Genomic DNA, 72,089 nt, shown 5'->3' on the forward strand with positions numbered 1-72,089 from the left:
GAGTACTTGACCCGGCTCTCAGAAGCTAGAAATTGGAGAAACCACACATGGGCAGCCTAGCATCAACCTCTAGTAGCAGGCCATATAACAAATGAGACTTAGAGTTGAAACTAACTCTCAAATTCCAATCCAGCCTTGACAGGGTGTAGAGTGTGTAGTATAGACCGCAGACGATACAAGAGGACAACCAAGAAATGCGCTTAGAGCCATATTAGGCTACGAACAAAAGGGGGAAAAGCGAGAACTACATTGTTCATTTTGCATTCGCACCCCACGCTGATTTCATCATTTAAAGTGCATTAAAAGGGAGAAAGCCTGATTTGGCACTGTGCACTGAAAAGCACTAAGCACAAGTGTGAATAAAATTGACAGCTGCTTTCAATAACAAGGAACTCACATAGAATCATAATAATTCAAAGAACCCACCAGTAGGAGCAGACCCTGAGACGTAGCTGGGTGCCATAGAGCCCTGTTAATAGGACCCTGAAGACCCCAAAGAGTTCGAAGACAACATAATTGAGGGCAAGTCGCTACTCGAGCTGATTGGATTGATCGACCGGGTAGAGCAAGAGGCTGTAGAAATGTCAGGAGCAGACGCAGACCAAGAGGATGACCAGCTGGACTTGGGCGAGTTCCCAATCGAATTGCAGTATATGATCGACCAATACAACCGGCTAACAAGGACCGTGATCCACGGCAAACCGATCGAGCAAGTAGTTACGAGCCTTGAGGAAGAGAGGAAGGTAGTTAGGAAAGTGCTACAGAGCATCACGGTGTATAATCGCGAGCAAAGGGCGAGGAAATTGCGGCAAGACTTGGAGGTGCACGAGACACGACACGTTCTAGCCTTAGCTAGTAAGGCCACAACAAGGCGAAACACAGAGAGGAAGAGGGAGCTAGAGGTAGACCTGACGCTGAGCGAGCTTGTCACCAAGTGGCTCATAGACAACATAGCTGTAGGACAGAGTGCAACTGCACTAGCCACCTCTTTGCTCACATGCTTAGGAATCACGCAGGGGGCGAAGAGCCACAACAAGATCCATGCAGTGGCCAAGCAACTGGACAAGTACCAGCCCAGCAATGACCCCTATAGCTTCGTGGAGCAGTTCGAGTAGGTTTGCGAAGCCAACGGTCTCATGGACCTCGCCCGCCCAACGCTCTCAAGCTTTCAGGCTTTGCTTTGGTGATAAGGGAAGGACGTGGTACACCAGCCTAGACACAACAGAGAAAATGAACTTCAATCGCCTGAAGGATCTCTTCATCAAGAGATTTTCAGAGACAGGGTATTCGGACAACCTCATAGTTTGACTGATGAATGTCAGTCAAAAAAACAAAGAGGACATTAGAGACTACGTCACTCATGTACGTAGCCTGTTTAAGAGAATCCCTACCAACAAACGACCAAACAAGAGAGCGATCTCTACCGTTTTTATAAACTGAATCTGCAGTGAGGAACTTTACAAGGCATTGGCAAGCAACTCGAGCTTGCAGAGAGATGTGCTTGCTAGGGTTTTCGATGAGGCAATAAGGCTAGATGAATAGCTTAGGGAGAGAAGCGCTAGAAGCTCGAATCAAGATGGCTCTGGCCAAAGAACCATAGAGAAAGCCACAACCTATAGCGAGAGATCAGCCCCTGATATGCAGGATAAGGGCAAGAGCACGGCACAAGACCAAGAGCTAGCCGAAGTCAGGATAGAGCTAGCATGGTTGCAGGAGTTGGTAAAGAGACCCACTAGACCACATGTCGAGTGTGTGTACTGTGGAGGCAACCACATCCCTGCTGCTGAGTGCCAGGATCCAAGATCCAGGCCTTGTGCAAATTGCGAAAGGTTTGGCCATGATGCAATGAATTGTCGATTGCCAAGAAGGTTTCCTTATGCACAGCAGTACAACTTACCATACTACGGGAATAGGCCGCCTAACTTCTTTGGAAGAGGAGTCCCATTGGCCCTTCCAGCACCTAATGATGCAAAATCGGCCATTCCTAGATTAGAGATCAATCTCATGGGCATACCCAGACCGCCTGGACCCTTTGTGACACATCCACTAAGTGACGCTCGCATCCACTACATGGAAGAGCCCAATGATGAGGAGTCATATGTGAACCCTTACATCTCGTATGATGAAGAGGGTAATCTGGTCCTCATGGACTATTGACCAGTGTCAGTGATGGCGTTAGAAAGGGGAAGAGGCAAAGGTTTCTCAGGGCCAACCCAAGACCTAGTCACATGCTGGACTTGTGGTCACCCTGGTCACATATCGACACGATGCCCAAAAAAAGAGCAGGCTAATAGGGAGAGAGTTGATCTCATGTGTGCCGAGTGTGGCATCACCCATCTCTTCAGGGAATGCCCTAGACAAAAGCCGTCCTCGAGCTTAGGCAATGTACCATCAGTACCTTTGGGGATGTTTGGCGTTGAGACATTCGACAGCGAGGATACACCCATCTTGTTGCATGTCATGACACATGCACAAACGTGGCAAGTCGGCATCTCACTGCCTAGGCCTAGCAACCTAGACGCTACCTCAATAGGGAAGAAAGAGTCGTAGGTGGGGAAAGAAGAAAACCGACACTAAGATCACTCTCAAAACTAATGGAGAGATGACGCTAGTGAGTGGCAGGAAGGTAACTGATGCTGAGGCTAAAACCACCGCTCCAAAAACAACATAGAAAGGGAGTGCTAAGGAAGGGGAGTACCCCCACCCGAAGCACAAATTAGAAGCGATTGAAAAGGTCAAGGAGTGGGTAAAGGAAGCCCAAGAGAACCTGAAGGATGCTGAGGCCATCATAAAAGACGGAATTGAGGACTTCTCCAGTGTGAGCACCCTAGTCTCACTCTCTTGACCAAGGTCAAGAGATACACCTATGCCATGGGCAACACCACCCAAGAGAAGCTTAGGAGCCACAAGCCAACAAAACACCCAAGGCCAATGGCCTAGAGGTGTGGGAATGGAGTAGAGACAAATGACAAGTAACCTCCTCACGACATTAGTAACCACCCTAGTAACCCCGAGCCTAGGAGATCTGCTTAGGCAGCATCTGACGGTTTGGTTGGAACTGAAACACCCGGTGGAGGAACCAACTGAGGAGATTGCTGCTGACCTGCATGAGCATGATGTAGTCACACAGATATCGAGCTTGACACTGTACTTAGTGCCTAAATCTTTGCATGTAAATGCTTTTTGGGAGGGCATCGAGATGCACATTGTGCTACCTATCCTGGCCCTAGGAGACATGACGCGGAAAGGAATCGTAGACACGGGCGCAGGGGTTAGTGTCTTGAGCCACACAGTCTTGCAGGCTTGGGAAAACCCTCTAGTCGAGACTGCTAGGTTCAATGTCACACTAGCAAATGGAATGAAGGTAAGGCTGTTCAGAGTTTTAAAGAATTGGCGAGTGAAGATTGCAGGTGTCTAGTTCTCTGTACACTTCATTGTTATGAAGGGAGTGGACTACGACATCCTGCTAGGCCGACCCTAGATGAGGAATGTACGAGTCATCTAAGACTAGGGCAACGGTCTAATCTTCATCAGGGAATCGGAAGGAAGCAGTAACGGTGGAGATGGATACTTGGAAGATAACATATGTTGATCTAGATGTCATATTAGCCACATTGAGGGGTGACACGCAACCAACCACATTGAAGGGGATGCAATGGCACTGGAGAAGGAGAAAAGGAAGATGCAGGAGAGAAGAGCACACACAATGTAGGTACTGTCTAACTGAACTGACAGCCTTATTGTACTATCATATTATATATGAATAAAGAATGGGCGGTTACAGCATATACGAGTAGGCCCAGAGGCCTTTTACCCCAACAACCTCCCACTAAAAGGCCAATGTAGCTAGGGAGTGGAAACAAAGAAAAGAAGAAAAAAAAAGACAAGGTGAGGAATCATAACATCTCACCCAATGCCCAATCGGAAAGCGAGCTATGCAAGAAGTGTCATAAACCTCTGCAGAAGAAGAGTCAAGCATCCCCGAGTCCATGACATCCAGGAGATAAGCGATCCTGCAGCTCCATACAACGGAGCAATCCAAGAATGCTTCTCATGAAGCAAGCACAACTCATCAATGCACGGTTGTAAAGCATCAGAGTCATGCATAGCATTAGCGTGGCACATATAAGACAACGGAGAGCAGTCAAACTATCCAGAGTCAATCACTGAAAGAGGGCCAACATCCCAGACACTCGTCCAACGGGGTCTCAAGACTACATGTGGCCTCAACGAAGCGGAAGACTGACATATGGCTGGCTGTCTAGCCTGCAAAACTACAAGAAAACGGCTCTCATAAGCTTGCAAGGGGTCTAGCAACTTACCACCAACATCCTGACCCTGATGCTATGCATAGCTACGTCATCTAGGCCAATAAGTGCCTCATTTTTAGCATAAACACTTGCTGTAATGGCACTCTAGCTGCTGTAAAATCAGCCATAAAGCGTACTAAACGCTCATCAAGAGGGCTAAGAGGTGTCTGCATCTCATAGAAGACAGCATGATGACTGCTTATGACCTGCTGGGCATCCAAATCCCATAATCCGTAGGCCTTAAAGTCACCATCTCCATAACCAAGGAGGATATATCCACGTGACATAGGCTCATGTGGCATACGTACAGATGCTTGGCAGCCAAACATACTCAAGTAATCATAGGAGGGTTGCATGCCACTCCATGTCTCATGGGGTGTAATACCATCCAAGGTCAAGTACGGCATCCTGTTAACCAAATAGACTGCTGTCATAAGGGCCTCAGCCCAAAAGCTATAAGACAACCTAGCTGTGGTAAACATAGAAGCAACCTTTGCCTATAAGGTCAGACACATGCCATGAGCAATCCCATAATACAGTGGGCACAAGAAATCAATGCCATACCGTTGACAAGAGGTCCGAAAGCTAGGAGAGAGAGCATGACTCTTATAATCCATCTGCAAGCACCTAGGCCTGCTATTAGCAGAATCCATAAATCTGTCAAGCATAACTGCAACATCCTCAATCTGCACCAAGGGAAAAGCCCAAACATGATGGGTAGCATGATCAACAAAGGTCACAATGTACGACGCTCCACCAAGTGACTGGGAAGGCATAGGTCCATATACTACACAATCGATAAGATCTAAAGGAACATGCCTCATACGATCACCATAAGCCAAGGGGACTCTGCAAGGACCAAGAGTACAATCAGGGCAAGCATCAAGATCTGTAAGTGACATAGGAAGCAGCAATGAGTCTGAACGAGACAAGATCTCCATCTCTCTATGGTGCATATGGCCTAGGTGATAATGCCATAACAATGCATGTGGTATCCAGATAACTGCAACCATAGAATCTCCCACATGAGAGACATGCACTGGGTAATGAGAACCAACTCGAGAACCTCTGGCCAAAACCAAGCAACCATGACAAATCTTCCATGACCTATCCTGAAGAGAAACATAGTAACCTACATCATACAACTAACTGATAGAAATTAGGCTCTTACTGAGCATGGGAACATGTAGAATATCCCTGAGCATAAGAGAAGTCCCATTAGGCAAAGCTAGGTGTATGTTTCCTGTACCAACAATAGCATAAGTCTGCTCAAGGCCCAGATCAATACATCCATCAACCTCCCTATAAGAAGAGAACCATGCTCTATGAGGGGTAACATGACAAGATGCCATAGAGTCGAAAAGCCAATCAAAGGCATGGGCCTGATCATTGAGCAAGTAAGCTGTAGGGAAACTAGATGATAGGAGGACATTCTCAATTGCATCATCATGGGTAATTGCATGTACCTCACCACTAGAAAGAGTGGTAATACCAACTGCATCACTGACTCTCTGCTCATCTCGAGTCCGTCTCTATCTCTGCTGCTCTCTAATGCATCTAAAGCATTTTCTTTAAACATGCCCAAGCTTCCCACAATGGAAGCAAACAACATATGAAGTAGAAGAACCTGTAGAAGATGACAAGGAATCCAAGTCATCATGAATAGGGCTATCCATAGCATCCACGGAGCTCAAGCAGTTGAGGGCTGTCCCAACATAGGGAACCTGCTCATAAAGACAATCATTTGCTAGTACATCAGTGGTAGAAGCATGCTGCAAATGCTCATGAAACCTCAATGGATGGGAGGACATAAAGGCATCAATCAAGGATGCAAAAGCTCCCACATGAAGAAGAGTCTTAGCCAACTACATGACATAACCAACCACAGTACAATACATAACCAACCACAGTACAATAAAGCATAAGGCATCTGTCATAAGAGTATATGATACTCAGCCATGAAATCAGCCCATAACCATATGCATACGCATAGCTCTGCAGTACAACATGCCACCAAGGAACATCCAAGTCAAGTAAAGATTGACAAGTGACAAAGCATCTTGCAAGAGTCAAGCTCCAGGTGAAGCCCAAACATCTATACAACAACATCCAAATAAGTGTTCTGTAATGTATACAACAGTAGACCATGTGCATAGACGTGTAAGCATACATAGCATTTGCTCTCTAACACGGACAGGCAACAGGAGCCCAACTAGCATAGAAGCTAGACAACAGAGGAGCAAGAAAGCCATAACTATAAATCCCAAGCACTATCCAAGTCCACTGATCAGTAAGTATCCTGCATATCAAATGCAAACAAGCAATCACAGCTCAATAGGCAACTGCCAAAACAAGGGAGCAGCTCACTGCTCAATACCTGTAAGTGCATCCAAGTAATAGCCAAGATCCATAATCGAAGCCTCAAATCCCATATAGCATCCAAGTTATAACAGAAAAAGCCAAGTCAATGTCCAATTGCTCAAGGGAATATTCAAATGAATGTCGAGACGAGCTCAAACAACTGCCATCCACAGCCAAAGCATAAAGCATTCACCAAGACATCGTAACCCGTACTGGGTAGCCTAAGCATAAACCATGTCATAGATGAAATGCCAGCTGCAAACAAGTGAGTCAAACCCAAATCAAGCTCTAATCTCAGCTCAAAAGCATTCTGAAGCATAAACAAGACATGTGGCATAGTCCAAATACATCATGACATCATACCGAGTAGCCGGGAGCACCCCGTAACCAATAGGCATAACCCAACTATAGCATAAATAGCTTTAGCCTTGAAGTTTCCAGTAGCATATAACCTCTGTAAATTGAGCAAATCAGTGCTCAATCCAAGCTCAAATCCATAGGCAAACCATAGGCATACATTCCCATATGTATAGGCACCAACCGGGCATAATCAGGCATCAAATGCCAAGACCTGTAAGCATAAGATTGAAGTAACAAGTGGCTGCCCTATTTTGGACAGATCTAGGATTGTTCAAAATAGTCAATAGCTGAGCTAAATTAGCTCCAAATGTGTCTCACATAAGAGGCATAACATCCACAAGTGATTCGGTATCAATAGACATCAGTAGAAGCATCACATAAGCCATAGGCATACAAATACATGCTGTCTTAGACCTGAAATCTATTGCAAAATATTATTTCATCAGAATTTGGCAAATCCGACATCACCATTGCATTTGGAGCATGCCAAAACCCCAACTTAGACTCTTACCTTGCCTGAATCGGGTTCCGAATGCCCGAGATATGACAAAAAGAGCGATTTTTGGGCCAAATTTTGAAACATGCACAAAAAAAAACGTGAGCTGGCTGGGGGGCCTGCTGTCCCACGTGTCAACAACAATGGGGTCCAAAGGGGTAACAAATGGGGGCCAAAGAAGGTCTACACCAAGCCTCAGCAAGCCTTGATAGGCTGGAAGCAAGATCTAGGTGAAGGAAGCTCCAAGGGGTGTGAGCTATGGTTGCCCACAACCTGTGAAAACCCTGTTGAGCTAAAAATTGAGTGAGAATAAAGATCTCATACCTCGTGTGGAAGGCCGGGATGAACTCTTGAAGACCCGCTCTGATATCAATTGAAGGGGATGCAATGGCAGTGGAGAAGGAGAAGAGGAAGATACGGGAGAGAAGAGCACACACAATGTAGGTGCTGTCCAACTGAACTGACAGCCTTATTGCACTATCATATTATATATGAATAAAGAATGGGCGGTCACAGTATACACGGGTAGGCCCAGAGGCCTTTTACCCCAATACACATCGTATGGGCCGCTAACCAAGTATATCCCCTGCCCTGAGGATGAGCGAGATTGGATGCATGTCCTTACAACCATCGATCTCCCATTCTCATACGATGAGGAGGAGTATAAGCAAGTTGCACAAGCCATGTGCACACCAGATGAGGAACACTCAGTACCACTCTACATGATGGCAAGGAGTGCGTGTGGCTGGCCCAAACCTGTCACATTTCATGTCCCAAAGAATGAGCTAGAACTCTAGGAAACCCTAGAGTATTTGACAGGCAGATTGAAGGGCAATCCTTCTGCTAATCTCTTGCCCCTTAGAGACCTCCTGGGTGAGCACAAGTGTAAGTGGACCAAAGTTCATGACCTGAACTTGCTATACAATTGGGCTCTAGTCACTGACAAGAAACATGCTAGAAAGGAGGACCCAAGAGATGATGACCAGTCAGGGAGTGATGGTTCTGACAATGAATATGAGGATTGTTCCTCCATCAGTGAGGAGAGCGAGGAGGAAATGGATATCGTGGAGTACGATACTGATGGAAGGGTGATAGAGCAAATAAGAGTAGACTCCAGGCCACAAGAAAGAAATGCATATGAGATCAAGAGAGGAGTTATGAGATTGGATTGCGATTGCTCTTGGTTGGAATGCATAGGGGCAGTGGATTATGAGCAGGCTAGAATTGCCCAACCACCAGTGGTACATGTGTTTAGGACAGACACAACTATTGAACTACGACCATCCGGGGAGACTCCTTCCTCTAGTGCGGGCTGTGAGTTCAACTCAGAGTCTGAAGTCAGTACGGAGAGCGACCCTGAAGTACCCATGCCATCCAATACCAAACGCACCAAGGGGGACTCTTCAGTCCACCTAAGGCGCAATTGGTTAAAGGAGGAAATAAAGAAATGAACAAAAGAGTCAGATGCAGAATGACAAAAGAAACTGCAGGACCTACCCAAACGCTTCACTAAGTTCAATAAGGGTGACAGAGTGGTGGTCCTGCTAGGAGCAAAGAGGCAGGGCCAGACCAACGAGCCTATTGAAGGCCCCGCCAAGGTCAAAGAAGCCAACTTGACATGGGAAGGTGAGAAGCCTCGACCTGTATTCATAGCAGACGACCTAACGAAGGATGAGGAAGCTAGCCTTGTTACTCTCCTACGAGAGTACGTGGACGTGTTTGCCTGGTCTCTAGATGAACTTAAGGGAGTCGACCCCAGGGTTGTGACCCACAACATCCCTATGGTCCCTAACGACGTCCCTGTAAAACAATGCCATTATCCCATGAATCCAAAGCATGCCCATGCAGTAAAGGAGGAGATTGATAAACTCATGAGAGCAAGATTCATCTATGAAATAGAGCACACGGACTGGGTATCACCAATAGTGATTGTTATGGAGAAAAACGAAAAGATCTGTGTACGTCAACTACAAGAAAGTTAATGCCACTACGAAGAGAGACAACTACCCATTGCCATGTTGGGGTAAAGGCGCCTCCGCCGTGCCGCCCCGTGTATTACTACACTGACAGTACATACCCGCCACTGCCCACTGCAGGTGGCGGGCGCCCGTCACGTCACTTTATTCTTTACATTCATTTTAGTGACTAGTAAATAAAGGAAGGCCCGGTCACACATTGTGATGGTTGGAGTTCCCATTTCTTGTCTCTCTCTTTCTTGCTCTTGCTCTCCTGCCATAGCTCCGTGCAAGCTTCGATCCTTCTCACCTTTCATGCCATACACCGAGCACATGCTTGAGAGCATGGTAGGTAAAGAAGCCTACAGTTTTCTGGACGGCTTCTCGGGCTAGAATCAAGTGTGAGTACACCTTGACGACATGGCACAAGACTGCCTTCGCTACAGAGTGGGGGGTATTCGCCTACATCGTTATGCCCTTTTGGGCTAATGAACGCACTCGCAACCTTCCAAAACCTGATGTGCATGATCTTCAGATACATGCTCATACATGAGCTAGAGGTATTTGTGGACAATCTATGTGTACACTCTAGCTGGGCGGAACACTTAGAGAAACTACGGGCAGTCTTTGAGCGGTGTTGACTTTATAATCTCTCGTTGAACCCCCTGAAGTGTCAATTTTGGGTGAAACACGGATGCATCCTAGGGCACGTGGTGTCCAAGAATGGCATCGCCATTGATTTCTCAAAGATTAGGGTTATTGTCGACTTGCCACCACCCAACAATTATAAGGGTGTTCAATGCTTCTTAGGTCACATAGGGTACTATTAGCGCTTTGTACTGAATTATGCACTAATTGCAAGACCATTATACAAGTCGCTAATTGTATTCGAGTGGACCAAAGAATGCCAACGTGCTTACGAAGAATTAAAAAATGCTCTTACCACTGCACCCATCTTACGAGCCCCAGATTGGACCAGAACGTTCCATGTGCATATAGATGCATCTAAGTTTGCCATTGGAGCTCTTATGTGTCAACCTAGCGAACACAACCTTGATTACCCAATGAGCTTTGCTAGCAGGCAGCTCACTGACACGGAGATGACTATTCCATTACGGAAAGGGAGGGGCTATCCATGGTGTTTGCCATTAAGAAATTTAGACATTATCTTTTGGCCACACCCTTCACCTTTCTTGTTGACCATCAAGCATTGCTCTATCTAGTGAACAAGCCTTGCACTACAGGATGCATTGCATGATGGTTATTGCTTCCTCTAGAGTTTGACTTCTTTGTGGTTGTATGCAAAGGGAAACAGCATAACATGGCAGATCACATGTCCCGCATACCCAGAGGTGAAGCCATTGGACAAGGCATAACGGATGACCTTCCAAATGCGTATCTCTTTGGCCTATCCCCAATGATTGACAAGGAATTATTCAAGGTTGATTAAATGCCATACTGGGCTAACGATGTCGTCTACATGCTCAAACATGGTCTACTTGAGAGACCTATCAAGAAGGCCAAGCTTAGGAGGCTTATTGTGGAGATCCAACCCTATCAACTGATTGTCGGCCAACTCTATAGGTTAGGGCAAGACGGGTTGCTACGCAAGTGTGTGTGCGAACATGAGATGCACGACACATTGAGAGAGTCACATGCCGGAATCCCTGGGGGAATTTCAGTGGAGACACGACAGCCCACAAGGTGCTGCAGTCTCAATTGTGGTGGCCCACGCTATTCTGTGATGCAACTAGATTTGTCAAGCACTATGATGAGTGCCAAAGGACCAAGGTCCCCACGCAGAGGACAAAATGGAATTGACCCCTATAATAGCATGACAACCTTTCGAGAAATGGGGCATTGACTTCATCGGACCCATTAGTCATGTGGCCCGGTATTCACACGCTCGATATAACATCGTAGCAATAGACTATTTGATAAAATGGGATGAAGCAAGAGCCACAAGGAAGAACGACGCAAGGACCATAGCGAAGTTTTTATGGGAGCAGGTCATCTCAAGATTTGGTTGCCCTATTGAGATAGTGAGTGACCAGGGCACCCACTTCATCAATGAGATGATTGCCCACCTGCTCTTAACCTTCTTGATCATCCATAGGAAGTCTTCGCTGTACTATTCCCAAGCCAATGGCCAGGCAGAATCAACGAATAAGATCCTGGTCAACGTGCTTACAAAGGTAGTTTCCACTTCTCGGAGCAATTGGGATAACAAGCTCATGGCAGCTTTATGGGCCTATCAAATAGCCTATAAAACGGTCGTGGGACAAACGCCCTTTAGGCTAACATACGGAACCAAGGCTATCCTACCTTTAGAATTTTTTATCCCTAGCTTGAGGATAGCGGTGCAAGAGTGTTGGGAAGGGAAAGAAGCTTGGACTGATCGTCTTATCGAGTTGGAACGCCTCGCTAAAACTAGACTCATCACCACCCATGCTCTAATTTGTGAAAAGACGCAAAGAAATATGTGGTTTGACAAGCATGTCAAACAGCATGATTTTGACTAGGGCGACCTTGTGTTATTGTACTCTGTAAAGGGCCATAAGTAGAAAATGAAGGGGTTAGGACCTTTTAGAGTGTGTGCCATCAATAGGACAGGCAATGTCAAACTTGAAACACTGGAAGATGAGGGCATAGGCTTTTTCAATGGCAGTCGCATGAAGAAGTACTACCCTCCCACACATCCTTTACATAAGCCCCCTATGATAGAGGCCCTTGTCAATGTCTACGTCACAACCATCACCAAGATAGAGGATGATGAGGAAGCTATTGCTCCAACTTAATTACAAATCATGGCCACAACCCAAAAGACACATTCTTTTGATGCTTTGATCGATGAGGGAGCTGACTTCAATATCCTAACCCATGCTCATTGGACTCTCATTGGTCAACCCCAGTTGCAGCCAACTAACACTAAGATTAGCCCATTTGGGGGCGAATCCTATGCACTCCTTGGGAAGTGCAAAATCGTTGTCTCTATTGAGTCTGAAAGTTTGCCAATCATCTTCTATGTGTTGCCCAGCATGAAGGAGGCAGGCAAGGCGTCGCTGCTAGGGTGCACTTTCAAAAAACAAACCCATTGTTACATCGATTACGACTTGCAGTGCGTATCCACCTCACCATAGGAAATGTGCACATCGTGACAACTTTCAGCAAGGGCAGTGCGGGTCCCTCCAAGACCGCCACTCCACTAATAGAGAAGACCATGCCTAAGGCTAAGAAGGGGGGTCGTGATGTGTCACACCCCACTCAGCCCACAAAACACCACCCCACCAAACCCACTCCTAAGGTTAAGAAAGCTACATTTCAATGGGTACCTAAACATCAAGGCAAGCCTTCCCACAATAAGCACTGATGGCCATTATTCACGAGGCCACCAAGGAAGCAGGGGGAATTGAAGAGATAGTAGCACCCTCCCAGCCACTGCACCGTGAGGAAAACAGATCCAATGAACACACCATTAGTGACTGAGAAGAGCCTGAAGCACCATCCACTCAAGCCGAAGCTAGGGCACAAGGAAAGGTGAAGACTGCCAAGATCCAAAAACAGAAGAAGGAAAAGCTAAGCAAGGAAGAGAAAGCTGAGTTGAAAAGAGCACAAGAAGAGTCCAAGAGAATGGAGAAGGAACAAAGGAGAAAAGAAGAGGAGGAATTTGAAAGGATCAGAGAAGAGTCAAGAAGAGAGGAGGAGGAGGGGAAGAGAAGAGCTGAAGATGAAGCTAAAGAAATGAGGAGGAAGGAAACTGTGGATTTGGAGAGGCAACTCACAGGTCCATGGAAGAGATCCATGGATGGGGAGAGATGAGCCCATTAAGCCCGCATCATGAGGCTAGAGTTGGTGGCAGTGTAGAAACAGCTCCGGTGGTTTACAGGAAAGGGCAATGCCCCACTACGCCCCCTCCCCTCTTCCCTTATGCCACTCCCAGCTGAAACCACACGCACCACGACATAAGAGTCGGTGCCAGCTGTGGACACGGCTCAATTAATGGCAATGATATAGCTCCCTAACAAAGTGGCAGAGATTTCCCCCAAAGCAGGAACAAAGAGGCCAGCCGCAGCAGATGCAGAATCATGGCAAGACCCTAAGAGGCAAAAGCTGGAAGCATCAACCACTATGGCCTCTCTGTCACTAGTAGCCCGCAGACTACAACACATATGTGGTTGAACTCCTCACTCAGTTGAGCAAGGCCAAAGAGGAAAAGAAAGCGACCTTGGCATAGCTAGACGTTGAAAAGGAAACCTCGGCAGATTTGACGCTCAACGAGTCCAAGCAAGCCGCAGATTATCAAAAAGAGCTCAAGGCCCTAAAAGAGCAGTTGGATGCCAAGACCAAGGAAGCTTGAGAGAATGAGGATCATTTGAGGCAAAGAATGGAGAAGGGAAGGAAAAAGATGGAAGAGAAGGCACGGCAATGGGAGCGGCACAACTTCGAAAGAGTGCGTGGACTAACAGAACACCTGGCGATGAGTGAATGCGAAAAAGTGTTCGCGGAATCAAGAGTAGAGGCTGCTGAAGTGTGCTCAGACACTCAGAGACAAGCCTTCTTAAGCACGGTGCTGAATGTCACCCAAGTTGAAGGCGAGGACTTAATGGAAAGGATGAAGAGGAAGTTAGAATTGACATCTCGTGCCTTGAGATACGGCCTTCAAGAACACACCCTCCCAACCGGCACATGTATTACTACGACACAATAATACAATTACCTAGGACAAGCCGGCCTTTCCGTTGACAAGCTCAGGAAACTAGGGTTTAAAGGACAAGTGCAACAGCCACCACCTGAAAACGAGCCGATGGTAGAGCAAGCCACGAGGGGCCAGACTTTGAGCAAGAATTCAAGGAAGAACAGCACAGAGAGCCCAATCCACCCCTGCCTGAATTGCCACCGGAAGAGCCAAAAGGGGCACAAATTCCTAAACACATGGTAGTAGCCCGAAGAAGAAGGCAAGAGCTTGCGGACAAGCCCAGAGGAGAGTGATAGTACCACCACAGCAACTCCTTGAAGAGCCCATGCCGATACGCGAGAATCCCCATTCCGTCAACTGGTCTCATGAGTTGACTATATGGCGACAGCAGGAGTTCTAGACACGACCATTTGAGCTGTCCTTTTCTTATCCATGAGCTTTGGATTGTGTTCTACCCTTGGAGATGGTGGCAAGAATCAACAGAATGGCTAATGACCTCGCCAACAGATTAATAGAGGAGAGAAACATTGTAGTTACTAGATGGAGGCAGGAACCAATAGATTATTGGCAGGACAAGGTGAAACGAGGTCCCAAGACCGTCCAAGGCTACGAGGCGCAGCTGAAGTGGAGGAGGAGGATTTGGGATACCAACTTTGATGCCTGGATTGCTTTCTCTAGCTCATTGCCTGAAGAGTGGAACGATTCCATCTACATGCCTTACCCCCGCAGACATGGAGTCGACCATGACAGGAACCTGCATGGGCCCTTGACTTTCCAACAATCTATAATGTTAATGCACGAACTCCCGAGGGATGCTTGGTTTTTAGATTGGAGGATATCCTTCCATCCATCAACTGCTTCCTCTAGGATTTCTCCTCATGTCTAGACCCGGCATTTACAGTAATATGTAATTACCTTAGGTTCATTAAGTTCTTGCTTAAGCAAAAGCCTGCAGCTAAGGAAGGCCACCTTCCCCTGCTCTTTTTTTATATCAACTTAGGCATCAATAGTCCCGCCATGACTAGGCTCATGATGAGGGCGAACTTACTTTCCTCCTTTTACATGGAAATCCTAGAGGACATGAGAGATACCTGCTTCATGAGGTGTAACCATCCCTTTTTGCCATCAGGACCTCTGAAGGTAAGAGCTAGCATCAAAGAATATCTGCAAAGCCGTGCATTTTTTACTAAGTGCCTAAGGCCACCTCGTGGACCATCCGAGGATGATAGGAATATAGCATAAGAACTCTTTTTGTATTCCAGTCATCGCAGCCATGATCAATAAGTCATTTTTAAAAAAAGAGAGAAAATGAAAGAGAGAGAGAGAGAGAGAGAGAGAGAGAGAGAGAGAGAGAGAGAGAGAGAGAGAGAGAGAGAGAGAGAGAGAGAGAGAGAGAGAAAAGAAAAAGAAAAGAGGCCAGTTCCATGAATGAAAAGAAAGAGGGCACTAGAGGACGAAAAGATGCAAGAAAGAGAAAAGCAAAGGTTTGAGCTCCCCATGAAACATCTTGAGTGCCACATTCAGTACACCTAGGGTTTCCACCTAGCACCTTCCCCACCTCATGCTTAGGGCACATCAAGGGTAGGAATACCAGACCTGTCACCCTTAGCTCTGCATTGCACCCATGACGATGCACAAACTAGGTCCTCAAGTGTGGGACAACATCATGTGCTTGCCCAAGGTTGACCCAACTCCCAGTTCCACCGCCATGTGCACTGCACGCACCATGGAGAGGCAGACACACCCCTTAGGAAGTGTACAACTTCGCCTTGCAGGTTAAGATCGGGCCATATTAAGGAGAAAGCACATCAACCGATGGATCCGCCCCAACACCATTTTCAATTTCAAGGGCAGATCTTTGTTAAGACAAAGTAGATCTTTGTCAAGTCACCTTTCCGGAGGGACCCAATTCAACACCATTTTCAATTTCAAGGATGAATCCCTCCAACACCATCCTCGACAAGGGCATGTATACAAACTCAAAAGGCCACCTGGTCACCAACACTACCACCTTCCAAGCTACCACCCATAAGTGCCATGGGACTGGCACTCGGCTAGGAGGGAGGTAACGTTTACTGCAACACCAGCAACAAGAAAAAAGCATGAAAATAGAAAAATCTAAGAAGCAGGAAAAGCCATAGGGCAGGCATGGAGAAGGCACCTAGAAGAATAATAATCCCGGAAAAAATCCAAAAGCATGGGAACAACCACCAAAAGTCCAAGGCGCAACTGTCGAAGTCTGGAGGAGTTAAAAGCAAGAAAGCGTACCTTTATATACAAAGGCGCTCTCAAATCCTTGTAAAAGAGCACCGGGCTCCCTCCTGTGCAAATTGTAAACTTAGAAGGGCGGTAGAACTAGCTAGGAAGTGAAAGAATGGAGAAAAAGGGCCTAGGCCATGGTCGGCCATGTAAAAATTGAGGATGACCACCCGTGGGAAGTAGGGCATGTATATAAACTTGAAAAGTGAATGAGAAGCTCATTCTTGTGTATGGCAAAAAGCTTATTCTTCTTCTTCTCTTCTTCTTGCCTTCTTGCTTGTGCTTGAGAGAGGGAGTGAGTGAGTGTGAGGGAGTGAGTGTGTGAGAGTAAGGGACCAAGGAGAAGAAGCTCCCCATCTCCTCTCTTCATCTTCTTCTCTTCTCTACTCTTCTCTTGTCTCGTGCGGCTATGGAGGATGGAGCTTGTTGGAGAGGGATTGAGGTTGCTTGAGCTTGCCTCAAGGATCGTGGAGCTAGCGATGTGCACAGGAGAGGAGGGTACTCGATCGGGCATCAAGGTAAGCTCACTACACCCCATAGGTAGGGAGGGCGCGTTGGCTATGTGAGAGGTAGCCATGGCCGCTCGGCTTGAAACGCTTGACCAATAAGCGGTTTGTAGGTCTCGGGGGTTGAGAGCTTGTAGCTCCCTTCAATCCTTATTAGAGCTCCAAGATAAACTTGCTATGTGTCCTTATACTTGTTGTGTTGGATTTTTAGAGATAATAGGAGAATAGGATAGGGAAAATAGGAAAATTGAATGGACGAAGAGCCTAAGTTGTAATACCACTTGTAATGAAGGAGGTTGGGGATACGAGAGAAAGTGCAGAAGAGAGAGAAAAGAGGAGAGAGAATGAGTGACAAGGAAAGACAAATTAGAAAGGTAGGTGAGAGGTGAGAGAAGCCATGAAAGCTATGAGAGAGAATGTAAGATGAAGAGACTATAATTGTATTAATGAAAATGGTGCAAATTTACGAGTCTCAACACCTCATATGCCTATACTAATCTGACATGGTATCATTAACGAACCATCTAAAAACAATATCTCTTCCCCACTTCCTACAAATAGATGCATCCATAATCAATGTATCTAGGCGTCCTCAAATTAGACATCCTTGATGCCTCGACCAAGTAGCTTCATCACTAAAGTTTCACTACATGAGTATCTCGCATCATCAAGATAGGTAGTCACACCTCATGGAGAGCATCATGATAGGTACATGGAATGCATGAAAAACCATTGACATTGGTGGCCCAAACTTCCTTCTTCCTACGATTTTCTCCACCTCTGGTAACCACCATTTTTCTATTCACCACACATTGCATCCTTTCCTTACACTATCACCAAAACTAAGCCTCTAGGATCTCTTCATCAACTACCCTAGCACTTCTCACCTACCACATCATGTTCCTTTGGCATAAGTGTCATTGAGTAAAACTCTATAGAAAGAAGAAGTGTTCTACATATTGATTACATAAGGTACTTACAATGAGTTTAACACTTGCCTTTTGGTCCTTTAGTTGGCCTTCACACAAGTGAAACTTTAAGACTTCATACAATTCCAATAGTAAAATACCTTCAATTGGAGTCAGTTGATCCAATGTCCCATCATCCATGATTTCATGGTTAGAAAATAAAAATCTTGTTAAATCATACTTCACCCATGTCATCATAGTTTGTGAAAAGCCTTTAAACATATATTCACCATGGCCTAAGTTCCCATGAACAAGCCTTGTTTGTGCAAAATACCACCACTTCATAAAGTCTGATATTGCTTGCAACATGTTTGTAGACAAGTCCAAAACATCCTTCACCTCATACAACAAAATCAAGACCTATATGGCTTCTAGGCGAGGATAAAAAATGATTTGAAAGATATAGATATCAGCAACAATCTCTTATTGGTATAGTGGTACTCCATGTAGAAAATCATTTTGTGAAAACCTACAAACAACCATAAGAGTCAAAAAATCATAGATTGTAGTATCAAGTAGAAAATCAGAGCCTATTGTATCAAGTAACACTATTGAAGGATGAACCAAATTGATTGCAACTATCTGCTTTCCTTGTGCCTCTTCAATTAAGGCATCATAGTCTTGCTGTACTAATCTCCACAATCTAAATCCATTAATTGCTAGCTTAATTATCTCACCTTGTAGTTTGGCCAAAACAAAAGTTCCTTGGCCCACATCTTTGACTATATACGGACATGCATATTGCAACTTCAACGTTCCTGGGTGCTTACCATCTTGACCCATGCTTAATTGTTGGCTTAATTATCTCCCTCCTTAAAAAATCTTCTTTTTGATGTGTCAGTTGACCCATGCTTTCCATCTTGATTGCACTACCATTGACAAGTAGCGAGCTATGATCCAATCCTCTTCAAGTTGCATCAGCTTTTGTAACTTGTCATGTACTAAACCCTCATGAGATAATTTATGAGTTACTGCCACTCTCAGGCTAGGAACTAAGAACTCCATTGGGACCACTACTTCAAGTCCATAGACTAACTTGAACGGTGTTAATTATGTTGACTTCTTATATGCTGTGCGGAACGACTATAATGCTAAATCTAATTTGGTGTCCCAATCCTTATGGTTATCAGTGACTATCTTCTTAAGAATCCACAACAAGATCTTGTTAGAACTCTCAGCCTGCCCATTTGCTTGAGGGTGGTAAGGTGTTGCCATGCAAAATCATATGTTTAGAAGTCACCTCCTTAATCACTTCATTCAAAAAATGCTTACTACGGTCACCTACCAACTCGATAGGGCAGCCAAACGTGGTCATTATATTGGAATAAAGAAATTATACTGCACTTGCTACTTTATTATCTCGTAAAGATTTGGCTTCAATCCACTTAGTGCAGTAATCCATACATACCAAAATATACTTAATTTTACTCTAAGGGGCAACTAGTTTAATATAGCCTACAAAATCAATGCTTCACTTTTGGAAGGGCTCTAGAGATAGTAGTGGATAATCCCACATCCTGCCTCTAGGCTGAGGTCGACCTTCCTGCATACAAGTAATGCACTCCTTCACATATTGATGAGCATCTTTGAGCATGGTTGGCCATCATAAACCAGCTTAAAGAATCTTCTTACCTATAATCTCACTTGAAAAATGATCTCTTGTCAGCCTTGCATGTGCTTCATGCAGTACAATGGGTTGTTTTGCAATAGTCACACATCTTCTCAATAAATTATCAATGCCTCTCCTATAGAGCACTCCCACAATAACTTGAAAGTGTTTGCTTTGTGTTGCCAACCTTCTATGGTGATCTCTAGACAATTCTGTAGGCATTACTCCATCAAGCAAAAAATTCAGTATTTGGTCATAGAAAGAATTGAATTGATGTACCTAAACATTGAATAGCTCTCCACTAGGCAATTGGTCATTTACCGTACAGCATCTACTGGCTCAATCCTACTCAAGAAATCGACTGCATCATGGTCTTTGCTTTGTGTATACACTATTTTATAATCAAACTCTTGCAAAAGAAGCATCCACCTTGAGAATCTTCTTTAAGGGTAGCTTATTAATGAGGTACAGTGAAGCTCGATGATCCACATGAAAAATTAAATGGTTCTCTAGTAGGTAATGCCTAAACTTCTGTAATGAGAATATCATTCTAAGAGCTTCTCTCTCAGTCACTGTATAATTCTTCTCAGCTTCTGTAAGCCTTCTACTTGCATAGTAGACAAGTTTAAACCAACCTAAAACCTTTTCCTGTATCAAGACTACACCCACCGCAATGTCGGATGCATCAACAAATACACGAAATAGAATGTTCCATTGTGAAGCTTGCAATCAGTGCTACTATAAGCATCTTCTTTAGTATGCCAAAAGCTTTATCCTGATCTTGCCTCCATACAAATTGAACTTCCTTCTTAGGAAGCAAAGTGAGCGGGGCACCACTGATATGAGCTAAATACCAAAGATACCTACTATGCCATTTCACCTGCCCCACAAAGTGCATCACTTCTTGAACTATTTTAGGTATAGTAGCCTGCTGAACCACCTAAATTTTCCTTGGATCTATAGCCATACCTTTCTATGAGATAATATGGCCTAAAAGAACCCCTCTTTTAGCAGTAAAAACAGATTTAAATGGGTTAAGAGACATCCCAAATTGACGATATCTTTCAAAGCACAGCCTAAGATATTGCATGTGATCTGCTTTCTTGCCAAACACATATAAATCATCTATGAAAACTCTCATAAAAGTAGTGAGATATGGATCAAAGGTTTTATACATTGCACCTTGAAACTTTGGTGGTCCATTCTTTAACCCAAAATTCATAACAATACCTACAAATGCTCCCCATTCCAATATAAATGCAATCTTATCCATATCATTTGGATGTATTCGAATCTTATTATATCCTGAGAAACCATCTAGAAAACTATAGATCTCATGACCTGCTACATCATCTAATGAAAAGTCTATAAAGGGAAGAGGGAATGGGTCAATTATTTTTGCTGCATTCAATTTTCTATAATCCACACAAATCTGTATCTTGCCATTCTCTTTGGGTACTACTACAATAGGTGACGACTAAGTGACTTCATCCACGGCCTTAATGAAGCCAACTCTAAGAAGTCTGCCAATCTCTTCCCTCACCTGTTTAGCATAGTTTGGATTCATGTGGCACCATCTCTGCATAATAGATTTGGCATATGCCTTCGAATTAATCCTATATTAACATACCCTTGGATCAAACCCCTTCATATCAATGCACTCTTAAGCAAAAATATCATGGAATTCTTTCCATAATTGAATCAACTGCTGCTTGAAGTCTTCCTCAACAAAAATACTCCACCTTTATCAGTTTAGACTTGATTCAACATCCAAATATATTTCTTGAACATCATCTTCAAGTGCTCTTGTTGACTTGCTCATAGTGTGTTCATATTTCAACTTAGCATGAATGATGGCTTGCTGATTGCCTCTATCAAGAGACTCCCATGTCTCTGATGAAGCATTTTCATGCTCTTTGAGAATGTCCACATCAGTTCCTTTACTTTCCTTAAGACAATAATTGATTTCTCCATCCAATTTAGTGTTCTATTGTATCATGTCATTGTTTTCCTCTATCAAGACTATATTTGTTTGCAACAGTGAACTTGTTGCTTGTAGCAATGACCCTTATGCCTACAACAGTAAACTCTCTATCTGCAATGGTAAAGTTGCTTCCTACAGTGGTATTGCTAGAAACACATTATATTTAGACATAATTTTTTTAACACCCACTTCAAAGACCAATATAATGGTAGAATTAGCATGTAAAAAGAGTTCTTCTTCATCATCTTCAATCTCAAGTGCAACGTTTATTGTCTAATGGATAGTATTTGGGTTTCAATATTACTTGATTAACTGTAGATAACTTTACCTCATTACCGCCATATGTCAACTTGCATATGTGACACATTGGGCCCCATATATGATGTAACAACCCAGTTATGCACAAAACACTATTAACTTGATCCTAATGATAAAGCCCAAGTTATCTATTGCAGTTTTTGCATGTATCAGCTTTCCTTTACCACAAGCAAAACACCACCCTTGCATCTTGTGTAGAAGCTCAAAAAGGAGAGATGCCTAGGTATGTTGATCTCATAGATCTCATTTCTTCTTGACAAAATTGATTTCCTTTATTTGACTGAGAGTTATGATATTAGTCTAAACTTGTATGATGTCCATTTGATTGGTTTTTAAGGTAGATATTAAGAGTCTTCCATGCTTTGGGTTGTCATATTGTAGTTTTTGAACCCTTTTTTTAAATGCTTCAAAAATTTAAACAATAATGATTGGCTCTCATTCAAACCATTGGACCCCTAATAAGGGGAAGTAACTACTTAGTTACTCAATTGCACAATTTGAACTTGTCACCACACATTTCTCACACAATCTTCCTAATCGATTGAGCTATTGTTAATCGTTATAGGTTATTGTCTTGCCAAGACAAGACTATTGCTGTCAAGTAGCTCTTACTTAGCCAAAGTTATTAAAGCTAATGCAAATAAATGTTGAGATATGTATTGAAAATTGGTTAGTGACTTCAATGCTTCTACTTGATTTTGCAACCATTCAATACGGTGGCTACAATTTATTTCTCCTTCATTTAAGGGTCACTCACATTAATAATTTTACACATAAAATGTATTATGTAGAGTAGCTTGTGGCCTTTTCCATTATTATTTCTCTTTTCATATTGCTTATTTCTTTGTATGATATCAATAGATCTTAAGCCCCACCGAGTAGCTCACTCTCAACCAAGAATATAGTGCTCTTCTTTCTCAAGATTTTTTATATTTGGTTATGTAGCCATCTAGATAGGACATCTACAATACATTCCTCTTATTTAGGTAGATTCATTGCTGTTAATAAACATTAGACTTTAATTACTTACATGGAAGTGTTTAGTTGGCACTAAGATTTTTACAATATATTAGTTCTCATTATTTAGGGTTTTCTTGGGATTTCTATTACTTTACTAACAATTTATGTGATCAATGCAATCATTGCTTTCACAATTTATGTCATTGTGTATGGTTTTCTTGGGATTTCTATAAGTTTACTAACAATTTATGTGATCGTTGCTTTCACATGGTCTTAACCATGTCATGCTCTTAGATCTAGAGGTATTTCCTTGTCACCTTCTTCATCTTCATTTTCATCCAATACTTTTGCCACAGCGTGTTTTGTTTGTATATAACAACCATAGTTGAGAACAATAATACCTCTTGTTCATATGATATTTTTAGCTATATTTTAGTTTGTTCATATGGGCAGACAATATTCAATCATTGACTCTTATTAGTCTCGCCAAAAAGGAAAGGCATAGGCACAACATATCCATAAGGGAGTCAAGTCATTATTGATATCAATACATATTAAATTGTAAACAATTAAGAGAAAATACTCGATTAGATTTGATTAAACATTAGGATTTATTTAGATTTTTGGGTCCTCCTTTTGTAGTTTTGAGTAGAGTTTTTGGCTATTTATATAAATATAAAAGAATGGTTAAAATCAGATACCTTGCATGTGGTTTCTATCATTGAATGCTCTCACATAGAGATCTTCTTTTTCTTTTTGTTCACCACCTTTTCCATGCAATGCTTTTAAAATTTTTTTAACATGCTACTTACATTTACATATTACTCATTGCTTTCACATTTTGGAAGGAGCAGAGAGGTTGTTCACTTTATATTCTCTACTCTTTATTTTTCTCTCCTTATAAATGGCATGCTTATAATCAATATTTGGCTCTTTTTTTTTTTGGTTATTTGTCAACCATTTAGTGTGGTATAGTTCCTATTCATTTGACAATTTTGTTCAAAAGATGCATCTTTTTTGGTCATTCAAAGCTATATCACAAATTCTTTTACATTATATATAAGTTCAATGCGAGTAAAGTAATTGAGTCGTGTAAATTCCTTTTATATTGTGGATTTTCTGAAACCTTAAAAAAGTTCCATCTTTCTATGTCGCTCTATTGGCTTGTTATTGTGACTCTTTTATGAACCCTTCATTTATAATTGGTTTATTTGATAACAATATCAAAATAGTGTAAATTTTATAATTTGAGTATCATATGATATATATAGTTAAACTATTAAGAAAATATAACTCAATCGAAAAACCATATAATTGGAAACAACTAAATGATACTTGATTGGTCCCTTTACCTTAGTTATATAATTGGTAACTTCTACAAAGAGAAGATGGACACATAGAGAACACCTAAACAATTTTACTATCATGTGGTCATACAAGGTGCAGCAAATGAAGGAGCTATGGATGAACGGGGGCAACAAGGGAATTCAATTTGGTTTGAAAGAACGTTAAGCCATTTCACGGGCGAGATAGGCAGATATTATCAACTTTTAAAGCAGTAAGGCTGGGAAGTGCACACTCGCGATGTAGATTCGCAGGTAGACTGAAGGAGGAGGAGGACGAGGAGTAGCTGTGCTGTTCGTAGGTTGCTTCCTTCAAGCGCCAGGCTTTGGCATCGGACGCCCGCCTCTTCTTCGGCACAAGGCTGGCGCGCGTTTTCCTCTCGCACTCTCCTTTCCGGCAGTTTGCTGCTAGGTATGTTGCTGCACGCGCGCGTGTAGTTTAAGTCAAAAAGGTTTACATCCCTGAATGCGTTTTTGTTAAATATCAAGGAGCGAGAGTAGTTTATCCTTCTGAATGCATATACTGTGAATATCTAGGAGTCAAGAGTAGTCTAATCCAACATGATTTATCCTTCTGAATGCATCTCACCAAGGAGCGAGAGAAGTTTAGTTCAAAAGATTTATACTTCTGAATGCATTTTTGATATTTCTGATCATTGTGACTAAATGCAGGAAAGCAAGCACAAATAGAACCCTTGCCTCGACAGTTGTACTTAGGATCAAACAATTGGAGAACAACAGAGGTGAGGGAATTTTGTTGGAAATTTATGATCAAGTGTGTTTTGTTATTTATCTTCAAAGGGAAGTGTCTTGGCTGAGCATAATAGAGCAACGAAGAAGGGGGCATGAGCAGAGGTTGCCGAGAGAATGGGGTCTAGAAATTGAAGCCATATCGGCTTTTGTTACGTTTTGAAATGTGGATTGCTATTCTCTAAAGATAAGGAGGAACGATTGCATTGAGAATTGTTTGAGGTTGAGCAATGATGGTGTACACACATGGTAAGAGGTAGTGGACGTGTGTGCGCATGACAAAATATTGTGGACTACGAATTGCTTGTGATGGTGGAGAATGAGAGATCAAAATTGCCACAAGTACAAGATCTGCAACATCCCCAATGGCCCCCTTGGTAAGGCAAAGGAGATCAATGCAGGGAGGGATGGTTGAGCCCTACTGTTGTTCTACCTTGAACGTGTTTCAAGCAATCTTGGATATGATGTGGTGGGTTATCAGAGTATGGCCAAGGCTCATGAGGTATAGAGGGATGATAAAGATGAAGGCGAGGTATAGGAAGAGCTTGGCATGGGATTGATGCACCTTAAAGGAATATTAGACAAACTACCATGTAAATGAAGATTGCACCAGTTGTTCAAAAGAATGTAATGAGCAAGCGCTTCTAGAGCCGTGGCACCACCCTCAAAGCCTTCTTGATCGTGGTCACTTTCTCAGAGAATATGCAATACATTTTAGAGACCCTACTAGCTTTTACACACAAGTTCAGCAAAGCTTGGCTTAGGACCACCTTTGATGAACATCAATAACATCAATAAGTTCAGCAAAGCTTGGCTTAGGACCACCTTTGATGAACATCAATAAGCCATGAAGATGTCTAGGGCTAGGCTACATGGCTCATTGATAATAGACAACGCTCATGCAACTACATGAGGATACTCAAGATTGCCTCTAATAAAAAGTCAAGCTAGCTTTTGGCTTGAAAGTTGTGGAAGTGTTGACAGCAAGGAGTTATCCTTGGTAAGCTAGAGAAGATATTCAAACCTTGCACTTGAATCTACAAGAAGCATAATGAACAAGGCATACAAGTGGGACTTGTGTTTACCCATGCATTCTCAAATTATATGGAGTTTTTTTTTTCAAATCCATTTAGAATTGTGAATGTTTTTTGAAGGAGCAAGGTAATTTGCTAAAGATAGTGTCAATGAGAGAATTACAATAATGCTTATTTTAGTTTGCTCTTGTTTGCATCATATCAATTGATTGGGACCAAAGACATAACTTCTAGGTTAAGATGATGGTAGAGAGTAGTAGCTCAATGATAAGTTACTTCATAGTCACACTCGCATCGCTCCACCCATACTTTGCCTGCACACTTAGGAGCACATGCAGCGTCTTCAGGTAAGATACTTGGCACCCATCATATAATGGGTATAGATGCTTCCTCTCTTAGTGAATCAGATGACTCCACATGTTAGTTTGAACAATACTATCTATTAACAAGAACGTAGATATGTATTTTGATAATAACATTATTTTATTTATTATGTTATAATCTATTAGATAATATAATGCACATAAGTTTTTATATGGACAGATCATAAAATCAATATGTTGATGGAAGGAGGGTAGACGTCCACCACGAACCACAATGTCCTCTTGAATTAGAGTGAAGCAATGCGGAAGCGAATGACCATGACAAAGAGTAAATGGAGAGAGAAAGAGAATGAAACGCAGGGTGTCACAGACCCAACGAGGAGGAGGCCAGATCTCTCCTCGACACTCTCCATCCATTGAAGACTTGGGTACATCCATTGGCAGAATCTCCATTGGGGTAGTCGGTGGAAGGGAAGACTCGGAATTTGAAGAAGAATCTCCGTCAAGAGGTTTTGGTTCCAAAGGAACTATCTGGAGAGCCCAACTTTTCCTTGGATCTCCAAGTACGGGGTGCTTCTTACCCCCCTTTGTGGCCGGAACTTCCATGAACCACACATCTCGGCTCGTGTAGGCATCCCGCTTGACTGGATTAAACGAGCGATAACCTTGGGGTTGTGAGTTGTAACCATCAAAAACCTGTTAGCGGGAAGCCGCCTCAAACTTATCATGCTGCGTCTTCGGAATGTGCATATAGACGTCACACCCAAAGATCTTGAAATAAGAGACATTAGGCTTAGTCCCAAAGTAAGCCTCAAAAGGTGTCATGCTGTCAACGGCCGAAGTGGGAGATTGATTTAGGATGTGAATTGCCATAGCCACTGCCTCCGCCCACAGAAACCGAGGTGTCTGTCGATGCTCCATCATGGTGCGTGCCATCTCGATCATACTTCGGTTCTTCTGCTCCAAAATGTCATTCTCTTGAGGAGTGTTGGTATTAGCAAACTCATGGTGAATGCCCTTATATGCACAAAAATGAGCAAACTCATTAAAAACAAATTCACCACCCTTGTCTGATCACAAGGTCTTCAATCGGCGGCCAGATCGGTTCTTGTCGAAGAGAAGCCAATCCTTGAAGTGGGATAAAGCCTTCGACTTCAATGTCAAGAAGTAGGCCGAGTTCATCCTGTTGTAGTCATCTACAATCAACATGAAGTATAGGCTTTCCTTTGGGGACTCGGTCCTCATCGGGCCACAAAGATCTGTAGATATAAGCTTCATAGGTGAAGTAGACCGCCTCGAAGCTTTGTTGGGAATCGCATCCCGATGCTGTTTTCCACGAATGCAGGGGGCACATGGTTGCTGGCTCACCACTATGTTCGGCAAACCTCGAACGAGCAATCCTCATGATGCCTTCCAAAGGTACTCATAGTTCAGGTGGCCAAATCGAGCATGCCATAGCTTGGACTGTGTATGAGAGGTAAAAAGAAGAAAAGTAAGAGTTGTAGAAGACTTCAATTTGTAAATGCCGTTCTCCTCATACCCTAAAGGGAGAACCTTCCTCGATCCATGATCGAGAACTTGAACAGTATCACTGTCAAACTCCAACAAAAGGCCAAGAGAATAAATCTTATGGACTGAAAGCAAATGATACCCTAAACTTAGCACATGCAACACCTCGGAAGTGTGGGTACCACCACGTCCATTTGGAATAAGCTTCATCTCATCCCGTGCAATAATAGACATAGAAGAACTATCTCCAATGAGAATTTGCCCATGCGAGGATCCCAAATGGGCAACATTAATTGTTGAAGGAATCGTGTGCCATGAGGCACCCCTGTCCACGATTCACTCTCGAGCTTTGGGAGCTGTCATTGCAGCATCAGAAGTCTTCGGTGCAGAGTCCTCAATGAGTGCTAAGTGTAGAAAAGCAGCTGATGAGGGTGCAGCCACCGCTCCAAAATCCTGCATGTCCTTCTTCTTGGTGTTCTTCTTGTCCTTATTGGGGCAATCCTTCTTCCAATGACCGGTCTTGCCACAAATATGACATGTCGATTTTTTCTTTTTGTCCTTCTTGGATTTGTTGTCTTCTTTCTTTTTCTTTTGGTCCTTCCCCTTCTTCTGAGAGGCTTTACCAACCAATGCCTCCGATTTGGAAGCATTTTGTCCCTTCAGTTGTTCCTCTTGGTTCAAGACCATAGGAACTAACTCTTCCTATCAAAGAGTCGATTCCCGCCCTGAAGCAATAAGAGCGGAATAAAAAGTACCGAATCGTGGCGGCAACTGGGACAATAGAGTGATCGCCATGTCTTCGGAGGAAATGGGCTTTCTTGCATTTTGAACTTGCATCTAAAGTTGCCGAAGCTTGTTGATGTGTTCCCGAAGCGAAGACTTATTCATGAACAAGGTTTGCATCTGCGCATCTGCACCTCCAAAGAAACCCTCTTCATAAGGGTCATCCGGTTGTACATTTGGTCAAGCTCCAGCCATATCTCTTGAGCCACCGACAAGTGCTTGATATGGGCTATCATAGATGTTGTACAAGACAGAAAGAGAAAAGAATGAATCCTGGCATTTAGTTTGTCCCAATGAGACCGAGCTTTGGTAAACTCCGCACAAGCATTGGAAGAGAGTATGGACTCATCTCTCATCAAGGGCTAGTTAATCTCTTCCACCACAAGCTCTGCTAAATCATAAGACACAATATGGCCAACATCATCACTCGCCAAATATGGTAATTGTCGCCATCAAGCTTCTGATTTGATGGAAGAGCCGGTAGGACAGGCACCTTCCTGTCCATGATCGCCTGCAACTCCACATCAGTCTTTGTAGATATCTTCACCTACAATGCCTGCACAAACGCAAAAGAAAACCCCCTTTGACTGTGAAAATGCAGCTTGCTAGGGCTCTTGTCTTCGTTTTCCAAACCTTTTTCAACCGCCGGAGGCGATGAAAAAGTAAAATCTGCACTTGAAGGCAAAAACACAGCTTTCTTCCTTCTCTAACAACAGAAAAACAGCAGCAGCTTCAGCAAATCTTCTCTTTTCTTGCATGCCCACGCTCGCCTCAGCCTTGTTCTGACGCGCAGCTCACTTGCTCGCACTTGAACGTTGAAAACTCAGCCTTGTGTCGCGCTGAAAACTCCTCTTTAGATAGGTCCACCCTAGGTTAGTCCTTCAATGCTCTAATACCATGTCAGAGTGAAGCAATGAGGAAGCGAATGACCATGACAAAGAGTGAATAGAGAGAGAAGAGAGAGAAAGAGATGGTGAAACGCAAAAAATCTGCAATGAAGAATGTTTTATAAGAATGCAGAATTATACACGAGTGCAGAGAGAATATTTGCGTATGTCTCCGCCTTGAGGACCTCAATCTCCGCGAGCTCGAGTGTTGTCTTTGTCACCAGCATACTGTAATCTGTTAGATATAAGTAATGACAATGTGTTGGAGGATTGCTATAAATAGCAGAAAAGAAAAGGCAAAAAATGACCAGGTCATTTGCATTAAATATAGTCGACTTGTGTAGAACTGTTAGACTGCACTTGCCATGTGGCATCTGCCCTAGTTGGTGATGTGGCTGTTACGCTGTACTGCCTGTATTGCGTGCTGCTCTGCAACACACTTGGCTGTCTAGGGAATGACAATCTCTAACAGTGAGGGTAGTGGAGAGTTTGGAGAGAAGGAAAGGATGTTTGAGTGACGAAAGAAGAGGAGCGGAGAATGATTGAAGAGGGTTAGGAATGAATGAAGTGACGGCCTATTTATAGGCCTAAGCTGTCTAGGGTGGCCTACCACTGTGGGCACTCATTGATGAAATGTCCAAAATGAGGACACCAATCCTTTTTGGGGCTATCAGTGTGAAACCGTAACTGAAGTGTATAAACTGAAGAAGTGTTTTCTCAACAAGGTGACCGTGGTGAGGAGTGAAACTTGCAAGATTCTATCGTGTATAGGACCAAGCCTCGAGTGTATTGCCTAGGGAGCCTTCTTCCAGTAGTTGAATAGCCAAGATCAACATTTACTCTATGCGGTTGAAAATCTTGTAGTATCCTAAAACAATATTTCAAGCACAAAAAACAAAAACATAGTCTCCAAAACATTTCAAAAAATCCAACAATTTTGGGATTACCCTTTTTTTGTGGCTTGTTTGAGTTTTCTGTTTTCAGTATTAAGCTTGTGATTTAAACCCATGTTTCTCCTTCTAGTTGACACGTGTGTGTTTTATTAGTTTGTCAAGTTTCATACTATCCTTCAACTTCTAGCTTTATTGTCTATGTGCCATGAACCATGTTTCAGGTAAAACCATTGGCCCAAGTGTGGAGCAATTGTGTGTGAAAAATAAAAAATAAAAATAAAAATAAATAAATAAATAAATAAATAAATAAATAAATAAATAAATAAATATATATATAGAGAGAGAGAGAGAGAGAGAGAGAGAGAGAGAGAGAGAGAGAGAGAGAGAGAGAGAGAGAGAGAGAGAGAGAGAGAGAGATGAAATGATATATTAACATCTACAAAAAGGCCAAACTCACCTATGAGACCATGTGTTACAACCATATGTACGATGATACAATTGTCTGACCAATAAATGAAAATGTAACGAACCGTACAAGAAAATTAAAAGTTTAAGTGGATGGAACTCTAGCTGACAAATAAAAGAGCTCTAGCTGATACAAGCTCATGGGGATGTGGAGAGCTTGGCTCTAGCTCGGGCAATAATCTCTTGTATTTGCGTGTGGAAGTGTCGTCAACGCCTATGTCGGGGTTTGGGACATTTGGATCGGCCACATTGGATGGCTCGATCAATCAATACCCCCCATGTATGAGAGTAGGGTCAACACCACACTTGGGATCCATAATGTAAAATCTTAGCTTTGGCCTCATAAATGGTGCTAAGCCCAAAATTAGTCCTACCAACATGGGGGGAGGGGGGGTTTCACGATCTAATGAACTTTATCTAGTGTTAGAAAGTTACCTGACTTATTAAGTCTATCTAGCCATAGGTGTCCAAATCATTAGGATCAAAGCCTCCCAGCTTCCTCAATTGGATTTGCTTTAGTTTTTTAATTAGCAGAGCATACTACCATGATGTTTGGACACATAAGAGCAACTTCCTTTTATTATTATGTTAAACAATGTTAGTTAAACTTAATCTTTAGCACATAACAAACAATGCAAAAGTCTGTTACTTTATTTCATAATAGTGATCAAAACATTCAATTTGTAGAGTGGTACAAAATCATCTTTTTGTAGAAAAACACTCTCCAACCTAGGATAGGACCTTTCAATCCTGCATGAATGGTTGTGTGTGATTACACTTTGTCTGTGATCAAAAGGGAGATCACAAAGAATTTATTGGCCTAAAGCCCCTCTAAGCTTTCTTGAGCCGCAAGATCCATTCTATATAATAGGGGTCTTAACACTTAGCCCTTTGCTCTCTCAGGTGCTCAAGTGATCAAAATAAAATAAACACCTACTTCCCTTGGGAACATAGGACCCCCACCTTTAGGTGAGTTTTTCCAAATTCTACAAAGTGCTAAGGAGTGTTGGGCTAGGGATCTCGATGACTTGAACCACCACATTCTATAATACATGTATAGGTGTCTTCAGCTTTGTACATACTTAGACTTAGCTGATTCTTCCTTCTACCTTGCGGCACGTTGCCTTTAGGTGGGAGGTTGTTGGGAATAAAGGGCCACTGTGCTTGCACCCCACATGGATGTGAATATACCCTTTGCGGGTATTGTACTATGTTTGATATATCTATCTGAAAAACCTAAAGAGATACATGTCATTGTACCCACACATGCTATGTCTACTCTCTTCTCTCTCAATCTACTACATCTCGATTGAAACATAGAGAAAGCTCCGTCTAGAATCCTTCACTTCACAAAGTAGCAATATTGTGTTCTCTTATAGAGACTAGCCTCTTTTTTTGTTGGGATGCAAGGTAGAAAGTCTAGCTACACCACAATTGCTAAGACTAATGTCTCCATTACTCAATTCACCTTAATAAACAATGTGTGTGTACATTCTGTTAAAATAAAGCAAGATGCAAAAACATCTCCTTTAAAAACAAGTTATTTTATGTTTGAGAAATATATGCTTTAAAAACAAGTTATTTTATGTTTGAAAAACAAATGTTATACGAAAGTTATGACATTTGCACACCTAGACTTCATTAAACACGTGTACTTAGAAAAATTAAATTGTTAATGTTTAAATATAATAAAGTACACATTTTAAACTAGTATTAACTATGTTTTAATAATGAGAATAATTGTTATTATTGATAAGGTATTACATGCTAATTCATAAGTGGAAACACTCCCAAGACAAGCTTATTAGAATTATGTTTGTAGTATAAAACAATAACAAGAACTAGCCTAGTTGATAGTCTCTTAGGAGCTAAGCACACTTGAGTGATGAGACTACCAGGATGGGTGACGTCCCAAGAAGTTTTTCCTATGAGCAAGTGGTGGCTTCTCCCATGCAACCAACATGGCCAATGAAACCTTCATATCGTATTGCTAAGTATAACAAGGCTAAGATACCAAGGTCTATGCCTTGGTCTCCACATTCGTTCATGAGCCTTGGAGGGATGGCATGATAAGTTGCCTATGACTGTGCTTCTTTTTTTCCAAAAAATTTGTAAAAGCTTTTCCTTTTTAGTAATAAAAAAGAAACCATGTTCCAAAAATGGAGCCCCCACCCTAAGATCATCGATGTCATCATTTAAAACACTAAAGACGAACCTTTCTTCCCCCCCCCCCCCCCCCCCGGAGTTGTAGACTCCATCGTGTTGAGTCCAACAAAGCTACTTCTCTCTCTCTCTCTCTCTCTCTCTCCTTGAATCATATAGAAAGCCGTGCCAAAATTCTCCAAACTCTTCTCTCTCTTCCCTACATGGTGCGGAAGCTCTACTTGATTTTATGAGTCTATTCAATAATTTCCAAGAGAAGAGATGTTGTGCAAGCTCTCAAACATGAGGAAGGGCTCACTAGTGGTGAAGCTTAACCTGAAGTTGAAGAACATTCCAAAATTTTCTCTGAACCTATCTAGCCCATAGAACCAGTGGTCAACTGACAACCCATAGTTATAGTCATCCCCCATAACAACAATGGTTGGCCCATAGAGAATAAAAGTGGTGAAGGAAAGAAAAGATATTTCTAAATCTTTAAATTCTATCTCAAGGAATTTCATAAATCCTTCAATCAAGTTATGTAGTTACTCATAGGTCCTTTATTGTAATTAAATAAAAAAGCTCAAGATGTTAGAAAAGCATGGAGGATGAGTCTTTTGTTTCATAAATTATTATGGCTAGCCTTACTCAAATTTACTATTAGAAAACCCAAAAATATACTAGAATTATGGCTTTCTCGAAGGGATAGACTCTGTCTCGAGGATGTGAAAATTTGATGCTTTGCTTATGTTTAATTGACATTTGATTAAAGGATTAATCAAATGTGTAATTAAAAGATGCACATGTGTTGCATATGTGAGGTGCAAGCTACTTTTTCACAGTTAAAGGCCGAAGGACCCTGTGAAAAAGATGGGTGTCAATGGCAAAAGCTGTAACAAGTTACACTTGTTAGATTCTAGGTGAATTTTGGTGTCAGTTTGCCCCTAGGACCATTAATTGGCCATTAGGTGTCAGTGGTGACACGCGGGACTAGGCATTAATTAATGGATTAATGCTTGTTCAAGGATCAATTAATGCGTGGGACCACTTTGGTTTGCAAATGGCCTAGCCAATTAATTTTTGGATGGGCAAGGTCAATTTTCTGGGCATGGATTAAGGGTTGAATTAATTTTCAGAATTAATTAATTCTGAAAATTAATTAAATGGCTGGAAATAGCTGAAAATGGATTAAGAAAGCTGTCACTTGGCAAAACTTTCCCATGCAAGTGGGGGAAAGGTTAAATAGGGTTGAAGGGAGAGGGAAATCTCGTTTTTTTCATTTTGGAGCTGTTGGAAAGAGGTGTTGGATTGTTGCTGCCAGCTTTTGGGGCCAATTCCCAGCCATTGGAGACCATTTTGGTGATGGAGATTGCATATTCTTGACCTTGGGAAGCTGGCAATTGCTGTTGATGCACTTTCTCCTGAAGATCATAGTCTCTAATGCTCCTATTGTTGTTGGTGCATCCGTTTGGGGCTGGTACAGTAGGGCAGCTGCTGATTTTGATCAGTTCTTCGCGACAAATCTCAAAATTTTCTCTCTTTACAGCATTCTCTCATCTCCTTCAGCCTAGGCTCAGCCATTCTCAGCAATTCTCAGTCATTTGGAGGAGATTTCAGCCATTTTTGTTGGGCTGATCTGTAATTTCTGCAGTAAACCCTAATTTCCAGCAGAAATTAGGGTTTAGCAGCCATCTTGGGATCCGTGCCAAAGATTGAAGGCTCAAGGGATTGAAATCAACAGCTGATAATTGAAGATTATCAAGGGATTTCAGGAGCCAGCCCATCCCGAAGTGATTTGGGGCAGCATTTGGCCAGCCAAAGGGTCAAATTGGAGAAGAAGTCATGGGTGAATCAAGGGGCAAATGACCCAAAAGGCTTGCTGGTCATTTATGACAGCAAGAGCAATTGGTTAGCAGGAGGAGATTGAAGAATCTCAAGTTGTACTCCTTCCAATTGAATGAAAGCTAAAGAAATACCGCAAGGGGCGCCAATTTTGGGGCCAACAGGGTGTCTATTGTCCAAGAATGTTATGGTAAAGTGTGTATTTCATTTTATGTGCATTTATTTATTGTTGTAATTAACTCTTAAATCAGGTTATCACCACCCATTCCAAGGAGGAAGGTTGGTTACAGACTATGCATTATATATGTTCAGAAGTGTATTAAGAACAATATTTATATGGTTATATTTGATTTTGTGTTTGAGAATGATAAGATATATAACTTATGGTTGATCCGCTTGACTCATGTTGAACCCTTGAGACTACATGAATGTATTAAACTTATGATACCACTCTCATGGTGCCTGTTTAAGTCCATAGAAACTTCTGTTGAGTTTACATACCATCTTTTCTTTCCCCTTGCAACAAAACCCTCAAGCTGTTGCATATAGATGTTCTCATATAAATCACTATGTAAGAAAGCAGTCTTTACATCCACCTCAAATGGAGCTTTGCTCGTAGAACTATGCATTGTATTGATGTAAGCAAACTCAACCAAGGGCAAATACTACTCATTGTGTCTTGTGGTCTGAAACATAGCACCTTAAAAGATCTAACACTGTGGAATTTGCTTTCTTAGACTGACCATCTATTTGCAGATGGAAGGATGATGAGAATTTCAGCGTGGCATCCATATTCTCAAATAAGCCCTTTCAAAATAAATTGGTTATCAGGGGGTCTCGATCACTAATGATCGACTCTGGCATACCATGATACTTAAAGATGTGCTAAGCTACAAAAGCAATCGTGCCATATTATCAGCCTTTATTTTCTTCCTCACCGGAATGAAATGGGCTTGTTTGCTAAACCTGCAAATGATAGTCCATATCTCATGATTCCTTGTAGGTGTCTTAGGGAGCTTAAAAAATAAAGTCCATTGTAATGCTCTGCCAAGGCCTATTTGGAATAGGTAAGGGCTGCAACAAATCCAATTTCTTTTGCCTATAACGCTTTATCTTCTAGCATATGATGCATGTCTTAACAAACTGTTCTACATCATGCCTCAAATCTGGACAATAAAAGAAATGCTTCACTGCCTTGACTGTAGTATCAATACCTCTTTATCTTGCATACGGAGGAGCATGACTTTGAGTGATAACTCTAGGCCTTAATTGCTTTGTGACACATAGTCGTCCATGCATCATCAGAAATCCATCTCTTAGCACAAAGTGTCCATGCCTTTGGTCATTGCAAAGCTGATTATAAACATTAGCAAAGTCCGAATCAACAACATATTGCTCTTTTATGGCATCCAACTCAATGTGATAAACCATACTAACAGCTGAAATTTATGGTTTCCACCTTATTCCAAGCTGTCATGATGTCTATCTCAAAGGTACTTGTCAACCAATTCAATGCAAACATTTGCTTGAATTGTACCCTCGTTGACTGTGCTCTACCTTGCATCAAAAGAGTGGACCACCATTGTAATGCATTCCCTTTCAAGAAAGTGGCTGCCATTCGAATCTTTGAGGACTCGGTGAAGTTCCCTCTTAAATAGCCTGCATCAAATTGCTGAATGAAAGTCAAAACTTTCAGCCTATCTTGTACACCATTGAAGGACTCAAACTTCACTGCTTTTCTACTCTCACCCCTTTGGGTCTTAAGTTGTCATAAATGGGCTGCTGCAAAAAGGGTGCATTGGCTGTACTTGCATAAAAACGAGCACTATTTGAAGCACCTACATGATCAGCATCAAATCCTTGTGATCCAATTGTCCTTGGGGGTGCCGATACATATCCATATGGCCCGCTTTGTGCCCCAGGCACCATACATATTTTGCTATACATGGGATGAGGCATTACACTTGTATTACCCGGATACATTGGGTGTTGTGAGCCATGCATTGGCTACTGCATGCCATAGGGATTTGTGCCATACATTCCCATATGCGGTACTTGTCCAACCATAGCATGAAAAATGGTATCACCACCAAAGTATCCTTGCTGTCCCATGCTTACATATGCATAATTGCCTTACTGCCCATGTTCCCATGGATTGGCACTACCAAGTTGGCCATGCATTTGCATTTGCCACCCCACAGATACCAACTATTTGTGCTCATCACACATTTTGGGCTCTTTCAAAGAAGACTTAGGCATTTCCTTCGGTTCTTGTGGCTGTTTCGAAGCTATAGAAGGTGTCTTCTTCTCTTTGCCTTTGCTGTCCTTCTTTGGGGCATTCAAGAATCGAGTAAACTAGGGATCCTTTGCCAATTCAGCAAAGAGATTTGCTGCTGTACGCATTCGATCCTTGAAGCTATTATCAAATTCTTTAGCCCCTTGGTGGCCATCGGCCTCTTTATGCATTGAAGTGCCAACATTCGGGACATTTTCCACATTTTCAGCATGCTGTTCATGCTAAGAACCATACGCAACATCGTCATTGTATTTCCCCCTTCACCACGTGATTGACCAAGGAGTGATGCAGTCTCTCCACTTAATCCTATATCACCATGTGAAGACATGCTTGCTGTAATTCAGTGCTGAGAACTATTTCAAATGCAATAGTCCCAAGTTGCAGTCATGTACCACGGGCCCACCGATTCAAAGTATTTGATAGTATCCCGGCAATGGAAACATGTAACCAGCCTTCCTTTCGTGGATGGGTGGTAAATCCCCGATTACAACTTAATAACAACAGCAAACAATAAATGCAAATCTGAAAATACAAATTTACCTATTGATCTTGGACAATGTGCACTCGATTGGCCTCAAAATTTGTGCCCCTTTCCATATTTCATTAGCTTTATTGAAGAAGTTGTTTTACAATGGGATTCTCCCAATCTTCTTTGCGATCCAAACTTCCCTTGCTGTCTAAAGTGACCGGCAAGTCTTCAATCTCTTTTGCTCCTTGATTTGGGCACTTAATTGGTCTTCACTCAGCTCATAGACGATGGAAATGCCCCAAATTCAATGGCTGATTAGTCCTCCACTTGAATTTAGCTGAAATTCAGCTTCAGCTTTGAAAAATCCAAGTCTTGGAGCTTCCTATTTTTGGCATGCTTCCCGAGGCAGCTGCTTAACCTTAATTTCTAATGTAAATTAGGGTTTACAGTATGGAAATTTGCAATTTCTCAGTCTCCAAGGGTCCAAATGCTAAGATCTTCGGAGCAAGGCTGTGAAATGGGTGGGAGATATGAGAGAATGCTGACGAGAGAAAAAATTCAGACTTTCTTCACGATGAACTGAAGAAAATCTATCATTTACTGGTGCTGCCCTATCTTAACAGCTTGTAGATGCATAGAATGGAAGAAAATCAGTCATTTACTGCTGCTGCCTTATCTCAATAGCGTGTAGATGGTGTCACCTGATGTTGATTGGTCTTCTCTTGCTGTTGGCTTTCTCACAAGGTCCTCTAATGGCTGCAAATCAAACCAGGATCATCTCCTCTCTCTCTCTTGCAGACTGAATACACTAAAAATGCCTCTCTCGAGCTTCTAAAGACGTTTTTCAATCTTGCATGGGCATTTTTGACAAGTGGTAGCCTTTCCAAATGGTTTTTTTAGTATTATTCATAATTAAATATTAATTTTCAGTCTTTAAACACTAAAAATTAATCTAATAATTATTTCGGTGCCTTGAAAAATAATCAGACTAGCCAATAATTAAATTGGCTAGGCAACTTCCATCCCTGAGTGTTTGTGTGCCATCTTTGACCATCAGAGTGGTGTTAGGTACCATTAAACGCCACTTCTCTAGTGTCACCAACTAACACTTATGACGAAATGAATGACCTAGGCCAACAATTAGCACCAGATGTCACCAAGTACATGTGCGGTATAACTTATAGCAACTTTCGCCTTTGACATCCCATGATTTCCTTGAGTCCTAGGCTCGTAAATTTACTCTAACCCCAATTATAGCTCACATGTGCAACATTTACTTAACCATATGATTAAAAATTAATCCAAATGTTTAGTGAGGTTTCAAAAATACATATCCTCATGACATGGTCCACAATATACAGCATGAAAAACTTTGCAAAAGCTAATATATTTCATCCCAAAATTGGGGCATAAAGCATGTGCAATCACTGTCCAAGCATATGCCAATGATTTAGTACCAAATCAGTATACCCGAAGACATCAATAGGAAGCATAAATTTGTACCAAATGCCCTCCTAGATATTGTACCTGTAACTTGCAATTTTATTGCAGCCAATGACAATGTTGACAAGTCCAAATCCAAGCTCAAAACATCCCCATAATCACCTTCGAGTGCATAACATCCATGATAGACATCAATGCATCATAGAAAGAACCTGAAATGGTAGCCATAAGCATCAAGCATATCATAATCCATGTGAAATGCATTCAGCCTTGTGTATTTCAGCATGCATATCTCTGTCCAAACTAAGCAAATGGAGGCTCAAATCAGTGCCAAAATGATGGCCAATCAATAGGCAAACATCCCCAAGGTGTCCAACATCAAAGGAGCATGAATAGACATCACATAAGCATCACAATTGAGCATGAAGCATGAAATCAGGGTGCTACCCTATAATTCCAACTTGTAAACTTGTAATTTCAAGCCCTTGACTGAGAGTGTGTAGCTCAAAGCACAATGCCAAGTCAAAGATCAAGGCCAAGAGCCAATGGCAATCATCTAGGAGTTGCAAATGAAGTGTGTAAGTGACCAATGGTTGCCAAGGAGGACGTGCCGATCACAACTTGTGTAGGGCTGCCTGTAAAAATGACACAATTTGCGTGTTGTTGTCCTAGAGAGCCAAGGGCAATGATGAGCACCAATGAGGATTAAGAGAGCTCAAAGGGGTCCCAAAGAACACTCTCACAAGGCTTCGATAGGCATACATCAACATAGATGAGAGTAGGCTCTGATTTGAACCTTCATAGTTTGACCATGGATGCCAATCCTACAAGTATTGAACTATGTGCTGAAACAATGTCGGGGAGCTCCTCGAGATGTCCCCAGCTTTGATCCGAGTTTGAAGTGAAGGATTCAATATGGAGCTTCCTCTATGCTTCAATGGAGATGCAGTAGGTTGAGAGAGAAGAGAGCATGTGTGGGTACAATGACATATACCTCTTTAGGTTTTTCAGATAGATATATCAAATAGAGTACAATACCCAGAAAGGGTATGTTCACACTTGTGTAGGGTGCAAGGACGGTGGCCCTTTATTCCCAACACTTTGCTTATGTAACTTGTGCTCTTGAACATAACCACTTTGAAGTTCCCTTGGAGGATTCATCTCCAAAGTAGACTCCTCTTGATATCACCACTAATTCCTTTAAAATCAAAAGAGGCTACCGTGCATTTTCATGAAGAGAGTTTTGGTCATTTGCTTATCTTTCAAAGCCTTAGTCACGTTCTCCAACGTCGCCTACTTATTGAACCAAGAGCTAGCAAGCACTCTAAAGCCCATTCTTTCAACATTGGTTTGTCTGTTTGTGTAGTAAACCACCTTACTTCCTACAATCGAAATCAGCCTTGAATGGAGCCATTAGTATCTTAGCATCAAGACTTGCATACTATTGGTTCGATTGATCTAGGGGTATTCATTAATATTGGCAAAGGTGTTTTCTTTTTCTTGGCTTCCCTTAGGGATAAATGCTTTCTTCTAGAAGTTTTCAATTGGAGGTGTCCTAAAGCAAGTGCTCTTAGAAACTTCTACCTTCCATTTTATTATTGAAGATTTTCTAATTTGAATTATGGACCGACTACCATCAGCCACATCATCCTCAAAATTGCCTTTGAACTTACTTCAACCAGGCTTGAATCAGAGTTCTCCAATGTATAGGACATCAATGTCTAAATGTTCTGGTTACTTCTCACATCAGCCACATCATCCTCAAAATTGAATTATGGACCGACTACCATCAGCCACATCATCCTCAAAATTGCCTTTGAACTTACTTCAACCAGGCTTGAATCAGAGTTCTCCAATGTATAGGACATCAATGTCTAAATGTTTTGGTTACTTCTCACATGTTCCAAAGAAGGTACGATGTATTTATGAAAGGATTGGTTACTGGGAAAATATACAGAGGCCAACTTAGCCCCTTTGTGATGTTAGGAAGTAGAAGATTCAAGAGATAAGCAAGCAACTCTGTGATCTCCATCCACACTACACACTTCCTCTTTAGCCCCTTTGTGATGTTAGGAAGTAGAAGATTCGAGAGATAAGCAAGCAACTCTACGATCTCCATCCACACTACGCACTTCGTCTTTATGCAATCGTGTCCCATCTCGACTTGTTGCCATGGCATAACATACATTAGATCCAATCTTGAGAAGCATAGTCCCTATGATGGCACCCTCTATGATGCCACCTTCTAAGTTCTTGCCAAGTACCAATTAAAAGAATCTCTTTGGGGCCCTCGTGCCAACACCGTTTTTGTAGCCTCCTTGCGAACACCGCTTCAAAGAATCCCCTTCCTGCATAATATATTTGATTGGCTGCATCATCACCCTTGAGGATGTTGTTGAACCATATTGTAGAAGACCAAGGTTGATTTAGAGCCGAACCTAAGTAAATTGGCACATACCTTATCTAAATCCAGTGTGATTTTCTTTGACGAAATCATCCTTCTCCTTCTCCATGTTCCCTTGCAAAAACACAGCCACTAGTTCCGAGACCACTTACGTGTTAGCCTTAAGACGAAAATGAATATCCTCCTTTAAGTTGAGGTGCTGGTTGTCAAGTGCATGCTTTTTTTGATGGGATTGTTGCTGTAGTAATCTAGACTATCCTCCTCTTGCTTTCTCTTGTGTGAGATTCTCGATTCCCCTTTGGCTTGATTAGAGTCGCGTTCTCATCCACGCTCTCCTCAAACATTGCTGAGTTATCTTTCTTCTCTTGTTCAGCATTGCCAATGTCATTGCATGCAAAGCCCCATGCCGAGCTTAGTGTGGGAAACTTTGTCCTGTATGATCTTTAATACACACGCACAAAATAAAAGCCACTTCTCCACTATACTCATCCTTCCTCTCTTCACTCTCATAGTATTTTTAATTTTTCAATTCACAAAGATAGAAATGTTTAGAACTTGTCATACTTGATACACATCAGCTAACATGTATCGTTAGATATAATAGTAACTCCTTAAAAAACAAAACATGACATAACTAAACATAAAAGTTTTCAATGCATTCTCCTAAATACACACAAGACATTTTATCTTGACTAATTAAAAATTTATACTTTGAGACAAGTTTTACAATTAATAAAATTTTATCCTTAGCTAAAATTCTTCGACCCCATCAACATTCAGTTGCTATATCCTCCCCTTTGAAGACATGTTCTCATAAAAAAATAGGATTTCTTTACCAAGAAAAAGAATATCCTTCTAAAATTCCTCTCAAAATTTTAAATGATTTCCTTAACTTCAACCCCAATAACATTCAAATGCCATAGCCTCTCCCTTTTGAAGTGGGGTAGGCTAACAAAAGGCCAATACGCCAGCACCTCGAGTTCAGAGAGAGAGAGAGAGAGAGAGAGAGAGAGAGAGAGAGAGAGAGAGAGAGATCAGTAGAGGGTAGGCGCCCTCGATTGAGTATAGCGACTTCAAAACATCAGCAATGGAAGTCGGCATCAGCGAGCCATTTAGACTTCATTGGTAGCGCCATCTCGCCTCTCTCTCTCTCTCTCTCTCTCTGTCTCTCTGTGTGTCCCTGTCTTCTTTGTTTCTGGGGATTATCTTCATCCCTTATTCGTACTGGAATGAAATAATTGAATTGTGTCCAGTACTGACTTGCTATTGAGAAAATTAAGGTAACAACAAGAGTGCATTGTCTAGTATACTTTCTTAGGAGCACTTTGTGTTCAGCTATAGATTGTATGATGTCTTAAATTTGACGCATATCTCAAATCTTGTTCCCAGTGAATTTTTGTTCTCTTTTCGTTATATACTTTGACAATGTGTTGAAAGTCAGTTTGTGCTTGTTTTGATGTTGAACAGGAACTTGATATATTTTCTACTGTTGGGCTACCTCGTTTACTGGTAGTGTTTGGAAATTATGTCTGTGAGTCTCCCCCGCACCCCCTCTCTCTTTCTATTTTTGTCCTTTCTCAGTTTAACATTGTTCCTTACTCATAGTTGCCTGAGTTTGAAACATATCCATCTTTCGTCTGCTAGGTCAATCTAGGTGTTAATGTAACTTTGTTTCATCCTTTATTTTTCACACTCCCTTTCACCTTTTAATCAAATACTCATAACACACTGCTTTATAATCTAGTTTCTCTGTTGATAAAGCTCTCAAGATTGGTTGGGTTTACTCCTATAATCATCTCTTAAGAAATGACAGGGTAGGGGGAGGTGTGTTTCATTTGTATGAGTTCTTTGATATATTTTGATATCCTTAAAGATTTAATCATTCTTTAATTCATCCATCTCAATGCCAGATACCAGTAGCAACCTCCGCCTTATTACCTTCTAAAAGTATGTTGGTAGGTTCTAAAATTGGTAATGGCAACAGCAACATGAGACTCCACCCAACACTTCTTAGTAGATCCATCTTTCTTTTTCAACATTGTGTGGGCCAGACTTGGCCAGTACATCGAATAGTGTATGGTGCTCTACCTCCTAGACTTTTTGTGCAACTTGTGCACTTTGGAGGGATCAAATGTGCAGATATATCTTACTGACACTGCCAAGATTAGAATGAATTGACTATTGAATCAGCGTCCTTCATAAAAAATGACTGGATTGTCGAACCTTGACTTTGAGCAGTTCTCCTAGAATCATTTTTGTAAAATGGAAGTTTCATAATTCTCTTGGTGATAATTACGTTGATGTAGCATCCTTGGCCAAGGTTTATATCTGGTTGTTCTCATAAACCTGCATCTGACACACAAAGAAAATGTTTATGCAATGTCCATATTTGAAAAACATGACACAAAGAGAACTAGTTCAAGAAGCTTGTATGGATTTATATTTTGAGCAATCTATCCCTTTTATTGTCTTATGTCATCAAAATCCAGACTGTTCAACGAAACCTAGCTGTGATTCAATCCATCGCTGTAAAACCAATTTATCAAACAAGTGTGGTTCAATTCAAGTGACCTTGAGCCCGAGGTGTCAACCTGTCCATTGTAGGTCTAGCAAGCTTCATTGGCCATAGCTGAATTAAACTAGGGTAGTGAGCATTTTTTTGGCTCAATCATGGTTACCCTTCAAGTTTCTATTATAGCTCAATACTGTTGAGCTTGGATGTTTATTCGATTGTAGTTCAATCACATCTAAGCTTGGTCTATACATTCAAGATATTTTCCTTAGTACATGGATTAACACTTTTTTATACAATAGGGTTAGTGGCACTTGTCAGAGTGCAGCGATGCGAAAGCGTAGGACAAAGACTGAGAGAGAGAGAACACAAAGAGAAGAGAGAGAGAGAAAAGGAGACATCTCCGTCGGCTCGAGCACAGTTTGTCTCAGACAACAAATCTCAAGATCAGAATCTGAATAATGAATACTGGAGTGAGCCACGAAACTGGCTATAAATAGCTGAAACAATAGGAAATAATTGGAGTAGGTCGACTGTACCAGCAAATCTGGCCGATTGTACCAGAGCCCTGCCGTACTATTGACGTGGAGCCTGCTGTCCACCAACCTACTGACGTGGAACCTGCTGTCTGCCAACTGTCTAGGAAATGATTGTCTAACACCCCCTCTCAAATCCTGGATGGATCAAAAGACAGAGGGATCTGGAATGCTGCCGAAGAAGAGTTTAGGGAAGTGCCTTCATAAACAAATCTGCAAGATTATCCTCCGTCTTGCAGTACTCCACATTAATGGTCCCATCTAGAAGCTTCTCTCGAATGAAGTGATATTGGATCTCAATGTGCTTCGTCCGGGCATGGAATATTGGATTCCGGACCAAGGCAATGCAACTCTCATTGTTGCACCGCTGAAGAGTAGGACGAGTCTGGGGGCAGCCAAGCTCCTCCAACAATCTCCGAAGCCACACAATCTCACATGTGGTGGAAGACATAGCCCGATACTCCGCCTCAGTAGAAGAAAGGGCTACCGTGGGCTGTTTCTTGCTACTCCAAGAGATAACACCTGTACCCAAGATAAAACAGTAGCCTGTAGTAGACCGCCGGTGGTCTACATCTCCAGCCCAATTCGAGTCACTCCAATCTGCAATAACCAAATCTGTAGCATCTGTACCTGCGGGATAAGAAATCCCTAAGTTAGAGGTTCCTCTCAAATACCGAAGAATTCGCAGGGCAGTCTGCTAATGCACCTGTTTGGGTTCTGTCATGAACCCTGCCGAAAGACCCACAACAAAACAAAGATCAACACGAGTGTTGAGAAGCCAATTCAAGGATCCAATCAATTGACGGTTCCATGCACGCGGAGCGTGCTTGAGGCCATATAAGGCCTTCTTCAACCTGTAAACTTTGCCATTCGAGGATCCAAAGCCAGAAGGCTGCTCAACATAGATCTCTTGCAAGTCACCATTCAGAAAGGCCGACTTCACATACAACTGATAAACAGGCAATCTCCTATGGCCAGCCAAGGCAAGAACAGCTCGAATAGTCGCCATATGAGCAGTGGGGCAAAAGTATCATGGAAATCAATGCCTGGGCGCTGAGCAAAACCTTTAACAACAAGGCGAGCCTTGTGCTTGTCCAAAGAACCATCGCTAAGGTACTTGGTCTGGAAGACCCACTTGACACCAATCACCTTCTTGTGAGAGGGACGAGGCACAAGAGACCAAGTGCCATTCCTCTCAATAGCCTCCAACTCGGCTTCCATGGCCTTCCGCCAATGATCAAACAGCAAAGCCTCCTTCACTGAAGTGGGCTCTCGATCTTGCATAATACGTGTCAACAAACAATAGTTGGAGCAAACAAGCTCCGAAGAATGTGCGTGGTTCCTCCGTGACCTGCGCGGTTCATCCTGCGGTTCCCACTCCTCAGGGACCCCCTTGATCCCTAAATCTCGGAGGGTGTCACGAGCCCAACGAGGAGGAGGACGAACATCTCCTTGCCGCTCTCCATATGCTGAAGACTCGGGAATATCCACCGGTGGAAGATCTCGGGGGTGGCCGGTGGTAGAGAAGACTCTGAATCCGAAGAAGAATCTCCATCAAGAGGCTCTGGCTCCAAAGAAATTGTCTCGGGAGTCCAACTCTCCCCTGGATCTCCAAGGACGGGGTGCTTCTCACTCCCCTCTGTGGCCGGTACTTCCACAAACCGCACATCTCGGCTCGTGTAGACATCCCGCTTAACGGGATCAAACAAACGATAACCTTGGGATTGGAAGCTATAGCCAACAAAAACCTGTCGTCGGGAAGCCGCCTTGAACTTATCACGCTGCGTCTTCGAAATGTGCAATAGGCATCATACCCAAAGATCCTGAAATAAGAGACATCAGGCTTAGTCCCGAAGTAAGCCTTAAAAGGTGTCATCCTGTCAACGGCCGAAGTGGGAGATCGATTAAGGATGTGAATTGCGGTAGCCATTGCCTCGGCCCACAGAAACTGAGGTGTCTTGCGGTGCTCCATCATGGTGCGTGCCATCTTGAATCACACTTTGGTTCTTCCACTCCAAAATGCCATTCTCTTGGGGAGTGTTGGTGTTAGCAAACTCTTGGTGAATGCCCCTATTTGCACAAAAACGAGCAAACTTATTAGACATAAATTCACCTCCCTTGTCTACATGCAAGGTCCTTGATTGCCGGCCAGAACGATTCTCCTCAAAGAGAAGCCAATCCTTGAAATGAGAGAAAGCCTTCGACTTCAAAGTCAAGAAATAGGCCCAAGTCATCTTGTTGTAGTCATCTACGATCAACATGAAGTACAAGCTCCCCTTCAGGAACTCTGTCCTCATCGGGCCACAAAGATCCGTAGATACAAGCTCCATGGGTGAAGTGGACCGCTTAGAAGTTCTGTTGGGAATCACATCTCGATGCAGTTTCCCACGAATGCAGGAGACACATGGTTGATGGCTCACCACTATGTCCGGCAAGCCTCAGACAAAGGACCCTCGTGACGCCTTCTGAAGGTACTTGTAGTTCAAGTGGCCAAACCGAGCATGCCATAGCTTGGACTGTGTCTAAGAAGTAAGAAGAAGAGAAGTAAAAGCTGAAGAAGACTTCAATTTGTAGACTCCATTCTCCTCATACCCTGTAGAGAGAACCTTCCTCGATCCATGATCAAGGACTTGAATAGTATTATTGTCAAACTTTTGTTCTCAATAAAATGCAATAAGTAGAAGTTGAAACTTAAAGGCCTAGGACCATATTGAGTCTACATGATTAACCTCCACCAAGAGGCCAAGAGCACAAATCTTATGAACGGAAAGTAAATGATACCCTAATCCTGGCACATGCAACACCTCAGAGGTGTGGGTACTACCACGTCCATCTGGAATAAGCTGTATCTTACCCCACGCAGCAATAGACACAGAAGAGTTGTCTCCAATGAGAATCTGCCCACGCGAAGGTCGCAAATGGGTAACGCCAATGGAAGGAGTCATGTGCCGTGAGGCACCGCTGTCCATAATCCACTCTCGAGCCTGGGGAGCTGTCATCGTAGCATCAGAAGTTGTCGGTGTAGAGTCCTCAATGATTGCTAAGTGTAGAAAAGCACCTGATGAGGGTGCAACCATCGCTCCAGAGTCCTTTGTGTCCTTCTTGTCTTTGTTGGGGCAATCCTTCTTCCAGTGACCGGTCTTGCCACAAATATAGCAAGTTGATTCCTTTTCCTTGTTCTTCTTGGATTTGTTGTCCTTCCTCTTCTTCTTTTGGTCCTTCCCCTTCTTCTGAAAGACTTGACCAACCAATGCCTTCGATTTGGAAGCATTCTGTTGCTTCAATTGTTCCTCCTGGTCCAAGACCATAGGAACCAACTCTTCCCACCGAAGAGTCGACTCCCTCCCTGAAGCAATAAGAGCGGAATAAAAAGTACCGAATCGTGGTGGCAATTGGGATAGTAAAGTGATTGCGATGTCTTCATTAGAAACAGGCTTTCCCGCATTTTGAACCTGCATCTGAAGTTGCGAAGCTTGTTGATGTGTTCCCAAAGCGAAGAAGACTTATTCATGGACAAAGTCCGCATCTGCACCTCCAAAGAAACCCTCTTCATCAGGGTCATCCGGTTGTACATCTGATCGAGCTCCAGCCATATCTCACGAGCCACCGTCAAGTGCTCGATGTGATCTATCACAGTTGTGGTGCAAGACAGAAACAGAGAAGATTGAATCTTGGCATTTAGTTTGTCCCAATGAGACCGGGCCTTTGTCAACTCCGTAGGAGCATCAGAAGAGAGTTTGAACTCATCCCTCACTGAGGGCCTGTTAATCTCCTCTATCACCAGTTCCGCCAAATCATAAGACTCTAAAATGGCCAACATCATCACCCGCCAGATGCGGTAAAGGCCAAAAACGAAAATCTGCCTTGGTAAGCGCAACAGTAAAGGGTTGGAAACAAGCGGATTGTCCTGTTTGACTCCAAATGCAGGGTCTACAGCACATGTGGAAGGTGCCCAGTAAGTTTCATTGCGGACAGCATGCTCCTCTTCAAGATCTCTAGCTCCCATGCATGGCTTTGATACCATGTGAGAGTGTGCAATGGAAAGAGAAGTGAACACGGAGAGGAGACAAAGAGAGAACGCAAGAGAGAACTAACAATGTGAATGTAATGGCTGAAGGTACAAGGCTGCAATAGTTAGCCCTAACATGCAGCTCTACGCATTAGTGTGGGTGTGAGATGGTACCAAGGGGGGATGAGAGAATGAGGAGGGCCAATAATGGATAATAAGAGTGGGAGGGGAAGCTGCCTATGCATAGGCAAAAAGTTGCAAAACCCTAAAAATGGCCAAAAGTTCCAAAAAATAAATGCACTAATGTGCCCTCCATCTAAAGTGTCTAAAACACAAAATGATAGACAAATACAATTTCAAAGCTCCTAATGTTCTCGTTTGACTCAGATTGAGGTTCATAGGCAAGAGATGACCACACAAGGCATACATGATTGCTAATAGGATCCAAGTCGACCACTCTCTAATGAAGGAAAATGGATAACTATGCATAGATGCGTATCTACAAGAACAGAATGCCAATGCATGGGGTAATGCAAGGGGCAATGCAAAATGTCATGTTCAAGTAAAATGCTATACAACAATGCAACTTAGATAAAATGCCCTTGCAAGGGAATTGTTCACTTGCCCTTGTTCTTTTAAAATCACGATCATCAAGATACAAACGAATAATGGTACAAAGGTATGAATGACCAAGATCTTATAAGCACGAAGAGAAGAATACCACTCCTTGTCACCACCAGACGATGGAAGGAGAAGAAGTAAGATTGTGATGTCAATCTCAAGAAAGCAAGATCTTGGGCTTTGGAGGAGAAGTCTCCATGTGTGTCCAAAGTGTGAAGGCCCATTAAGGAAGGGCAACCAAGGTAAGGAGTGCCGAATGATCCAAGTCTGCCAATCAAACTTATAGGTTCTATAAGGGTTAGTGCCAAACTTAAAATACAAGTAGCAACAATACCATGTAAGACCATGAAATGTGCATACCTAAATTTAAATGAAAAGTGCTAGCGGATGATTTGTGTTGGGTTTTGTAAGGATGTTCTCATTACCAAAAGGTAGGCATGCTAAAGATATAGATGGTAATTTCAAAAGAGAAGGGGAATCAAGAAGTCTATCCTTAAGAAAGACAAGGAGTGCTTGAGGACCAAAAGCCAATGTAGTTTTGTTGTTGGACCAATATGATAACCCCTTGGGTGTAACAAGGGTGGACAGTCTAGAAACCATGTGATGAATGGGTCTCCCCTGTTGAGGTGGAGGATGATCTCTTAGTTGCTGAGGTGGGGCAAAAGTGCCCTTGTTTGATGTGCTCGAGCTTCTAGGTAGGTGTTGGGAATAAAGGGCCCTCATGCCTTTTATATGTGCTCGGGTGTGAACACACCCTTACCACACTTGTAATTTCATATATATATATGTGTGTGTGTGTGTGTGTGTGTGTACATATATGTATATATATATATATACACAGATATAGATACACACACACACACACACACACACACACACACACATATATATATATATACACGTGTATATATACACATGTGTATATATACATATATATCTATACATACATATATATATAGATATATATATATATATATATATATGTATGTATAGATATATATGTATATATACACGTGTATATATAAGTACTGATTAATAACGCTTCATGAGCAAGCGGAACAATCATGATGATAAACGATTGTTGAATCTCTTTCATATATTCTGAACAATCCGCTTATTGGGCAACAATTTCAAATTACTGGGCAACATATATATATATATATGTATATATATATATACATATATGTATAGATATATATGTATATATACACGTGTATATATAAGTACTGATTAATAACGCTTCATGAGCAAGCGGAACAATCATGATGATAAACGATTGTTGAATCTCTTTCATATATTCTGAACAATCCGCTTATTGGGCAACAATTTCAAATTACTTTTCTTGAAGTAGAAAAAATTCTATATTTTCTCCTGGGTTTCCTGCTCATTTCTTTATTATAGACAGGTAATAGCATTGATGCGTTACTCAACAATATGATACCATAAGTGTGTTTGATAATCGATTTGATCTAGCCGGCGGAGAAAGTGACGTCCGTCATAAAAGATTAAGAAATTTGGCAATTAGTATTGGAAAGACAAATGCAAGGTCGGTTAAATTAGTAAAGCGTTATACGAAATCTTTTGATTTCCGAAGAAAAATTATTAAGGGATCTATGCGGTCGAGAAGACGAAAAACGTTGATTTGGGAATTGTTCCAAGGAAAGACTCATTCGCCTTTCTTTATGAGACTTATGGAAATTCCACATGTATATACATGGGTATATATACACATGTATATACATGTGTATATGTATACATGTATTATACATGTGTATATATACACATGTATTATACATGTATATATATATATATATATATATATATATATATATATATATATATATATATATATATATATATATATATATATATATATATATATACACATGTGTATATATATACATCTACACACACACACACACACACACACACACACACACACACACACACATATATATATACATATATGTATATAGTATATATATACATGTATATATATGTGTGTGTATATATATGTGTGTGTGTGTGTGTGTGTGTGTGTGTGTGTGTGCATGTGTATATATACACATGTATATATATCTAAAAACCTAAAGAGGTACACTCTCGTTATTGTACCCACAAGTCGAGTTCACTCACTCTCACACACACACACACACACACACACACACTCTCTCTCTCTCTGTGTCTCTTTGCTGTTATCAAGCACTGCGTGTCTCAATCCTCGTGCCACTTGTGAGCTCAACAAACTGGTATCAAAGCTTTAGCCAAGGTGTTCACACTCCTCAGAGTCCGTGCGAGATATCTCTAGTGTTTTGATCGCGCGAAATCATCATGTTGCCACTGATTTCAAGCATGTGTGTGCTGCATTGTCAGTTGACAGCCCAGAAACCCTAAATCTGCACAGGCGACAGGTCGATTTTTGACTTGGTAGGCAGGCGACAGGTTGTTGTGAACCAGGTGACAGCAGGCGATAGGTTTTTCAGGTCAGCGATTGGTCATGACTGAAAGCGATTAGCTGGTGATAGGTTCCATGGCATCAAGCAACAGCTTTCTGCAAGGCAATAGGTCACGACAGCAGGCAGCTGGTCAAAGGGAGTAGATTCGTCACTTTCCAGGCATTTTTTAGTTATTTTTTGTAAAATTACTGGAAATTTTTCTTTCTCCCTATGCTGGATGTTCGCGTGCATAAGCACAGTTTCCAGATTTGTGTAATCTTGGCCCAAAAATTTGGGGCTTTTTCGGAATTAGGGATTGTAATGCAGAGCAGGACGATTTGTCTCAGAAATTGCAGGAATTTACAACATTTTGTCTCCAATATTTGGGTCTTTTCATGTACATGCAAAAATTGGGCTGAAATTTACCCAATTTCTCGACATTGATGCACATTGGACCTTGTGCAATTTTGGGCTTTTGCTGTTTGGGCAAAATTTGTGTGCCTTTGGCCATTTGATGTACATGCGGGTTTAATTCCATGCAAATTGGACACCTAGCACTTGGAAAAATTTGGGGGTTTTGCTAGAATTGCTCTATTTTGGCAAAATTGGCCTATTCTATGCATGTCAGAGACAATGCAAATGTATGGTTGATGCTTTGAGCACAAAAAATTTGGGGCTTTTGACCGTGCATGTCAAATTTTATGCCCGTGGGTACATGTACCATAGAAATTGCAGCTAAAATTTGGGACTTCTCATGCAATGCGATGTATTTGCCCTTGGAACAGCTGTGATTAGTTGTGGAGTGCTGTAGCACATGGTTTGGTGCTTCTGAAAATTTACTTACAGATCTGAAATTTTTGCTTCTAGGTGATCACTTATTATTGGTTTGTACTTATTTGTACCTTGGTCACTTGTGTGACAGTTTGGGTTTGCATTTGCTGAATTTTTTGTCACATTTGGGCTGAAGATCATAGCTGGCAACAGTGACAGCAATAATCTCATGCACATTAAGAAGCTTGAAGAAGCACATATCTTTGTAGTCTAGCAAAAATAGTGCTACAATATCCTGTTGTAGAAGAAGTAGGCAAAGTCGATTAAGACCAAAGGGGCAAAGCCCGAAGACATGGAACAAGAAGATTGGAATGAGTTAAATGAGCTTGCACGCTCAACCATCGAGCTATCGATTTTTGATGCCTTGCTGTTTAACATTGAAGGTTTGAATTTTGCATATGCTATTTGGACTCAACTGGAAGAACTATATGCACAAAAGAGTGCTGCAAGCAAAGTGTATTGGCTGAAAAAGCTTATGGATTTGCGTATGAAAGAGGGTACAGCAATGTCTACTCACTTGAGTGAGTTTAACTCCATTTTCAGCCAATTGGTTGCCTTGAAGTTCTTGATTGATGAAGAATTTAAGGCTACGTTCTTGCTTTGCACTCTACTAGAGAGTTGGGATACATTTAGGATTGCTATGAGCAATTCTAATGCGATCCTTTTGTATGCTGATGTAGAGAGTGCTCTACTCATGGAAGAAATGAATTGGCAGAACAATGCATCCAGTAAGTATTCCAGTGCTTTGTATACTAGGGGCAGATCATAGCAGAAAGACAAATTTGATAGCGAGAGACACAGTAAATTACATGGCAAGGATGTGGAATGCCATCATTGTAGCAAGAAGGGTCACTTTAAATGTGACTACTATAAACGGAAGAAAGAGAAATAAAAGGGCAAGAAGACATATGATAGCAAGGAAGAGAAAAAAGAGAGTTAGTCTAAGAAAAGCAGTGTCAAAATTGAAGAGGTGAATATAGTCACTCATGATAGTGACAGTGGAAATGACGTACTCTTGGTCGCTTCACACTTTAGTGCACATGCTTTGCTTGAGATACAGATGATGACATGTATACTTGGATTCTCGATTTAGGTGCTTCCTTTTATGTCACCCCTCATCGTGAGTGTTTCTTTGATTATACAGGGGATCGACATGGTATTGTCCATCTTGGGGACAACTATAAATGTGACATTGCAGGTATTGACAGTGTGCAGTTGTAGTTTAAGCATGGTTTTGTCTTTACACTTCAGCATGTATGGTATGTATCTCAGCTCAAGAAGAGCTTGATTAGTGTAGGGCAGCTAGATAACGATGCCTTTGGAGATGGAAAATGGAATATTTATAAGGGATCTAGAGTGATTGCCAGAGTTTGTAAAAGCGATACCTTGTATCCTCTCCATGTATCTAGTGTGAGTGATCATATTGTTGCCATGACCGATCAGCTAAGTGTTTCTTTGTGGTATAGCCGGTTGGGACACATGAGTCAAACTGGAATGAAAGTGCTTTCTCGTTTGGGTTACTTGCCTAGTCTCTATTATGTTGATTTTGAGCATTCCGATCATTGTGTTTACGGTAAACATGCAGAGACATCTTATAAGAAGTCTCTTTCACTGAAATCTTCTCCTCTAGAGTTAGTACATTCAGATGTATGTCAGATGCCAGGATTATCTTTAGGAGGAAAGAAATATTTTGTCACATTTGTCGATGATGCTACACGGAAGGTATAGGTTTATCCTATTCGTAGTAAGGATGAAATGCTTGACAAGTTGAAAAATTCTTGGCATTGGTTGAAAATCAGAGTGATAAGACACTTAAGTGTCTTTGCTCTGACAATGGTGGGGAATATGTGTCCAAAGCCTTTTAGGCATACTGTGACAGCAAAAGGATAAAGAGCAAGCTCACTGCTTCTCATAATCCACCCCAAAATGGCGTTGTAGAGCGTATGAATCCGACCATATAGGATAAGGTCCGTACGATGCTGTCTCATGCTACATTACCCCATGGTTTTTGGGCGAAGGTTGTTATGACAGTCGTATACTTGATTAATCGGTCACCAAACAGGTCTTTGGGGAGAAAGTTCACCAAGAAGTGTGGTCGCGCAAGCCACCTTCGTATGTACACTTGAAAGTGTTTGGCTACGAAGCACCTGTGCGTATTCATAAAGAAAACCATAGCAAACTTGAGCCAAAGTCCTATAAATGCATTTTCCTAGGATATGGTGACGAGGGTGAAATGGGGTATAGATTATGGGATTCCGAGAAACGGAAAGTAGTACACAACAATGATGTTATCTTTCGGGAAGATTGCATGCATAAATAGCTCGAAAAGACTGAGGTGGTCCGCAGAGTTGTATTCGGGAAGAAATACCTTTTGGACAACAACATGTGCCCACTGTACAGCAGCAAATACTTGCTGTAAATGAACTTGAAAATGCAAAAAATAATGTTGGAAATGATCAGCCAGCTATTGCCCATGATAACGAGCTACTACATGTGTAGAAACAGCCAGGACAACAAGCTGTTAATGCTGATTTGCAAGCTGAAATGCTATGATCATTGGGTTAGGAGATCGTCTAGGGGTACTAGACAACCTGATAGATTTGTTCCTAGTGCAAACAATGTGGCTGATTATGTCATGTTGACAGACTGTGGTAAAGTGTCTTGCTTCAAGGAAGCAATGGACAGACAAGACAGTAAGAAATGGTATAAAGCTATGTTTTCAGAGATGAAATCTCTTGAGAAAAATGTTGTACAGTTGCCTAAAGGGTAGAAAACGCTTCCATGCAAATGTGTTTACAGATGAAGGTTACTTTTGGTTCCTCTCGAAAGTACAAAGCAAGATCGGTTGTGAAGGCGTACAAGCAGGAACATGGAGTTGACTTTGATGAGATCTTCTCTCTTGTAGTCAAGATGACTACATTGAGAATCATTTTGGGCTTGGTTGCAGTTGAAGATATGGAGCTCATACAGATGGATGTAAAGACTGCGTTTTTACATGGTGATCTGCATGAAGACATATATATACAGCAGCCTGAAGGGTTTGTGAAAAAAGGGAAAGAGAAGATGGTATGTAAACTCAAAAGGAGTTTGTATGGGCTGAATCAAGCACCAAGAGAATGGTATCATAAGTTTGATACATTTATGCAGTCTCAAGGTTTTCATAGAAGTCAAGTGGATCATTGCTTGTACACCAAGAAGGCAACAAATGACAGCTTGATTATCTTGGTTCTGTATGTTGATGCTGGCAGGGATACTCATGCCTTGGACTCACTGAAGCAAACCCTTCATGGTAGCTTTGACATGAAGGATCTTGGTGATGCAAATTATATTCTTGGCATGCGAATACTCAGAGATAGGTCAAAAGGATTACTCTATCTATCTCAATAGGAGTATATCTTCAAGGTTTTGCAGTATTTCAGTATGGAGGGGGGAAAAACAATTGGGGTTCCATTGCTCCATATGTGAAACTCAGTGTAGAGGACAACCTTACATTTGATGATGAGACGACTAAAATGGCCAAGATACCATATGGTTCAGCTGTTGGCAATTTGATGTATGCTATGGTTGCTACACGTCTTGACATTGCCTTTGCAGTGGGAGTGGTTAGTAGATACATGGCAAACCCTGATAAAAAGCATTGGGAAGAATTGAAAGGTATTATGAGATACCTCAAAGGCACAAAGGAGTTGTGCATTTGCTTTGGAAAGCAAAAGGCATCTGTTGTTGGCTTTATGGATGCAGACTATGCTGGTCATGCGTATTGCAGAAAGTTCACTTTTTAACTTCATAGGAGGAGTAGTCTCTTGGATTTTCAGGCTACAAAAGCGTGTTGCATTGTTTACTACGGAGGCAGAGTATGTGGCTACCACTGAGGTATGCAAGGAGACTTTATGGCTTTCACGTCTGGTGGGAGAGCTTGGCAGTCAGAGTGCTATCATGTTAGCACGGAATCTCGTCTTTCATGCAAAGACGAAGCACATATAGGTGAAGTACCACTTCATTAGAGATGTACTTGAGAACATGAGCATTGAGCTTGTCAAAGTGCATACAGATGATAATCCTGCAAACCTTCTCATGAAGGGCCTTTCAGTAGAGTGGTTTGCTCATTGCCGACATATGATGGGAGTTGGATAGATATATGTATTTCAGCTTTGTACATACCTAGACTTAGCTGATTCTTTTCTCCTCTTAAGGCACATTGCCTTTAGGTGGGAGGTTGTTGGGAATAAAGGGCCCTCATGCCTTTTATATGTGCTTAGGTGTGAACACACCCTTAACACACTTGTACTTTCATATATATATATCTATCTAAAAACATAAAGAGGTACACTCTCGTTATTGTACCCACAAGTCGAGCTCACTCTCTCTCTGTCTCTTTGCTGTTATCAAGCATTGCGTGTCTTGATCCTCGCGCCACCTCTGAGCTCAATAGTAGGGAAGAGGGTTGAGTGCTAGATGGATTGCCCTTGGCCTTGGAGTGACACTTGCTGTCAAAACGTCTAGTTTTTGGGAAATGCTCATAATACCGATTCCTTTTGGGCGTATTTTGTCGACCTAGTTTGAATCCTAGAGAAGATTTACTTTACTTCTCACTACTTGACTCAATCTTGGTGGTGGTCTTTCCACCACCTTGCTTTACCTTCTAGGACGTCAAGCCCCCCTTTGAAAATGAAAATTGGGGTTTCTTACGAAATTGATTATACAACCTTGCAAAACACAAAAGGTTACATTGAAACTCATAGAAGGTGGGTAAGTGGAGATGTGAAATAACTTGCTGGATAAAATTGAAAAATTTGTTTGGTAGCTTGTTCATGAACAAAATGACTTGATCATAAGCTGATTTGTATGAGCTAATCGTGGCAAACTCAGTGAGTAATCGTTGATACTCAGCCAACTTGATATTCAAATCATCCCTCTCAGTGATTTTGAACTCTTGGAACTCATGGTTGAGATTGATATGTTGGGTACAATTGTGAATTGCGTAATGGTCGATTAGATGTGCCTAATGGTCAGATGCATGGTCAAAGTGTTGGAGTTTGAGAGTGCTCCAATGGAAGAGGAAACAAGAACACCGAGAGAGAAGGGAAGAGAGAGATTGCAATGGAAGAAGAAAATTTGTATTGAACTCTGACAGAATGCTGAATACAAGGACTAATTAGTACCTGCAGGCAGCCCAAGGCATTAATGCAGGCAGCGTATCAGGCTGATGATGGAAGGCCGCACTGGAAGATGGAGGTGAGTCCCAAACATCAGAATATGTTGAACCTGCAAAGACAAAATGACAAGCCAACTGTGAGGGCTGAATATATATAGCCAAAATCAGCTAAAACTAGTCGGCATGCTCATGTAGGAGTTATAAATGCTGCCCGACTGAATAAAATAATAAAGAATATACTGATTGCCAATAAATGATCAGGTCGCCTGATCTTGGCTAGTGTAAATGCAGTCCAAATTCACTGAAAAAGAAATGCAGAAGTTGGAAACTAATCAGTCTGTGTGAACACTCCTAAAACTTGACTAAAAAAGAAATGTACTGTAACGCATGCTCTAGAAGGAGCTGCCTCCTCTATCAAAACATATGACAGATTGAATGTCAAAGCTCCTAATGTCCATGTTTGGCTTAGATTGAGGCTCGTAGGCAGGAGATGATGTTGCATGACAAATATGATTGCTACATCCCTTCTCAGATCTATGTGGTTGATGGCCAAAGAAGATGGATTGGATCCAAGGGTGGTAGAAGAAATGCCAAAGCTAAAGAAGTCCATTGATGAAGAAACTCCTCACGATCCTAGGAATCCCCCTCTAAAACACAAGGGGCTAGGGAATCCATAGTCGCATCACAAATATCAGTTGCATCGCCAAAATCATCCTTGGGCTTTAAACAATGAGGAGTGGAAAGCCCAAGTTTGAAACATGTAGAACTTGTGAAATGGAGCTCAATGAGTGTTTAGGCAATAATGATAAAGAGCCAACACCACTAATAGGCACTGATGAAATGTCACCAATAGTGCTTGTACCCTTAGATGGATGAAGATCTTGCAACAAATCTCCTCGAGACTCGAAGTGCCTCTATCAATAAGCCAAGGCCTCTTGGAAGACGATGAGCTAGCAAGCCACTCTTTGCATTTTGCGTATCTTTTGGTGTCTCGATTCTATTGTTTCTTGCAATGAGAGAGGGGCACTCTAATAGGATGGAGTGATTTTTGATTGGGCTAGTGATGTGGACTCTTGATGTTTTACTACCATTGGATATGCTCTCTCTTGGATCCAATTGTAGAGAAATGCCCTAACATAGAAACTCAAATACAATCTTCAACAAAGCACAAATTGATGATAGAACACAGTTAGGGTTAGGGTAACTCATAGACAAAGGACACAAAGAATAATAAACTGAATGAGTTTGAATAGAATACACTACTCATGCAGCAAACGCACCATGTGGTGAAGGAATATTGACCTTGAACTCGTGTCTCGAGGACTGGGGCAGAGTATGAGCTAGAGAGTGTCGTACTCTTGAGGGATCCTGAAATGCAGCAAGGCAGCCTCTAAAGGTGCATGGCAGCAGCAAATGCAGCAGTGGATGCCGGATCAGTGACAGATGGGTAGTGAGGAGAGAGAAAACTGCGAATGCAAGTTGGAATGATGACATGGCAGCTTGCTGGAGGGTCCCAACAGCAAAGCCACATTTTTGATGATGATTGGAGCAAGGCGAGAACTGGTCTATGCAGGGCAGCAGCCCAGGACAGCAAATACAAACTGTGTGATGATCACTAGCTGATGGTGTCACCTCCAGGACTGCTTCCACACAGAAAAGTGGCCACCAGCAGCAAACATAAACATCTGAGGCTGGTTAACAGCAGTTTAGGGTGGCAGACTGCAATGGAGGGCTGGTAGATAGGTGTGAGATGGTAGGAGATGATGATGGCCAGCTCCAACTAAGATATCAATCAGGAGCAGTAGTTAATACTAGTTGAGTAGGGAACATGGGAAACAGTTGTGGATCATTTCCAACAATGAGATCCTGCATTTATTAGATGTATGTTATATCCAATGCATGTATGTTTTAGCACTAAGCTATCATCTGAGATAATTGAACAATTGTATGTGCATATGCTTTCCAATTTGAGCTTCTGATGAAGTTCATGTACAATTGTTGCTTCTGGAAATACTCTCGACACTGTCATGCTGCTTTTTTAAATCATTATTGCCATTTCCAATGGACATAATTGAGTGTTGTCCATTACTCTCTTGTCATCATGCTATTGATCTCTTTTGTTTAATTATTGTTATCGCCAAGCTCCATTGACATAATTGATTGTTGTTTGTTGCTCTACCAGCCAACAACCATACACACCAGGACTTCAACTTATTTGAAGCTTTATGTCCTCAAAGTTTTTTTCTCCAACAAGTTCATCACTGCCCAAGTGTATCACACTCCAACAAAGAAAGTGGCAGCAGCTGCTTGCTCTCAAGAGAAACTCCTAAGGCCAACTATGGAGAGGACAGCTGATTGTGCTGCTGCTGCAAAAATTGGTGGAATTCTGGCTCAAAGGCTAAAAGAGAAAGAAATACCAGCTATACACTTCTATTACACCAAGGAACAGAGATATCATGGAAAGCTCAAGGCACTGATTGATTCTATAAGGGAAAATGGAATTGACTTTATAGGATGACCAAATAAATCTAAAAAAATTAGTGCATTGTCTTGTTCCGCACCATAGCAGATGCATTGCTTTTCAGACCCCAAGGTGGAATAGTAGAAATGCAGAAGCATAACCTGACACGAATACTTCAACTCTAACTTGAGATACTGTCATGAATTGGTGTTATTCTAGGGATGGGATTGCATGCTTGAATTGAATAGTTGCTCAAGTTCTGTACATTAAATTTTGCAGTCGTAGTGATAGTATTGTACATTGTATACATGGGATAGGGGCTTTCAATGTTGAGGATTGATGGAGCAGTGGTTATAGGTGATGGACATGTGGTTCATGTTGTGGTCTTCTTGTATGGGCGATGGTGTGTGTATGTTGAAACTGAGTGTAGCAGTAGCTTGCTTCTCTAGTCAAATGTAGGTTCATGAAGCACGCTTGATGATGAGGCTTTACTAAGGATGGTACTCTTGTGTACATTCCTATGCTTGTTGATTCTTCATGATGAACATGAAGTGCCGGAATGGACTGATTGCCAGGTGCAAAAGGGTGAAGAACTTGTTGTCAAAAGTAGAGATGAAGAGCTGGGTTCTCAATGAGCTTTTGTACCTATAATAAAACCCTTGTGTGCAATTGCTTCTTAAGCAGAGCACTAGTCCTCTTTTGCACAGGATGTAAGTTGTTGGATTAGGAGATGGATCTAACAAGCACAAACTCCTCTGCTATGTCCGGCAGTTGAGGACCAAATCTATGTACAGATTGGATTGTGAACAATATGTCAGTGCATGTGCATACATAGTCAATATGTAAGTATAGAGAAGTGCTTTTCTTTGTTTCTTGTTTTGGGTTGTTGCAGCGAGGATATACTCCCATGGTTGAGGGATAGGACATGATGTTGATTTGAGGAATGGGGGTCATGGCCATCAGGATAGGTGCCTCAGGGGGACCAGGTCCAACACTAGCCAAGCAAGAGCTTCCTAGGGTTGTCCTCGTGACATACCTAGTATGTGTGGGTTTAGAGGGGATAAGAGTACAAGACATGTTGACTGATTGAGGCTACCGAGCATCTCTAACTTGAGGACCCTTGTGTGGTGTAAGTATACACAGATGCATACATTTCTATTTTACTCTCTTGATTTTATCCTCTCTTTTTTTCTCTTTGTATTTTGAGCAAGTGTCATAGGAGAATTTAGGCATCAAGGTTGAAAAGGGTTATGCATTTGAATCTCAAACTGCATTATATGCACATGGGTGAGTCAAGATGATGATAGTTTGACCACCACCTATTGATGGTTTTAATTAATATCTCATGTTGTAAAGCTTTATTGAAGACATTGTTGAAGAAAAACTAAACTCCATGAAAGATGTCAATGAAGAGCTTCAAGTTGATTGGACTAACGTTAAAGCAACTCTTTTTTTTTAAAGTTTTGTAATGGTGAGGTGGTTTGTCAAGTTACCCCTTGCTAGAGGGTTTGCAAGGTTGGGTCTAGAGGTCTTAATGACTTTTTATATGAATGATATGATGAAGAAATGTCACAATAGTTTACACAATGAAGGTTGAGGGAAACAAGTAGGGATTTGTTGCCTCCTATTTGTAATCTTGATTTGAAGAAATTAAGTTGTCCTTTTTACTTTCCTTCAGATGTATTCGGGTTGTCTTTTGCAATCATTGCAATCACCTTTTGTTCAACTTGGTTTGAATTTAGTAGAGGGGTTGGGCTTTGAAAAGCAAACCTTACCTCATTATCATTACTAGTCCTTGGTTTATCTAGATATTCTTGAGGTGTCATAGCATTTTTGGTCAATTTTTTTGAAAGTCTTCGCTCCAATCCTTATGGCTTCGTTTGGATTTATATTGTTGTGAAGAGAATGGTGCTGCAATTAAGGATTTGGGTTTGTTTGCTAGTTTTTGCTTTTCAAATATGTCCATTTTTGGAATTTGCACTAGCAACTAGTGTAGAAGCCTTGTATGTCCAAGAGGTTCTTAGGAACTAATCTTACTTTGGTGCCCCATGTTTTGCAATGCTTATCCCTTTTAGTTGCTCTTTCCTTGGACTATCCTCTCTGACCTTGTTATTTCTTTGAGGTTCACAAGTCGGCTACCTTGGTCTCAATTCCAAGTTCTAAATTCTATGTTTCCTACTTGGTGGGGAGTGTGACCTAGCACACTAGTATTAGGTTCCTTCTTTTGCTTTTAAGGTTGCACCAACTTGTTTCCTCCCTTGCTGTTCAAGAGGACATCTGTGGAGCTATGACTGCAAGGATGCAATTTATATGAGAGGGGTCGTGATGGGTGTATATAAGTGGTACTTTTGGTTGTTATTAGCATTTTTGCTTGGTTTGGTAGCTTAAATTGAAAGCTACAATAGTTCTTGCACTTGGTAGGGTTAGATGCACTCTCTTTGCTTTGTGGTCCACATTGTTTGGGCCCTTGAAAATCTTGCCTAGTAGTGTCTCTTTGCCAATGTCATCATGGTTAAGTAGTAAATAGAAAATCATACGTACATCTTAAGTATTAATATTATTTATTAACATGCACTTTCCTGATATTGGATATGGCTTGTTCTTGTATGGGTTGATTTCAACATTAGTTGACACAAGCTCGGGTTGTCCAAGTTGGTTCCAAACACCATAGGTAACTATATGTTGGTATGTGCCTTCATCTATGACATCATCCAAAGTGCACTCTACTTTGCAATCAATCTAACCCTTAGGTAAGATGGTAGTAATGTTGGTTCATCTTCAATGTTGATATTTGTTATCTAGACAGTCTTACATATGTCAATTTAGTTGTTGGGAGTCTAGTGACGTGATGCACACGTGCTTATGCTATAGATTTTTTGGCACTTGCCTTAGCTCTACCCCACCTTAACTCATCTTCATCGTTAAATAAAAAATGTAGGATGGACAAAATTTGCATCCAATGTGGTTTATATTTTGCAAAAAGCATTCACTTGTTCATGTAGCTAACTCTTGGTGCCATGTCTTCATGTCCCAATGGAATCTTTGGCATCAACCATAATTTATGTTGGGGTTCATGTTCTCAAGGTGTGGAACTCCCCATGCTTTAAGCACTTGGTTATTGACTAAGCTAATGCTAGCATTTGAATCCATGATACATTGTATGCTAGAATTGGAAAGGCTACGTGTTGCTCAACTCTTACCAAAAGCTACCAACTACTAATGCACATAGGGTTTGACTTGATGCCAAATTTGGCGTTACCAAGCTAAGCTAGTCTTCTATTAGATTTTGTGATTCATCTTGTGTTTGCCTTCTATCATGCCTCCTTAAGAAATATTGCTATGGGGGAGAGTGATAGTAGTGGAGGCTAAGTTAAACATGCTATTGTTCACTTCCTCAAATTGATTTAGTCCACGCAACTTACAGCTAAAGTGTCGAGATCTAGGTTATACATAAGTCTCTTTGTGCTCTAAAGGGATGGTAGGTATGTCTTGAAGAGATATCATTCTCTCAAGATTTGAAGATGTTCTCATGCTTAAGAGCTCGTCATCATTATTCTCCATCTCCTTAGCTAGTGTTGCTATGAGAACTTTTTGAGAAGACTAAAATAGGACTATTGATGTGGAGTTGAGTTGCATATTTAACCATGATATGGGAGAAAGGAGAGAGTTTTGTGCCTCAATGGTAGGTAGGACTTGGTAGTGTCTACAATGAAAATTTTGGTTTGCTAGGCGAAAGAACTCCATGGATTTTCTCCAAGTGCTCTGGTTTCTCCTTAGAGTCACAATTGCTTATAGCTATATGATTTTTGATGACATGAAAGGCTTGAAGTATCACAAAACCTCTTTATGCATTGATGATAACGACTTATTGCATCAAATGATGTCAAAGTCATTGAGATGCTTGCATCACAAGGTTGTAGAGCCCACTATAATGGTGTTGAGAACTCCATGAGACATTGAGATGAGTGTGCATATGAAGATGGACTAAAGATATGCTTTTAAAGTATAAAAAGCATAGGTTTCTTTATACTATCATGGTATTATGGCCACCACTTGACAAACATGAGAAAAAGACTTCCATTATGCTTTCAAGATATGATGATGTCAGAAGTCATGAATGGGGAAATGTTTTTGTTGTGTCATGGATGGGGCAATGTTTTTGTTGTTGATGATGATGCTAGAATCGCAGTGCTTTTTGTGTTAAAATACAACATAAGGAGGTGACGAGGATGTGGAATCAAAGTAGGGTACGGTACTTTTGTTGCTTTCTTGGCAAGAAAAATTGCTTATTTGGCAAGGTAGTGCTAAAAGAGAGGTGACCACAACTATATAATGAGTGTTGATTTAAAGCCTCCTCGAAATCAGGCACACATCAAGTTGATTAGAGAAGGAGCTGAGGACGAGGAGTTGAAGACATGGAAGAAGCACGTGGACAACAACATAGTGGAGAAGACAATTGTTGTTGCTAACAAAGTTGAGGATGCGAGGAAGGAGAGGTTGCTAGTTTGTATTGAAGACCGAGTAGAATGGTAAGTATGGAGTTTGCAGTTCTCCCTTGGATGTGTTCCTTGGTGCTTGCGGGCATGCAAAAGTTCATGCATAGGTGGAAGTGAGAGGTTGACTCATTATCATGAGGTTTTGGAAAAGCTTGTTTGTAGTTGTTGATATGTTGATGTTACTAATTTGTGAGTTGTGGGTTAAATGTCGTGTGTTTCTTGAAGAAGATTACTAGTACAAGGGAGACGTCATGTCTTTTGAGGAGAGTGCCTTGTGTTTAGAGTGCTAGATATCTTTTAGTTCCACTTAAGTATCCTCATTATGTCATTGTTGTAAACTTCTAAAAGAAGATATGTAATAGACATGGCATTAATAACCATGTCCAAGAGGGTTGTTCATGAATTTGTGATGCTACAACTTCTTGAGTTACTAAAGGTGCTTATGTTACTTGTGTGATTTGGATGTACATATTGTCTATTGTCATCATTCCCTTTGTTTCTGGAGTAGTGTGCTTTAGCCTTTTCTTGTTTTAGCATCACAATGCCAATTGCTTTTGTGCCTCTTTGATCCAATCCTTCACTTTGTTTATAGCCTTTAGTTCATGCTTAGGGTCCATGTAGTCTAATGTTGTTAGAGTTCTTTTTGCGAATGACTAATTTGGCTACCATTGAAAGCCTTGAGAGTCTTATACCACCATTTTTGCTTTAAGATCTAGCTATAGCATTAAAAGGAATAGAGATCTACACTTTTGTGATGATTTCAACTTCAAGTAGGTTTGTAAGGCTACAAATGACACGATGGATTTGAAGCCCTTCCTTTGGGGTAATCAACATCCATATGGGGGCGTCTTACATTCTAGGCATCTCTAATTTGCCTTGAAATCTCTATTTATCTCTTATTTTCAGGACATTGCAAAGAGATGTGACCATATTGGTTGCATCTCCAATAATGTATCTCTCCTCAAGGCTATCATGTATCTCTTCTTCTATCTTGACCTACTATGTGATTGGTGGAGTCCCTAAGGATCACATTTTCTTCTTTGTGTGTGGACACGTAAGGATTAGATTCTTCTTTTAAGGGATCTTTCACATAATTGGTAGGAAAGTTGTTAGGAAGGTGTTGATAGGGTGTTAGTAGTCTTTGAAATACCTAAAGGATATGTTCTTTTTGGCATTGGTGCTCTTAGATGGTCTTAGACCAAGTGGTGTAGGAAATACTTGAAGGATATGTTCCTTTCTTGGCATTGGTGGTCTTGAATGGTCTTAGAACAAATGGCATAGGCAAAGCTAATGGAGTGCTTCATTTGTATGGAACTCTATGGGCAAGAAAAGGGTTGTTGGCATAATTGTTAGGGCAAGGTAATCTCCTAGGTATTTTGCAAATGGGAGTGTCGTGCACGTACCTTTTGTAATTGGTACAACTTTGTTGACATGCCTTGGGTATTTTGACAAATAGTGATTGCAAGCATAGTGGGTCCATTGAATATTTGGTTGGGACAAAGTCCTAGGTCTTAAGCTTTTTGTTAGCTTCATTAGCTCTTTTTAAAGGCATGCTACATCATGTGTGACTTGGTTCCATCAAATTTCCTCTGCCACTTTGGACTTTACTATGATTTGAAGTGTGTAGCTTACCTTTCTTTGTTTCAAATACAATGCTTAGATATTTTCTATCGAACTTAGAGTTGCTATGACTTGAAGTGTGTAGCTTACCTTTCTTTGTTTCAAATACAATGCTTAGATTTATTCTATCCAACTTAGAGTTGCTACCAATAGCTTTGTAAAGCTATGTATCCTTAATCCCATTGATGAAGACTCTAAAGATACTTTTTTGCATGAGTATTCTTTTGAACAAACTTCAAACACTAGTTGTGAGTCCTATATGGATTTGTTCTCTTTTAGTCCAATGTTCAGGAGTTTGACTATGATATTGTCTACATTGCTTGATTTGGAGAATCACTTCATAAAAATTAGAGTGAAATTGTTGACATTTTTAGTTGCATCACAAATTACCCTTCTCACCTGAGAAAAAACTGAAGTTTTGAGCCTTCTTGTCTTTTGACATTAGGTGTCTTGCTACATATACTTTTTCAAACTACTTAACAAAGTTTCATAGGCCCTTGACAACATACATTTGTTAGCTTACTTTGGTAAGATTGGAATTGTTATTTATTCCTTGATTGTCTTGCTTCCTTCCAAACCATTGAGTAATCCGCCAACACCAATATCCTTAGCTAAGGTGTCATTAAGGATGGATCTTTAAACAATATTAGTTATAGAGTTTGTGGTTGTTGGAGCCCCAAGAGAGACACCAAGGAAAATGGGTTTCTACTGCAAGAAAATCTATCTTGTAACATCAACAAGCTTTTATTTCATTCTTTAGAGAACCACAACAAGGAAAATAACAAATCTTCACGCAACATCATAGTAGATTTCTCCCACGGATTTGATAGAATCAACCATAATCTTCAACATCTTCATAGAATCCATCAAAACTAACAAGAACACAAAAGAGGATACCACTTTTGAATGGAAATAATCACATAGTATTCATATTCATTGTCTTTATAGTTTTCTCTCACAATGTCTCATAGAAGGATACATTGTTCTGAAAGAATTGACTATCTTTGACTCTCTCTTTCTCTCATAGAAGGATACATTGTTCTGATAGAATTGACTATCTTTGACTCTCTCTTTCTCTCTCAATCAATAATACATCATCTCCTCACTACAATACTCAATAATCACTCACAATAGTCCTTCTTAGATTGTGGATACACCTTCCAAAAGGCATGGGAGGTATGAAAGAGCACCAGAGCCACTATAGTGTCTCTTCATAGCTCACTCCTGTCACTTCACTTCACTCTTCAACAACTATTTCTTCCATTTGTTTTTGCTCTTTTGAAGTTAGATTCATCATTTTCAAAAGTTAGAAAACTTTTTCAAAGTACATTCTCATATCACATAATACTTACAGAGGATCTACAACGGATTTACTAAACAGAAACAGAGCAAAAACAGAGGGTGTAGAGAAGGTCTACAGAGGTTCAACAGCAACTAAACAACAAACATTTAGCTCAACTAAACCAAATAATCCCATCATAAATCATTCAATAAGCTATCATACAACCTCAAAATTCATCATTCAATATTCCAACCTCGCTTACTCAAACAAAACAGAGCAAAACAGAAGAAAATAGAAGCTCAATAGGCTCAAACAAAATCATACAGAAGCTATCAGAACATCATCATAACCTATGACATCAATATATCTTCATAAAAAAATATTAGGAGCTATCAAAATCAATCCAAATCATTCTAAAATTAATAAAAAATTATATCAAATCAATCATTTAGTCCACCAAAAATAACAAAAATCAGTAAAAAAATCAATCTTTTTCTAGTCTCAATATATCCCCACACTTAGAAATGAAGTGTCCTTGCGACCTAAGAAAAAGAAGAATATAAGTTCAGTAAAGAGCTCAATGTGATCTTTTGTCTTCAACAACACTTCATAAAATCATCTAATCACAATCTCAACAAGTAACCTATATATCTAATAATACTACAACGAAAGAAAAACACCCTTTTGGATATTATCTCCATTAAAAAATATATATTTATAGAAACACAAACTCATAAAGGATATAAGAGTTTTGTTTGAATCAACATCATCCTCTACTAGCTTTTAATCCAATATCTTCTTCATCAATCTAGCTTCAACTTCAACTCCATTCAACAAAGAGAAACAATATACACATACCACAACTCACACCATGTACACAAACAATATCTAAATGGCATCTCTTTGGGAGGAAAAAGATAGATAGATGTATTCTGATCAAGCATCAACATTACAAAGGATAACAGATCAATGAAAATGATCCCTTTTAAAGGATTGATTATTTTCAAACCTCTCTAGGGATAAAGATTCATCCACAAAGGTTTTTGGAGGATTTTGCAAGAATTGTAAACTACACATTCTCTCCGGTAGGATAATAAATCTGCTTGGCAAACACAAAGCACGAAAATAAAGCACATCCAACTGATGGGTATCCAAATCTACATTGACATCCAAACATAACTTTGGCACTTGCTTTTGATCACCATGAGAGTAACGGTGCATAAAGGCTAGATACCATGAAAAATGGGCAGTTAGTCTCATTGATGGATCCAAAGATTGAGAATGAAGCTGAGCAAAATATAAATAGTTGGGAAAGGCTTGATTTGCAGTCTTCCATTCTCTTGGAATTACATGCTAGTTAATTTGGGGTCCCATCAAAGAATCTCCAGTACTCCAGCTTCTTCTTCACAGGATTGTTTGATCAAAACCTTCATATTCTGTAACCAATTGAGGGGGAAGACTGAATAAAAGATGAAAGAGACAGGAATGGAATAAGGGATAAAGGATGAAGAGAGGGATAAGCGAAATTATAAAAAGAAGAATAAGATAAGGTAGGAGAATTCGGCAATTTAGCAGTATCAGAAAGGAAGGGAGTAAGGAAATGTGGTGGGAACATGGACAGGAAATGAGAAGATGGGGGAGGACAAGGAAGAAGGGGAGAAAATTCTCGATCATTGATGAAAGGACATTGCGTAAGAATAGGAATATGGGGTGCATCTTTAGGTTGAAATAGAAGGGGTAAAATGACATGTGGGGTATTTTGGAAAAGAGATAGATAAGCATCATACCTATGAGCCATGTGTTGATAGTAGATCAAGGATGGAACTGATGATCCTAAGGAAGAACGTCTAACATAGGCCTAAAAAAATAAAGGATCAAAAGGAGGTTGCTTGGAACGATCGAATAACAGATCTATCCTAAGTTGGTTGACATTTTGCACATGAGAGACGAAGCCTTTAACTTTCTTTGACTTAAGATTACAGAATCCAGCATAGGATGCCAATAATCCTCTGGACAGTCATCTACTCTAGAAGAATACTTTTGAAACATTTCATCAATCTTAAGCTCCAGCTGGTGTACATAGAATACTGCTTGCAAGACTACATCTCCAACATACCAAGAGAGGTCTTCATTATCTAGAATTAACAAGTCACCTCTGAGGTAGATATAGGACATCGACATTGAATCTAGGACTACCGAATCCTCAAACATCATCGTGACCACTTCAAACAACATATCCACAAACCAGGTTCCACTCCAACCATCCTCTGGAGGAGATAAATCCATGGTCGAAAGTTTAACATAAAAGGCCAACTTATGTTGTTGATAATGAACAAAGAAAGAGTGGGCGGGAGGAATAAACTTCATAAATTGGTCAAAAGTAGTCCATAAGATATCCATTCTAGATTGCAATCTCTCAACCTTGGCCTGAAATAAAGGACATAAAGTGGTATTCCGTTATTGCAGCCAAGTCCTGCTGAGACATAGAAGGAATCAGGGGGACACTGGGACTTGGGAGAATGGATCGTGATTGTGCCAAGTGGTCCTTCAACTGCTTGATCTAGGAGGCTTGGGATTCCACTGAATTCTAAGCAGTCTGCAAGTCTGACAGTTTTCTATCCAGAAGAGTCTTGAACTCTTGAGCTTCTTTGGACATTTTCTCTTTCTTGTCAGAAACCCTAGTAACCTCTGATGACTGAGCTTCTACTAAACTGATTTTTCAAAGAAGATATTTCTTCTCTCTGGGTCTCAATTATTTTGGTCTGCTGCTCCATCTGCTTAAACAGATCGGAAATAGTGTCTTTGGCATAGACTAGCTCTGTGGTTACCTTATTCATCTGGTCTTTGGATTGCCTCAATTCTTCATAGAAAGAAGAATATAATTGTTGAGCACAAGTTGTCATTGAGAGTTCAATAGAACTCTGGATGTCTTTACAAAGGAAAGGAATGGCATTGCCTGTCCCTAAGCAGTTCAGGGAAGGAATTGATATATCCAAAGAACCCTCTCGATGTGCCTTGAATAAGTTGTTGCATGTGAGGTAGGCAGGGAGTTCACTTCCAAAGGTAGTAGCAACTAACGTTGATGGAATGATTGTTGGAATTGTCTCGGCTACATACTTCAAGCGCTTTCGCTGAATGACCAATGGAGGAGGGGAGTCAGTATCCTCTATGTCAATGGGTTCTAAATCTTCTGAAGGTGGAGGGGGAGGGACTGGATCAAATGGAGGAGGAGGTAAAACGCCCTTCTTAAGGCTTGAATATGTCAAAAAAGCATATAAATATGAACTAAAGGTTACATTGGTAACATTCCCTCTAGTCACCTTGACAAAATGCTGGTCCATCTTCGTAAGAAGGTAAGTGCTCTAGTCAATGGCAACCCCTCTTAAAACCATCCTAGAAGCTATGAAGAGCTCCTTGGACAAGTAGTGAGATGGTGTCTTGGCAGGCATGAAATTCTCTTGGAGAAATTGGTAGACTAGCTTCCAGAGAGGATCAGTGAGCATTGAGAAAGACACTCCTAAAGTGTTAATCACCTTCTTGACATCGAGGATCTCTTTAGTCTGCTTCTGTAACAGCTTGAGGATCTCTTCATTTGAGAATAACTGTCTAGTTGTGATAAAGGGTTCCCCTTTGTAGGGGAGGGACAAAGCCTTCCCTAATCCTCTAGGTGTTAGGACCATGGAAGTACCATGAACCAAGCTTGATTTCTTACTATATGACACGAGAAACTCATCACAAAGGGCTAGGTCATTTGGAATCAGAGGGAGAGGAGCAACCACAAAAGATGCAAGACCAACTTTCGCAATTGGCTCAAAAATCAGTAGGAAAGAATAATCCCTATTGATCAATGGGACGTACTAAATAGGAGGAGGCGTACGGGGTGCCATTTAGATAATGAATACACAACACAACTCACAAACAAAAGAGACGCCTACAAAACCAGCAGAAAAGATCAAAGATAAGATATCAACCAAGGGTTTTGAAACAAAACTTGACCAACTATCCCCAAGCAAGGCACATGCTAGAAAAAATTCGACATGACCTCTAGACAAATGCAACTGAAAGCTTCATGATATGCAATAGACATGCACCCGTGAACTCGTATCAGGCAGATGAAAATAAAATCAAACCGTACTCTTAATCGTATAAATCAACCAAATCAATAACCACATACAATATAACTAGAACATAATTGACCATTAGTGACAAGAAAGACCATTCTGAAGACTATACATGCCCATCTGGGGAAGCATGTTTATTGACAAAGGAAAAAAAGAAAGTGTAGTGAGGGGAATGATTTTGATATCCAGACTAAGGTCTCTAAATGTAGATTCATAAATTAAGAATTTAATGTGTTTGAAGCACTCTTCTTTTTCAACATGTGGATTTTTGTGACGGCTAGTTGATTTTATTTAAAATTAAGGTGCCTCTGAAGCGCACGTAGCGTGTGCAAAGTGAACGGCTAGTTAATTAAAAATGTGTGTTAAGCGCAGATGTGCGTGCCATGGTGGTGATTTGGATTCATTTTAGGAATTAATAGGTGAATTTTGGGGTAGCAAAAAAAAAAACGAGAAGGGATAAAGAATTACGAGAGAGAGAGAGAGAGAGAGAGAGAGAGAGAGAGAGAGAGAGAGAGAGAGAGAGAGAGAGAGAGAGAGAGAGAGAGAGAGAGAGAGAGAGAGAGAGAGAGAGAGAGAGAGAGAGAGAGAGAGAGTGTGTGTGTGTGTGTGTGTGTGCAAGGATACTAAATGGGCACATAGCAATCC

General features: G+C 41.3%; 1 protein-coding gene across 1 annotated transcript; it reads left to right on the plus strand.

Annotated features, from left to right (window-relative positions):
* The first annotated feature begins 24,215 nt into the window (after positions 1-24,215).
* On the plus strand, positions 24,216-60,165 carry LOC148019306 (Ribosomal L18p/L5e family protein). The gene is made up of 4 exons (XM_087660906.1): positions 24,216-24,537; positions 24,798-24,868; positions 42,833-42,896; positions 59,647-60,165. Exons 3-4 carry the CDS (start codon positions 42,891-42,893, stop codon positions 59,980-59,982), a joined length of 342 nt encoding a protein of 113 aa, XP_087517032.1. The 5' UTR covers positions 24,216-24,537; positions 24,798-24,868; positions 42,833-42,890; the 3' UTR covers positions 59,983-60,165.
* Positions 60,166-72,089: the final 11,924 nt, after the last annotated feature.

Source organism: Lygodium microphyllum, chromosome 20, assembly GCF_053477565.2.
Source record: "Lygodium microphyllum isolate KBCC chromosome 20, Lygodium_microphyllum_v1.1.10, whole genome shotgun sequence".
NCBI classification, from domain to species: Eukaryota; Viridiplantae; Streptophyta; class Polypodiopsida; order Schizaeales; family Lygodiaceae; genus Lygodium; species Lygodium microphyllum.